Genomic DNA, 72089 nt, shown 5'->3' with positions numbered 1-72089 from the left:
ATGCAAGCTGCAAAACAACATGCAACAACAAAAATTGCAAACAATGCAAGAAGAGAAATACATAAAATACTAATAAACATAATTTAAGCACTAAAATTGTTGGTGTATACAGGGAAAAGCAACAAAACCAGTCAGAATGCCTTTGCCGATAGTGCCCGACTTAGGGATACGCTACACCCAGCTCCAATCTGTCCTAACACGCATTCAAACTACTACATAGAAGTAAGTACTGCGCATTTTATATATTAACTGTAACAATATGGGAAATGTTAACTAGAAAAACTTAAATGTTTATATACATTTTTTGGAGGACCGGGTAGAAATAGTCAGATAAACGAAATCTATATATGTTATACGATAACAAATATACTAAATGTGGACTCAAATTTGTAGAATCCCTGAAATATACTTGAAAATGCTTGTTCTCAAACCGACATAAATAATATATGCATTCCAAGTTTGGACATTAAAGCTCCAAAACTGTGTTAGATATATATTTTCGCGCTTTGTCACTCCCGCAGGGAGAATAACCATATTATTTAGACATTTTATCTGTCGAAAACAAACATGCGAATATATATCACAAGTTTCACGACCCTACGTTTAATAGCGATAAAATAATTGCGTTTATACCATAAAAGATACCGATATACACAAGTATACATATATGTATATAAGTATATATATACAATGTCCTTTCGTCTGTCATATACAATACATAAGTATATATTCAGCCATACTGACAGAGGCAAGGACAAAAGAATACTATACCCTGATCTACGTATGATAAACAAGCAAATGTTTCCTTTATGTGGTCGCCAACTTTTTTCTGTTGCATATATTGGCGCAAAACCAGTATACCATGTTTTTAATGGGAGCAGGGTATAAAAAGTATGCGGCTGGACGGACGATTTAGCCGCGTTTCGAAGCTGACCAAGTTGGTAATGGCGGCAAACAAAAAATTTATTAATTCACAATAATAAATTTTAGTGTCTTTCGTTTTCGATTTGTATCGAATGATAATTACAGGTTCTGCTGTAAGAAGAAAAATGCTTCAGTTGCCTCTCCCAATCCGGGGTTGGTGCTCGCGCTTGCGTTTAGACTTCAACTCCAGCGTCACTCTCTAGTCCTGGTTTGACTTCGCCGACTTTTTGGCGCTGTTGAGCTGTTGAGCATAATAATTAATTGTATGGATGAGGCAAAAGAAACAGCTGTAAGCATGTAGGACAGCAGTTAGCTGTCTCAAATTTATTTATTTCAAGTTATTTCTCCATATAAAATCTATGAATACAAATAAAAGCATTAATGCACCCATGTCCACAATCAGAGTGGGACGCTTAAGAGCAACAAACACGTAATTCGCAGCTACCATTGTAATGAAATAGTTAAGTCTAGCCTATAAATTAAAAAAAAAATCTTTTTTTAAATTAAGCAGTTGATCCTAGTATGAGAAAATATCAATGAGTTGGGTCCCTTAGGTAAAAAAGACAACGACTGTGGCGATAGCTATTAAATGAAAAATATTTGTTTTTTATATACTATTCCAGGAAATACAAGCATAATATGGTGACTCTTGCTCTTAAAAGCTAAGAGATTTGCTCCAAAAACAGGATTGTGATATGGATTCTATTCGAATGATTGGAAACAAATTTTCAAGTCTCTAGCTCTTATTGGTTTTGAGATCGACTCGTTCATACGGACGGATAGATGGATAGGGTAGATCGATTCGGCTATTAATGCTGATCAAGAATATTTCTACTTTATGGGGTCGGAGATGCTGCCTTCTGCCTATTGCAAACATTTGCACAAACCCATTTACCGTTTTTACTAATTTTCAATGGGTTTAGGGTATGAAAACAGCAACATCAACGACCGAAAAATAATAAAGATTGACAGCCGATTAAATAGTCATATATTAACTGCTCTGCTAATTCATCTGAATATACTCATTTCTTGCACGATTTGATTTATATTGATTTGTTATTGTCACACTCAATTGCGTTTATTAAGCTTTGTCAACTGTCACGCTATAATTATGGTTAATTATGCAATTAAAGTCCAACGCAAAAGGCCGATGAGCAAAAAGCAGGTCGTGGCTGTAAGGGGCATTGGGCCCAAAAGCTAGGAGTCACCAATCGATTGCGCTTCAATAAAATTTGCTGCTCGTTTACGCCACAGCACGGGAACGAGAGCCACACACAAAGTCAGAGACAGGAAAAATACAGATGGTGAAAGAGGGGGAGAATGAAAGACTTGATATGAAGTCAGTAGCTAACAGACTGATTGACTGGTTAAGCATTAAGTCTAATTATGATAATTTTGCTAAGCGCCCCGAGCTACCATCGATCAGTTAGTTATAAGGCACAGAGGTGAGAGGTGCATCTTTCGTTGTTATCCTGGTCTGGTTTTCCGGACGACCATCCTTATAGCTGGCGCAGTTGATTTAAACAATTAACACATTCGACATTTCGTCAACATGTTGCTTAACATCTCATCAAAACAATATAAAAATAATAAATAACAATAATTAAGTACAATGAAGCCGCAAAGGTGGTGTCACGTAGCTACAAACTCATGGAGTAACATGTGTTGGGTAAGAAGAACGCTCTGGGAAGTGAGTAGTAACTGGGGTGTGTGCCGAGTAAAGTATTGGCATATTGCAGGCCCTTGCAAGTTGGCACCCTTTTCAGCGTAAACACAGGTTTGTTCCATAGCAGGAACCGCAGCCAGTAACAACCTCAACTTGGCGAAGTATGCGTCAGAGTTAAAGTCAGTGGATGAGAGCGAAGCAGTACTGAGTGTGTAATCAAGGTAGGTAGTCATTATATAGTAAGCTCAGTCTTAGTCTGAGATTAATATAGACCTTTATATGTTATGCTGCTATTAATGCGCTGATTTAAATAGCTCAATTGGCTTATAAAAGTGAAACTAACTCAATCGTACTATGCAAGTAGAAAGTGTTTAGAAAGCGATATGAATTTGAAAAGGATTATTGCTGCAAATATAAATAAAATTAATAAAAAAATGGGGTAAGTTAGGGTTGATAAAATATAAGGTTAAATCCAACTACCATATTCTCAGTTGCGATTTTGTGAAGTGAGCAGGCTACAAGAGGGACTTTTAAGACAAACCCGATTGCTCAATAAGTTTATGAACACCATTGCTTATGATGGCATACCAATTTTTGGGATTAAGGTCGATGCTAAATTTTGACTGATTCGCATTTGCGATAGATTTGTTGTTGCTTAGACATATAATCGCTACTGTATATCAGGACAAGCAGCGCCTAGTGTGATATTTCCTGTCGCTGCGGGGCATCGAGGGATCGTCCAACCTAAGCTTCAACTGGCCCTGGCCCTGGCCCTGGCCATAGACGTGAATGGTAGATGCTGGTCGATGGCCTAGTGTCTGTTACTGTTAGCGTTGTTGCCGTTCATTGTATTAGTGTAAGTTTCGACCGCCGCTTGAACGTCTACGACCCACTTCAAAGTGATTTACGATTTTGTGGCACGCCCTCGCCTAACAATTTAGAGAACGAATCCCCTTTCGACAAAAGAATACCCGTATATCGGTACATACACATTTATGCATATCACCATATAGTATGTATATTTAGACATATTCTATCACTCTACATATATACATATTCTAAGCATATATACGTACCTACATACTCAGCAGACGTCTGCGTTTTGATTGCGGTTTGTTAGTTACTTTTCGTTATTGCTTTGCTATTTTTATTCATTCGACTTGAAGGTAATAGTTCATAGCTTTCGACTAACAACATTTTCTAACTTACATTCGTACGGTCTTCAACCTGGCCCATTGCGCCTTAAATACTAGCACCAACATAAACGCTTCCACTGAACTCAGGGCAATTTTGTTATCATAAACATAAAGTAACCGGAATTTGCAGTTTAGCGTCTTTTGTTTCTTTCTGGGTTTTTGGGAGCACCTTCGATTATCATGCGATGCCTTGTACCATTTCCGATCTCAAGGATTATAAAAGCTTGATAGTTAACATAACGACAATGGGTTCCCTATTATATGCGACTTTGTATTTTTATTATACTCTGAACCTTTGCACAGACAGGAGGCACCTTCGACTCAACAAAGTTTAATTGTATTTATAAAACTGTTTGACTTGACTGACTAACTATTTTACATATAAATGTATCTCTATATATAAAACTGTTTGTCCTGACTGACTGACTGACTGACTGACTGACTGATTGGTGATCAACGCACAGCCCAAACCGTAAGAGCTAGGAAGCTGAAATTTTCACTGCAGTTACCTTATGTGATGTAGGTGCACGTTAAGACGGGGTTTCGGGAAATTCCACCCGCAAGTGTAGCAAAATCGCGAAAAACGTTTGTATGTAACTTTTTTGTTTACCATCCGATCGGCTTCAAATTTATTTTCAAAGGTCTTATATAACAATTTATTTGAGACGTGTTTCACACTTTTTCGCAGAATTCAAACTTCTTCGGGGGGAATGCGATTCAAAGATTTTTGGGAGAAGTTTTAAGTTGTGTCCGATTTGCTTCAAACTTATTTGCAAAGCTCTACATAAGAACCTAATAAATACATATTTCAGCGATTTGGGAAATTCCACCCGCAAGAGTGGTAAATTGGCGGAAAAAGGTTGTATGAAAGTTTTTTGTTAACGATCCGATCGGCCTCAAACTTATTTTCAAAGATCTTTGCTCAAATTTATTTGAGGGGTGTTTCACAGTTTTCGAAAAATCCATCCCTTCTTGGTGCAAATGGGGGTCGAAGATTTGGTGGATGACGTTTTGTGTTCAAATTTATTTCCAAAGATCTATAAGAAAAATCATTTGAGACGTGTTTCACATTTTTCGCAAAATCTAAACTCCTTGCCACAGGCAGAAGAAAGCATCTCCGACCCCATAAAGTATATACATATATTCTTGATCAGCATCAACCGTCCGTCCGTCCGTCCGTCCGTCCGTCCGTCCGTACGTCTGTCCGTATGTATGAACGCAAGGATCTCAGAACCTATAAGAGCTAGAGAAATTTTAGCTGTAGGTCCTCCTAGACCATGCGCAGATCGAGTTTGTTTCCGATATTCGATAACTTGCCCCGTTTCCAAGTAATCGATAAATATCGATATCGAAATCCTATTTTTTAAGTAATTTTGGTAAATAGTAAGAGCTAGAGTCACCAAACTTGACATGTAGCTTCTAGAATAGTATATATATATCAAATATCCTTCATTTTATACCTATCGCCACCTCCCCGCTACCACCACAAAGCTATAAATCATGTTAGTAAACCAACTCGTATTGCCTACCTATTTAAGCCACAATTTACATGCAATTGTCATTTTGAGAATACACCAATATTTTATAGCATTATACAATAAGATCTACTGCTGAATTTCATCAAGATCGGTTAAGAAACACAAAGTTATATGAATTTCTGTATACATGTACACACACATATTCACGCGCGTCTTCTTTGAATTCTATCAACAGCATTGCAATTGCGATCGTATTGTTTCCTGTGCTGCTATATGAATTCGATTTTTTCTCATCAAGACTTAATTGTTGGTGTGGCTATTGAGTAGAGACGGCGGAAAGTAGCGCGATCAGTTACAAGCTCGTACCCTGCCTAGGGAACTTTTTTTTTTTTAATTTATCTTTATTACTACCAAAGCAAACGAGCGCGTAGCGCTAGCTGCATTTGGTGTTGGAATAAGAGGGTTCAGGGTATCCCCTAGTCGGGAGCTCCCGACTAGAACCTCCTATTTTTTTTTTGTGTTTATAAAGTTGGGCCGGAGACCGCTGTAAGCCCGCATGAGATTCGTTGTTGAAGCACGAGCCTGTCGTGCCCCTCTTACACCCTTTGCGCACATCTCTGATTATGACCACTTCCACCCCTGCCTAAACATATTGAAAAAAACCTTTATTCTCTAATGTCACAGTCTAATAGCCAGTGCATTAGAGCTCTAATCAATGACTATTTTTTGTAGCCTGAACCCATTGAAAAATGGTACAATGTTTTAGTGCAAATGTATGTAACAGGCAGAAGGAAGCATCGCCGACCCCATAAAGTATATATATACTTGATCAGCATTAATATCCGAATCGATCTGGCTAAGACCGTATTTCTGTCCGTCTGTTCGTTCGTCCGTCCATCCGTATCTATGAAATAATGGATCTCAGAACCTATAAGCTAGACACTTGATATAAAAATTTAATGAAATGTATGTCCTCCTGGTACCCGCGCAATACGGGTTTGTTTCGATAATCGAAATCAATCGACTAAAGTCGATATCGAAATCCTGATTTTGAGAAAAACTTGTAGGTTTTAGAGCTAGAGCTACCAAATTCGACATGTAGGTTATCCTCTTCCTTAACAATAAATCAAATAAATTAATCAATTGGAACCAATCAATTAAGGTCACAATTTTAATTCTATTGTACCATACGATCTTTTGTTGAAAATTTCATCATGATCGGTTAAGAATCACATTTGTTTCTATTGACACGTGCTCGCTGCATCTAGCGCAAATTGTATACATGTACAGACACACATTCCCGCGCGTCTTTATCGTCTTATATAGTATTCTGTGCTGTGTTTATGAGCTCCTATTTTAATTTTTTTTTTTTTTTTTGGCAACAAGTGCAGTCGGATACGGGTTTGAGTCCAATTGGAGAAACTTATTTTTACTGATAAAGCAAACGAGCTCTTAGAGCAAGCAGCGTTAGTGTATTCTCTAGTCGGGATCTTCCCCCAATATCCTCTGACTTGTTTTCTCTTAGAGAATTAAGCTTTTAGCTTACATATGATAAACACATTAGATTACATCAGATATCGATGCAATTATCATATAAAATAACATAAATTAATTAATTAAGCTCTTTCAAAGCACTATCTTAGACAATAGCACGTAAGAAGGCGAAAATAGGTTCAAAATATTATATGAGATCTCAATACGCTGATCAAAATAATAAAATCAAAATATTATCACAAAAAACTATTATATAAATGTGTGTCATATAATGTGTTTGGCACACATTTTAAAATGTTGATTAGCTTGTATATAAACTAAAGCTGTGTGCAAGCCACTGTTGTGTACATACCACAGCGGCAAGACAGTTTTAAACTAAGCCGCACAATTTTATTTTTAGGAGCTGAAGACTTGATAATTGGGAAATATGTTCTACATCGATAAATATCGATTATTAAAACTAGCAGGAAGCTCTCGACTAAAGCCTTTTATATAAGATCTTTATGAAATTTTTATTATTTCTTATTAATTTAGTTGGAACGGGGGGTGGTATCCAAAAAGTGAAATATTCTCGTTTTGTGTTTACTGTACTGTACTTATATAACGAAAGCTGGCAACCAATAAAGCTATTGTTAGTAATGCTCCTTAAATATAATAATGCTCCTTAAATTAACGGCTCCAAGTTCATAAATCAGCTTGCCGCCTGTATATTAGTTGCCATTTCACTCCTTGGTACCCACACGAGTGGGTGGAAAATTATGTTACTTGAATAACTTAATAGAATAAGAGCAATTAAAAATGGAATTTTTTTTTTTTAAATTCGTTAAAAGTGTGAATTGTCCAATTACTCCCAAAGCGGGTGTTGCCGGCAGGGGTTTGGCCAGGTATTCTTTAATTGGGAAACTTTGCGCACATCAACTTACGCAAATTGCAAATGGTTTAATTAAGCGCAAATGGCTGACAATAAGAGTGTCATTATAATTGTTGACAGGCATAATAAAGGAAAGCGGAAAACATCGAAGGGAGAATTCCCCAGTTACAGGCGGACCACGCCCAGCTTTCAGTTGAAGTTAAGCCTGAAGTCCGATAGCAGAAATTGCTAGTACCACTGACGCAAGCGACGTGAAATATTAAAATTGTAAATAATGTCATGCCAGGCGTATAGAATAGAGGGACATTTCTATTCTTGGCCTTAGCAAGAGAACACAACCATATATTACCATGGTTATTGAGGAACGCACTTTTTTTTTGTTAAGGCATAGTCTTGAATATTCTAAGATAAACTTAATACTCATGTTTCTGCTTGTGTGAAAAATATCTTGACATATTCAAAAATCTTTGATAACACAATTCAACTATTTGATAGCGCGTTTGATCAAACCAATATTGTTGATAGATGTGGGGCCACTAATAACGAAAAGGTTACTTTTACTTAATTTTCAAAATGTTTAAAACAATTGTTTGGCCTATTAACTATATTCGACGAAATAACATTGGTGTAAACCTTTTTGAAATGGATTGAGATTACGAAAGTTATGTGAAATATGTATATAACCCCCTAAAAGGGCCCAAACAAATTTTTTAAAAATAATGGTTTCGCTAACGCGGTTATATGCTGATGCAAACTAATTTTAAGTCTACTTGATAATGAGGCGTGCCATGGAATTTGAGTAGTGGCCTTCGGGCAAGCAATAGCTAGGCTCTTCAAAAATTAAACACCCACTGATGGCGTTGACGACTTCAATTGACTAAGGGAGAGAAAAATGAGATAGACTTTAAAGAGTACATGACGTTGATTCGTTTAAAAAAAGATAACTAACTACAACGCTCGCCAATGGGACTGGGTTGAGGGTGGGCTGCAATTCAGTCCATTGGGCATGGATGCTGAAGAGCTACAACCGGCATCTCTGTTATCAACTCGTTGTCAGTTAGCTAATGACACCGACCGCAGCCCTACAACCCCTCAATTGTTGTGCTGTTGCAGAAAGAGTGTTGGCCTCGTTTGACACTCAAAAACAGCAGCTGCCGACGGCAAAACTGCAGCCATTGCTGCAGGTCTCCCGCAATGTTGAAAGATGTGAGCGGCAGACAATCTCTGGAACGAGCCAAATTAATTTGGAGGGTAAAAAGGCTTTCATTCTGAAGGAATGTGCTATGCGCATTTTAGGCTTGCTTGTGATTTCAGGCCCTTTACTCAATTGATTGTGTGTTTGTCCAGGCAATAATGTTGATTCAAATGCAGCAGCTGCTATTTGGGGTGTGGCCCAATTACAAGTCCGTCTATAAGCATATGCATGCGTTTAGCTCTTTTTGACAAACAACAACTAGTCAAAAAGTATTTCGGGATTATTCACGTCGATAAGTAGAAAAACCTATGCTATCGGGAGCTCCCGACTAGGCGATACCGTGAAGTCTCTTTTTCCAAAACCAAGTGCAGCTCGCGTTACGCGCTCTTTAGCAGTAATAAAAATAAATTAACAAACAAAAAAGAACTCCGCTCAATAGGACTCGAACTCTTATCATGCCGCTCTACTTGCAACCGCCTCTACCCAACAGCCACACCAACAATTTAATCCTAATGAGAAAAACAAATTAAAATAGCAGCACAGAAAACAATACAATCGCTATTGCAATGCTGGTAATAGAATTCAATAGAGACGCGTATGAATGTGTGTATGTGCATACATGTATACAGAAATTCTTGCGCATTGCGCTAGCTGCCGCTGAAACGTGGACTGCCAATATACTTATATATACCCACACGTTTTCTTTAATATATTCTAAAAAAGTTAATTACGTTGAAATTGGGTCTTAAATTGGTGGGCAATACAAATTGGTCTATTTACTTGATTTATAGCTATGTGGTGGTAGCGGGGAGGTGGCGATAGCTATAGAATGTAAGATACTTGATATGTATGTATATACTATTCTAGAAGCTACAAGTCAAGTGTGGTGACTCTAGCTCTTAAACCTTAAGAGATTTGCTCAATATCAGGATTTCGATTTTTATCGATTACTTGGAAACGGGACAAGATATCGATTATCGGAAACAAACTCGCACTGCGCGTACAGTAGGAGGATCTATTTTAAGTCTCTAGCTTTTATAGGTTCTCAGATCCTTGCGTTCATAATACATTATATCCCTTTTAAACATTTTTAATGGGTTCAGGGTTCATAAAAACATGTCACTGACACTAGATTACTTGTGACAGCTTAAATATATGTATATACATATGTGCGTATATAAAATGCGATTAATAAATTCATCTATCATCTGAATAGAATACGCCGATTTCTTTGTAGGGCCTAATCATTTTTCCTACAGATAATTTTGAAGTAAATAATATAATAATAACGCTGCTGCGCACTTTTATCCACATCAAAGCAAATGTATTCTGGAATATCTTTTGCCTAATGGAATTTTGAACGCATAAATATGGCACCAAAATGTAAGTAAAAAATCTCCAAAGTAATCCTTTTTGTGGAAACGGGTAGAGGTACCTAAGAAGTAAAATATATTCTATATCTGAGTCTACTATAGCAGAACTTACATTCCAAATTTCGGTAAATCTAGCTCCCATATTTTTTAAGCTATACTCAAGAAACCATAACTCAAAATCGATATTTTTTTTTATATTATGAAAATTAAACGAGGTATCAATAAAGAATAATTAGCTTAACATGGGTATATTTTTTCAAATTTCGAGCTTTTAGTAGTTTTGTAGTTTTCGCGTTCATACAGACGGTCATAGCTAGGGGTCACTCTGACTGTAACATACATTTTCACAAAACCAGAATACTCTTTTTACAAATTTCCAATGATTCAGGATATAAAAAGGACTGTTCCGAAATGATTAAATTGATAACTCTTCAATACAGTGCTCAATTAGTGTGTTCACTAAGACGGGGCTTTGAAGTAGAATGTAACATCACAGTTTTTTATTTGATTGATCCAAAGCGAAACAAGAACTTCGGTTGCCCCGACTGCGACTTTGTACACAATTTAATTCAGTAAAAAAGAATCTTCGTGATTATTGGGTAGCGATAAATCGGTTACTTTAAAATAGTGACTGTGGGAAACATATATTTGTGAATTTGTAGGGGCGTAGTCGACCAGCAAGATTTGGTGCCCTTGGCGCGCAAACTGGCACTTTCGCGGCTTTATTATTCTACATATTCCAAAACGCAAGGCTCCTAAAACAATTTTTCTATTTCAGGGAGAACGGGGGAAAGAATCAAAGAAGAAAATCATGATTCCTGTATACTATACGAATAAAAGCATATCAAATTTGTGGTTAAGCTATTATAATCTCCAAAATGAATTCAAAAGACCGAGGCTGACAAAAAATACTATCAATTTAAATTAAACAGGATGAGTAATTGATGAGCATAAGCTCCAAATATGAAACCCCTAGATTTGATAGTTTCTAAGTTAGACAGGTAAATACGCAGGAATGGGCGGACAAACAGAAAGACAGGCCGAAGCACATGGCTAGATGGACATGGCTGTTGATGCTAAAAAAGTATGTGAATTCATATGTACATTTGACGGACATTCTTATCCCAAACATTTTCACCATACCATTGCACTATTCACATATGTTAATTAGATACCCTGCAGACATCATTAAATTTTCTTAATTCATTAATTATTTCTGTAAATAGATACATACACATACATATGTACATATGTAAATTCGTGCATTCTAAACTTATACGTTGCTGATGCTCCTGCACTCATAGCAGTTGTTCAGATAAAACTTTTATGGGTTTTATCCGATCATAACAAAATATCAAATATATTGCGTTTTTGATTTTTGGTGGGTTGGGGGTAGCTATAAAAAAGTGATAGAAACTGTTTGCTCTACAAAAAGCTACATACCTTTCACCCATTTTCAGCGGATGAAGGGATAAAATAAATGAATGGAATTCATAGGATAAAAATGCGCAACATTCTGGAGCATGCGCGCGATACGATGTCACCGCAGGCAGCTAATAAGGGATTTAATAGAAGTTGCGCTCTCTTTATTTTCCTATACAGGGGACTAGAGTAAGGTAACGCCAGACAGACAAGGTGCGCTAGCGCGTGCCGATTGTACAACCATCTCTCTTGCACAGCGGCCATTGCTATAATTATAGGTTAGGGCAAATATAGCATAAGCCAATATTCGGATTGGTCGTTACCACCGCGTCGGCGCACAGCACGCACACAACGGGGCGTCGCCAAACGAAACCCGTTTTGAGCGCGTGCTTCCTTACTTTTATGAATGAACTGCATGAAATAAAACAAGCGGCGCCCTCTACTAGCCGGCTAGCTAATACATCATCATCAGGCACAGCACCGGCACCAGCACCAGAAACAGGACCAGCACCAGTAATGCTCATCATAGCCCTGGCTCGCATTCGGTGGTGGCTTGGTTTATTGCTGTCTCTTTTGTGCGCCTAAAACGCAAGAGCTACGCCAATGTTAGGTGTAACTGCGTCATGATGAATGGGAATGGCTGCTGCTGTTCTCGTCGCTGCTTTGACTGCGGGAGAGCGTAGCGTCAGCAAGGCTGCGGTTTGGATTGCTTGTTGGTTGCAGTCGTTGTCGCTGTCTCAGTTTGCCAGCGCACACAGCTAAAGAAGCAACATATACAAATACAACAATTGCAAATTGCTCTCTCTCTCTCTCTCTCTCTTGTTTTGACGCGCCCTCTGCTGTAGCTGAACGACGACAACGCCTTCGCTTGACGTAGACGGAGCAGTCGCCGCCAACGACAAAACGGGAATGGGCCCAAGCTTTTTGTTTGCGCTGGCATCGCGTGAAACAGTTGCAAGCCTTTGAACGATCAGCGACGACGCTAAAAACTTTTGCGCGGATATATTTTGTTTCTTAGTGCAGACGCCTCCTTCTCGCCAACGTCGCCGCCGACGCCTGTGCAAACATCAACAACAACAACCAAAAACAACTACAAACACATACAGTTTTACAGTGCGTCATAGTCAATTTGAATAACACTTCTGTTTTTTCTGTTGTAAGTTGGACCACGCGGTTTATTGTTTTGCTTCAGTTAAAACTATATTCTAATCGCTTCCATTTTCTTTGAGCCGAAAGCTGTGAATCGACAAACAAAAGAATTTGGCGCTTGCGCCTTAATCAATTTGGCAAATCAAACAGCGAGGTGAAATTACAGAACCCGTGACAGTGAAAGTAGCAGAAGTATTTTCAGCATAAAAATCATAAAAATCCTTTTATCAGTCAAATCCGCATCAGTTGCAACAATAATCTGCTTCTCAAGTAACAGTGAAAAGTGCATTTAAGCAGTTTGAATCCTTATAAAAATCTTTTTTGTTGCATATTTTTTATTGTTTGCGACTAGCAAGCGTGTTTCTGTGTTTTTAATGAAAGTGTCTTTAGACAGCAGCAGCAGTTTTAACGACATTTTTAACAGGAAGGCTTAGTAGCTACTAAGAAGCAACTTTGTTTATGTGCTTTGTTTGGAATAATCTAGTTTCCAGCCTTCAAAAACAAAAAAAGCAAATACAATTGCTGTACGCCTCAAAATTACAACGCCAACAAAAAGAACGGAAGCAGCAGCAGCAACTGCAGCAGCAGAAGCTAAAATGCTAACGGACATGACACCGACCGCCGGTCAATTGTATGGCTCGCAGATTCCAGCTATGGCGGGCATGAACATTACTAACATAGCGACACATTTGCAGAAGCCGCAAGTAAATCCGGTAAGTGCCGAACCAAGAAGAAAGAGAGAAGTTCCTATAGGCGTAGTAGTTTTTATCTAAGCGTCCTTAGTATTAACGAGCTCCTTGGCCACCATATTTAATAATGTTGCACTCGTCCGATCACTAAATATTCCTTCACTTCTCAAGGGGCGAACTCAAATGATCATTATCGAAGCAAATTCATTATTGGATATGTATTTTTGATAAAAAGGTTGCTGACTTAAGCATTACGCAGGAGAATAAAAATTATACTTTCTCAAAATTTTAATGTACACACTATACTATTTTGACCGGTGCAAATTCTGTGTTGTATAGATGTATATAAGTATATAAATATCTTGACGGCCTATGTGACTGACCGATTGACAAGGTAATGAAAAATTGCACTCGATAGTGAGAAAATAGCGGTTTTTCTTTTTTTCCGATCGACTTCAAACTTATTTTAAAATGTGCATATAAAATATAAATTGAGGCGTAGAGTTTAAGAAAGTATGGGTAGATTTAAATGTCCCACGTACGAGAAATATTTGGAAATGCGATGTCTTATATTGAATGCATAAAACATGGCCCGGCAGGGTTGACAAAAACCCGCTAGTATATAATTTTTTCAATCTCTGGGACAAAAAGTTTAATAGTTAGGATGACAGAATTAGCGATCCTCATGCTTTAGTTCTATACCTAGATCACTCATACTAAAAACTACGAACCAGCAATTACGAAACTAACGGGAATTGTCGTTATCTAATCAATTGATAGTAGGCTCAAATATCAATGCCATACGCTCAGATCGGAAAAATTGCAGAAATTCTTAATAGAATAGGCTAATGTGATTATTGTGATGTAATGTAATGTGTCTTTTCAATTCTCTCTTCGCCTAACTCGGCACCTTATATTAAGTACTTTACTGAATATATTTGTGTTTATATGACACAACATTTTTGACAAAAATAAATTAATATTTTGTATGCCATTCTCACATTAGCTTTGAAAGCAAATTGTCCTACTCAGAAATATATGTATTCAATTTCGTACGTATATAATTTGCATACACGTATGTATTTAACAAATACCTTTTCCTAATACCTGGAATTGGGAAAGATATATCAAAAACAAAAACCTTTAAAACTACGATTTTTTATAGTATTCCAGACCTATATATGTATTTACTTTAAAGTTTCCATAGTTCCTTTTGTTTATTATGGAACATTTGTCAAATATATAAGTATGCATGAAACAATATGCACACTTTTGTATTGGTGTATTAATATTCACATTGTCAGGCCAGTATGTGACAAATCAACCACTTACACGGCAGTAGGCTTAACAATAACAAACCAAAATTTTTCAACCATCCCGTATCGACATCAGCAAGAAAGCTAATGCATTGAAACAAACAACGTTAAGCGCCATGCCAAATCACGACAGAATTTAGAGTGCCAGGTACAAGAACAATCACAGTGCCATGCACACACCCATGCACAGGAAAATTCAGTCACCCATGATTGGCATGGGTTTCTTTGTTGTCTGTAATCAACGTGACTCCACGATTAAACGGAAAATATCTAATGCTGCTGCTGAATCTGAGTTAAAGTCAAATCCTGAATTGATTAGATCCGGCTTGTTCAAGCGTCGCGGTCTGTGTGCAAACGCATTTCACGCTACGGCTTAGTAGATATTCACTTCACAGATACAAAAACAGGTAGAAGATATATACCAATTATGTGAACTTTTAGGTATCGGATGCTTCCGAGCTCAAATATTCGGACTCAATTGGGATACCTTAGGTGTAAATCTGACAATGATATGATTTGCATCTCTTCCCATTTGATGGCTACGCAGCTTTAATGTTTGTCGAATATTGGAATATTCGATCAGAAATACATCGGAACATGCCTCTAATCGTATCTTAGGTTAAGAATCTTATATATAATAATAATAATTCAGCTCTGATATGATGATTGACTGATCCAAAACGTAATAAAACAATACCTTGATCGTACTGCACTCTACACAGAATTCTAAACTTAGGTAATGTCAAAACCAAAAATATATGCCTACAAGAAAAGATACAGACCCACAAGTAAATTTATAACATGCATATACATATAAAACCTAAATAATCGAATTTGTTATATTAGTTCCTGTGTATTTATTAATGACCACATTTAATACACAGGAACTAATATAATACACATTCAACGTACACAACTCAATTTTAATATTTTTATTTTTTGCGAGTTGTGGTACATACACGCTTTTGATGCAAGCTGTCCCTCAACCTCACTCTGTGAGAAATGTATTCACCAATAGCTTTGTTGTTTATTGTACGATGTTATAAAATTTTGAGGGCATAAATAAGGCATTCAACAATGTGTTGGCAATGTATATATATATATTTGAACTTTTTGTGAAAACAAGAAGAGGTATTCAAAAAGTGAAAAAATTTTGATGTGATTTCTAAGCATAAACCCATATACCAGTTTTGGTATTTCTAGCCCTTTTTAGCTCCTAGATTTGCTCAAAAAACTTAACTGATTATCGTTTCTTATCCATTTCGTGGAAATAGTTCGTGTTATTGATGATTTGAATTAATCTTTACCTGTGCGTGCGACAGGAGGACATAGGATCCAAATTCAAATTATCTAGCTCTTATTTTCTGAGGCAAATATGACCTGGTAGTAATAGGGACAAACAGACAGGCGGACGAATATGAACAGAAAAACACCGCTGCTGATGCTGACCAGGAATGGGGTCGGTGGTGCCTCCTTCTCGTACAAACAATTGTAAGGCATAAATAAGGGGTATAAATACAAAATTCATGTAGTTTTAATTTGTATTTGATTTCTTATATCAAATTTTCATGTTGACCCAATCAGTAGTTTCGGACATACATATGTAGACATTTTATTTTTGTTATATTTTGAGGTTATTTCCCGCTTGCCCGCGGCTGGCTTTGTGCTTTTAATTTTAGGTTTGACTTTTCACGTAATTCCCGGCCTTAAACCATTTAGGGCTATCTTGAGCTACACGCCTTAAGTTATATTTTGCATAAATATATAAAAATATGTTTGAAATCCATCAAATAAAGAACCATGTTAGCCTTGAGGTCGTTCATAAATCTTTTGACCGATATTTTCCTATTACGAGCGGTGGACAGAAAATTAAAATTTTTCCGACAAATTTCCACAGTTCTTGGCGGAAAGTTTCAAAATCACTGAAACACGTATTCATTTTTTGAAATTAAGCTTAAATCCGATCGGAAAATCTTAAGCTGCTCCCAAAAATTTTTTTATCGCATTATCCACCGAGATTCTTATCCAGCTTGGATTCTGCGAAAAGTATAAAATACATCACAATTAAATCTTCATAACGATCCTTTTAAATGAATTTGAAAATGAGATTGAGGTCGATCGGATGGTAAACAACATAATTTCATGCAACCGTTTTTTCGCGAATTTTCCAAAACGATAGTAAAATGTCAGCTTCCTAACTCTTACGCGCATCGCGTTGATCACCAATCTGTCATCAGACAGGACATTCAGTTTTAAGTAAAGACTGCTTGCCGTTGTTATTCGAATTAATAAAATTTTATCTTGCATGGCATGGCCAATTGCATAACACTTTTGATAGACTTAGCAACGTCAATAATGCCCTCAAAGCATCCGGCCAAATAGGCATAAAAATGTTGAGAACTTGGCTTCGTTCCCGTGCCACCACTACTTATGACGCAACAAGCAAATACCTTCTTAAAGGCATGGCTCGATAATGCCACAAGCACAAAGTGTAAACGCCACGAGACTACGTGCGTCATACAATGTAAAATCGCAGAACAAAATGTTCTTTACGGGGCTAGAACTGGAGCCAAAGTCATAGTTCGTTTTTTTTTTATCGAGCTGGGCCCGATAAGTATTTTGATGGAGCGGGTAGGCGCTTATTAAAATTAATACCACATCAATCATTTTACAAACGTGCTGTCGGCCAAGTTCAAAGCCGCCTCTGTATACTGAGCAGCTAGACTCAAGTTTCTACTTCAGCTTCGCTATCCGTAGAGAACGCTTTAATCTTAGGCTCTGTTTAAGAAAGTTACACATGCGCATTGATTTTAATTAAAGGCGTTTAAAGACGCGACGCGAAAACAAAAAACAAAAACAAAAAAAGAAATGTTTTCAAAATGATAAATTACCAAGACAAACTGAAATTAACATTTATGCTTGAAACAAAGCACAACATATGTTTCAAGCTGCCACATAGTCGAACATTCAGACCTTCAGACAGCAAAGGCAGCGGTAAAACGGTACGCGTCCGAGTTTCGGCTGTTAAATTATTGAAAATCATGCAATGCTGTTGCTGTTTTTCCCATGAACATCTCTTCGACTTGACTTGAAACATTCTCTGGCCTGGGCCTGTTTATTCAGCACTGTCTGTCGGCATAATCAGCATAACAAAAGAAATTAAGCAATAATATATTAATGAAAATACAAATTCACATTGAGGTCTGTGCGGTAAGCTGAGAGCCAGCTGGAATAAGATCGCCGCGTCATTGACTAATTTGTTGTGTTTTCAACACGGTTAGGCGCCAGGGCGTCGCTCATTGGAGGGCATCGGTAGCCCTGACTGCCCTTAACAGCAGGCGCCGTCACCAGATACCCAGTAGTTTTCATCGAACGGTCTATCCCTTACACAGCAAGAAATTATAGGAATAAAAGTCCTAAGCCATACAAATTATGTCCAAGATCCGACATACGTCGGAGTCATTTAGATCCGTTACTATAATATATATATAACAGCATATGACATATATCATATTTCATTGGCCAGATCGGCTTAAAACAGAGTTTTTGTATACAAATATGTTAAGCTTAAAGATATCTTAAGTTAGTATTAAGAGCCGGCTACATTTAATGTTTTTTTTTAATTTGTAAAATACATATGAATAAGTTAGTTAAAGAATTCTTTTTACAAGTAAATTCCTGTGATTTGCAATCTTAATTTCTTTCAGTATATGTCTGCAATACTCTTGACTGACCTATGCTGAGTGCAGTTCTTTTAGTTAATTTCCTTCTCACTCTACTCGACATATTTACTTAATATGATTTGGCTTAACGAATGCGCATCGCTTTGTGCGACTGCCTGTCCATTTTCACCTTTGACAATGGACTGCGGCAACGCAATTTACTTGCGTCATCTAGAAATTTAGATGGCATGATGCTGCTAAAAAGTCAAATGCAGGACCAGTGACGGCGAGCAAGACAGGTATTGAAAGAAATAAAATAAAGTGGAAGCAAGTGCGCTTACAAGGTCGCGGTTAGCCTCTTCAAAGAAGCCGCTTACGAGCATTTTCAATTGGTTTTCCATAGCTGCCTTTGCATGCCGCGGCTGACTTGCAGCCTGTCACCACCAATTGCAACTTCGTAACGTCACATAGACTAGCAATTTGACGCAGACAGGCCGTTAGTAATCGCAATGAATACGCAACGCGTAATACGCGCATGGAATTAATCGGATTGGTTGAAATTTTTGGGACAGTTGTGTAAAGTATTTTAGCGGAAAGCATCCTAGACAAACATTTTACAGGACGCCAAATCGTTAAAATATTGCACAAAATAATTATCACATCTAAACAATCTCAAACAATGCTACCCTGCTCCAATAGAAAAAGGGTGTTGTATACATATATACATATATTTTTTTTGCATTAAAAGCAGAAGTGGGACTCTGACCCCAAATATTCTTGCTCAGCATCAAAAGCTTATTATTATATATATCTAATACGCATATATATTCACGTCTATATATAAAACTGTTTATCCTGACTGACTGACTGACTGATTGGTGATCAACGCACAGCCCATACCGTAAGAGCTAGGAAGCTAAACTTTTCATTGTAGTTACCTTATGTGATGAATGTGCACGTTAGGGCGGAGTTTCGGGAAATTCCACCCGCATGTCTGGAAAAATCGCGAAAAACGTTTGTATGCAACTTTTTTCTTTACCATTCGATCGGCCTCAAACTCATTTGCAAAGATGTTTGTTCAAATTCATTGGAGGGGTGTTTCACACTTTTGAAAAATGCATTCCTCCTTGGTGGAAATGGAGGTCAAAGATTTGGTGGGTGACGTTTCGCGCTCAAATTAATTTCCAAGGATATATATGAAAAATCATTTGAGACGTGTTTCACACTTTTTGCCCAGTCCAAGCTAAAAAGCGATTCAAAGTTTTTTTAGGCGAAGTTTTAAGTGATTTCGATTTGCTTCAAACTTATTTTCAAAGCTCTACATAAGAACTTAATAAATACGTGTTTCAGCGATTTGGGAAATTTCATTCGAGACTGTGGTAAATTGCCGGTAAACGATTCCATGAAAGTTTATAGCTTATCACCCGTTCGGCTTTAAAATCAATTTCAAATGCGCCCTTCGTGGATGGATAATTATATCTAACTTTTAAACACAAAACTTTCCATGGGCAAGACCGGGTAATACCCGCTAGTACATACATATATTTAAACGGCGAGTGCTAGAAAGTGAGCATTTGAAAAAAGCTTCTATTAGAACGAAAGAAAATGTATACTCGGAAACTATACGAGCTAGAGACGTGAATGTTAAACTATACATTCTCTTACGTAAAACGAGCATATTATTTTCTTTTTCGATAATTTCCCCATAGTCATAATACAGATAAGTATCGAGCATGGGAACTTGGCTCATAAAAGCTAGGGATATCAAATTTGGAATGTAGTTTCTTGTGTAGTATACAAATTTCCAGAATGTTTCCCTTTCGAATTTATACTTTATATGAAAAAAAATGCAGACACTAGTTATAACACGAATCGCAACAAATTGCTTACTGAAATTTTAATTACGAGTAGCCGAGTAAACAACGACTTCGTTTTGTAATGCGAGACTACCTAATACTTTGTACATTCTAGATGAGTGGAGTTCAGCTGGAACCTGTCAACACAATTGTTAACCTGTGATCGCGCAGCTTGACCAAATGCCCAACGTAACTATATCTCCGTTGCACTTTAGTATAACCTTTGTCTATTACATATTTAATACTTATTAGGTCTGACATCGAAAAGTTAACATGCAGGTGACAATCGCAGACAAGTGATAAAAGGTCACCGCCCACTCGCTAAGCCCCCTCGCATACATAAGTAAACATTTTTACACTTATTTTGTCAGCGTTTGCTTAAAAACTTCACTATGTTAAAACTTAACTATGAATGTGCAATTGAATAACTTATTAGTATAGGATGTGGTCAACGTAATCGATGAGATGATTTCGTAAGCATATTAAATCTTAACACCACATTCTACAATGCAGTTTGATACTTTAACCATTGAACATTTACTATAACTATAAACTGTTCACAAATTGAAAATATTGAGTATTGGCCGTCGTACTGTGTACCTCCGTAAAGCTATCAACTGGACCGCGTCAACTCGAAGGCAGGGCAACCCCAAAAATGTATTTATTCAACAGGCTTAAGGCAAGAACAAGAAAGTTCGATAAGTGGTATAACTTACTGATAATTTCCCAAAGATCAAGTGACGGTATTGTTGCACCTATTCCCACCCGCAAAATCCCAAAAATCTATTTGTCTATAGCAAAAGTCTATAGTCACGATTGCCAAGGCACTGCCATGGCGGCGCAGACTTAGAACTAACAGGCTAATATTTATTGATTATCCGCATTATAGTCAAGACGATTATCGACTGTTCTTACACTGTAAACAAAATATTGCGTTGTCGGTTAAACAGTGCACTAATTTGATTTGAATTTTTTGCTTAATTCCTTGTTCGTGGTTGCTGCTCGTCTTCTTCATTACTAATTTCAGAATTTGTAGTACAATTATTGTATAATGTGTACATTCATGTAATATACATATAAATATTCATATTTGAACTTCGATCGAATGAAACAAATCATGTAAATCCAACACATTGTGAAACAAGTCTTTATTAAATAATGAAAAATCAGTACACAAATTTTTCCCACTTTTTTAATACCCTGAACCCATTAAAAATGGGAAAACAGGGTATAATGTATTTGTGCAAATGTATGTAACAGGCATAAGGAAGCATCTCCGATCCTATAAAGTATATATATTCTTGATCAGCATCAATAGCCTAGTCGATCTAGCTATGTCCGTCTGTCCGTCCATCCGTCTGTCCGTCCGTTCGTATGTATGAACCCAAGGATATCAGAACTTATAAGAGCTAGAGACTTGAATAGCTGTAGGTCCTCCTAGTCCCCGCGCAGATCGAGTTTGTTTCCGATATTCGATAACTTTCCCCGTTTTCAAGTAATCGATATCGAATTCCTATTTTTTGAGCAAACTTGACATGCAGCTTCAAGAATAGGATATATATATCAAGTCTCTTTCCTTTTTTAGCTATTGCCTGTTGAAAGAAGAGGGTTCAGGGTATCCCCTAGTCGGGCGCTCCCGACTAGAACCTCTTACTTGTTTTTTTTATCTTGGGGTAAGCATTCATTAATTTCAATAGCCCGTAAAGTGCTTATATTTTTTATCAGAACGTCCTGCTGTCGCGATATAGCCATGTTTTTCGATATGTTTGTCCGACTGACCGTATGTGTAATATTGGTTAGCATCATTAGTCTAGTTGATCGCATCGATATCAGAGCCTACAGGAACAAGAATATTGAAATCTTCAATGCAAGTCCTCCAATTGCACGTGCAGTACTTGTTTGTTTTAAATAATTCATAGCTTTCCCATTATTTAAGTTATTTAAGGAAACGATAGCAAAACACGTGGCAGCTAGCGTAAAGCAAACGAAATTGTGTATACTTGTGCAAACATGCACCTTTTTTCTTTTAATTAACATTTTAATATGGCTGTAATGTATGACGCGATGGCAAATACTTTGCTCAGTAAAGATTATTAACTATTTGTTTAATAATGCTAAACACTTCTTTACGCATTACCTGATAAATATCTAAGGAAAAGTGTATTTTTGGCAAAAGCTTGAGCAAGAAAGTGTGAAGCGCGAGCTTCTTTTGGATTTTATAGATAAAAGTTTAGGGTAACCCCTAATCAGGCATTCCCGACTAGAACACTTTTGAAATTAGCAATTTGCTCATTAAAATAAAAACACAACACTTTTAAATAAATAAGATAAGTTCTTTATTTACTTAACCATGCACATATTTTTCTTCAAATCAATATTTTGAACGCAAGTCCTCCTTTTGCCCCCGCAGATCCAGTTTGTTTTAATCATCGGCAGCTTTCCCCGTTTCAACGCAATCGATAAAAACAGGTATCGAAATCCAGTCTTTGAGCATATCTCGGAGCTTTCAAGAGCTAGAGACCTTGCGCCCGAAGAGATTTGCTCAAAAGCCGGATTTCGGTATAGATTTTTATCGATTGCTTGACAACGGGGATAGTTATCGATTATCGGCAACAAATTCGTACTTCGATTATAAATAGACAGACGAACGGACAGGCAACGGACAGACAGACAAACAGACAGACAGACATGGCTAGATCGACTCGGCTATTGATGCTGATCAATAATAAGTATATATTGTTTATGGGGTTGGAGATGCTTCCTTTTGCCTGTTACATACATTTGCACAAAACATTATACCCATTTTACTTATTTTCAATGGTTTCAGGGTCAATAAAGGTTAAAATTTCCAAAAGATTCCACAAGGTACCGGTATTTGTGTAAATACAAAATTTGCACACATTTGACACAAACAATTAATTTAACTACTTAAGTACTCGTGACGAAATTATCAAAACTTTCTCAGAGCTCACTCCAGACAGCATATATCGGGAAAGCTCAAAGTAAGTCCTCAATTTAATTGTGCTGGCAATTTTCATGATGGCCCAACGTATGACCCATGCGATAATTGTATAAGCCAAATATATCCGCAACAACAGTAACATAAACAATTTATTATAAATTCGTTTGGTGCGAAGTCAAAACGATTGTCAGCGTCAATTTGAATGCAAGTTTATAAGTTAATCAATATGAATGTTTGGCAGCAAAATCATCCAAAATAAGTACAAGCAAGTAATTGCTCCATTTCTACCAACACCAAATGCAGCTCGCGCTACGAGCTCGTTTGCTTTAACAGAAATAAAAATATATTTAAGCAGGTAAGAGGTTTTAGTCGGGAGCTCCCGACTTGGGGATACCCTGAACCCTCTTCTTCCAAAACCTAATGCAGCTCGCGCTACGCGCTCGTTTGCTTTAGTAGTAATAAAGAAAAATTTAAATATAAATAAAATTGTTCCCTCGGCAGGGTTCGAACTCGCAACTAATCTATAGCTCTTATAGGTTTTAAGATCCTTGCGTTCATACATACGGACAGACGGATAGACGGACAGACAGACGGACATGGCTAGATCGACTCGACTGCTGATGCTGATCAAGAATATATATACTTTATGGGGTCGGAGATGCATCCTTCTGCCTGTTACATACATTTGCACAAAAACATTATACTCTTTTTACCCATTTTCAATGGGTTCAGGGTATAAAAACATATATATATATTTTCCTCAATATGAATCGAACCTGCGACATACCACCGCACAAAATTGCTAACGCCCCTACTCGAGAGCCAAACAGACAAATAGACAATTATCCGACCAATAAAAAAAGTATTAAAAAAGCAGCACATACCCACAGCACAGAAAACAATACAATCGCAATAACAATGCTGTGGATGGAATTCAATAAAGACGCGCATGAATGTGTGTGTGCATATGTATATACAAAAATTCTTGCATTTTGCGCTAGCTGCCGAAAACACGTGGCAATATAAGCACATATTATCTTTAATAACTTCAGTATTTCCTTACCGATCTTAAGGAAATTTTCTACACTATATCTTATTGTGCTGTAGAATATTCGTATATTCTCTAAACGACAATTAATTTAAAATTGTGGCATTGGTGGGTAGTTCAAATTGGTTTATTTATTTAATTTATATCTATGGATCGAAAACGTGGGTGGCAATAGCTATAAAATGAAAGGTACATTATATATATACTATTCAATAAGCTACATGTCAAATTTGGTGGCTCTAGCTCTTAAGACTTACGAGATTTGTTTGAAAATAATTTTTATTGATTACTTGCAAACGGCGAGAGCTATCGATTATCGGCCTCGTACAAATTCGTACTGCGCGGGCACTAGGAGGACCTACAATCGAAATTTCAAGTGTCCAGCTCTTACAGGTTCTGAGATCCTTGCGTTCAATCATGCGGACGGACAGACGGAGAGACGGACAGGGCTAGATCGACTCGGCTATTGAGGCTGATCAAGATTATATATATACTTTATTGGGTCGGAGATGTTTCCTTCTGCTTGTTACATACATTTGCACAAATACATTATACCTTTTTTAACCATTTTTAATGGGTTCAGGGTATAAAAAAAGGCCTCCGAAATCTAGGGTATAAAAAAAAGGCCTCCGAAATCTAGTTCGAGTGTCCGGCAATGAATTGCCAGAGTTAAATGCGAAAATGCTGTTGAATTGTTTGATCGTGCTGTAAATTTGCTTTTCGAGTTGGTGACGACAATGGTGACTACGACTTCGGCGGCGGCGGCGGCGAAGGCTTAATACGCAAAACCAAGGCAGTTTAGTTAGCCAGCCAGCAAATGTATTTATTATATGTATGTAAGTATTTATTCGTAGTACGACTCGATCAAAATGGCAACTACAGCATCAACAGCTAAGAAAGATTTGGTTACCTGAAAAGCTTGCAGAGGAATAAAATGATTTATGGTCTGAATTGCAGATAATTGTGATAATCATACCGCAAGGGTGCAGTCAAAGATTTTTAGTCTGAAATCGATATAAAACCGAGAGCCAGATGGACACCAGCTTGGCAGGTCTGGTCTGTTACGTGTATAAAATGCATATCGGTTTTAGTTTCTTAAGCTCTTATACCCTTTAGCAGAAGATTGAATGGCATTCATAGTATTTATGCTATATGTATACTATATTCACAAAGTAAAATATTGTGGATCTGTGTCTGTCATACGAGTCACTACGTAAATTTTCAGTTTTTAGCTCTTATAGGATTAAATATCGATGTGCTCATACATACGGACGGACGAACGGAGAGACATGACCTATAATATATGAAGTCGGAGATGCCCCCCTCTCCCTGTTACATACATTTTCACAAAACCATTTTTCATATTATAATTTTCAATGGGTACAAGATATACAAATTTAGATGATAATCTTTATTTTTGTATTGCTATCTTTATATATTGATTGATGATATTCATGGTAATTAAAAAATAGTTTTATTTATGCACAGAAAATAAAATAGGAGTATATATTAATTCTTTCATCTCTTAAAGAAACGAATATTAATAAAGTTTCGCACATGGGAGCCTAGTAATTGCTTAGATCGGTTAACATACCTTGAAATAGAAAGGTTTTTTTTATAAAAATTCATCTGCAATGTTTTACAAAATCCAGAATTTCAAATTTCTAATGTTTTTAATGTTAAAATTAGGTTAATAATGGAAAGCGAGATATACACTCGGAGGAGTGTTCAGTTTGTTTTACTTGGCTGCGTTTGGCTCCAATTCCAAGGGATTTATGAGTGATTTGCATTTTAAGCGGCTCAGACGACCTACATGGCAGACAATGTATTTACAATGTACATTGTAGGTGACATTGTATTTATGTGATGCTGTTTGTTTGCCATAACGGATTTGGTTTTGTTGGTATTATTGTGTTTATGTGTGAATTTCTGTCTCCGTGAGTTGTTGGCTATTGTAAGCGCCTGGGCTTATTTGCTTAGGCGGCTTATATGTCTAATGCTGCCTCAAGACCTGATGGATGTACAACGGCCATAGGCTAGAATGCAAGTACAGAGAATCCAACTTAGATTCTTATGGATTTATTTAAGTGGCTTGCTGTACATTTCATGTCATTTTATGTGGCCATATTTCTGGTAAGTACTGAAGTGTGCTGACAGCACTGAGTGTATGTCGTATAATAGAGGAGAGGGCAGCTGACAGAAAACGAGCGCAGCGGATGGTCGTAAAAGTTTTTGCTAGTTTAGTGTTAGTTTTCTTTCCATATGCTTGCAAATAATTTACAAATGTCCATGAAAATAGCGTTCATAGTTTTTATTTGTTAACTGTGAATACTTTTTGTTCCTTTGCTTGTTAAGTAAGTTGCGTTTGTTATTCCTATGGGTGTGGTATGTGGCAGCAAGTGTCAGCTGATTTGTTGATGTTGGCGTGACCGAAAATGCAATGATTTATATGGGGGACGGTCTACAAATATTGTATATAGGCCATTGATTTATGACCAAATACAAAAAAAAGGGGAACTTTATTTGCAGAACAGCAGTGAAATGTGGTTGTTAGGAGATATGGGTTCCGTGAAACGACATTTTGGCCAGAAGTAAAGCGACAAATCTAAGGGTATTACTTTAAACAAATCTTAAGCTACCACATTTTTATATTATTTGAAAGAAATGTTTAAACTTATAAGACACAAATAGAAACTAAATAATAAAGCCCTTAATGCTGCCTTACCATACAAGATACAGGAGAATCATATCTATATATTAATATGTATATATATTACGTGGCCACAGATATGCGCTGGTGAGCTTCTGAGTTCCGTTCAAACAATTGCTCGGCGGTAATTTTATACCCTGTCAATGAGAAAATTTGTGACCCACTTATTGCTACACACTTAGTCAGTTGCCATGATAGCAATATCAGCGTCAGCAGAGTCGTGAGTGGTAGCAACATATTGCGACGGTAATAAAGATTTTATGAAGTCGTTAAGACAATTTAAATAATGCAATTTTTAGTCACTCGCCTTGACAAGTGAAGCGTTCCTTAACGCCGACGCCTTTTATATAGCTGCTGAGGCTTATGATGCAGTTGCAACGCTGCGTTGCATTCTAGCGAGGCATGCAAATGGCTGCCAGGCAGACATGTGGCATGACATTCCACCGAAACGACGGCTGCGGCGGCTGTTGTCAAACAGAATTGAAAGGATGTTTGATGACATGCTAAATTGACAAATGCATGCAAAAACACTTGGAAGTGCCGCTTTTCATTTGACTCATTATTCAAAGCTAGTAAACATGACAAACTGTAGCTTTTATTGTCGCTCCCAATGATACCTTCCATTGCTGCTAATCTCGTTAAGCATTCAATAGTCACAGGCTCTTTTAGAAATCGAATTTGTTGTTAATTGAGCTTGGGATTTTCTAGACGATTTGGAGCACATACCTGTCACAAAAATGCAACACTTACACCGTTTCAGAACCTTAATAAGTGTGTTTTTTGCTTAAAAAAAATTTACTGCTTAAATATCCTGCATATATGGTCCATCATTGCCATTGGCAATTGCTTGGAAGCATCACTTTGATGGCGGCACGTGAAGAACAAATGCTTCGGACAAGTGCATGACTTGCCAAGCTTAAATCTAATTCTTGAGCGTAGTCATAAGGTCAGGCTAGTCACATTATCAACGCCGGCAACTACAGCAACATGGTTTGCTGCAACAATTTTGCTGGATGTAGCCAAACCTGCAAGCAATTCGTGCATCAAGCAAGCGAGGCTCCACAACATGGCAACTACATGAGTCGTCTTGCCTTTGGTGTTGCTGTTGCTCTTGTTGCTGTTACGCCTGCTGGTTGAGATGTATGTGCAGTGATTACCACCAAGCGAGCGTATACTTTGGCATTTTATATGTTTTTTAGGTCACGTTGTCCTTGTACGCGAACGGCGTCCAACTTTCAGTTGGACCCGAAGTTAACTCCACTCAATTCAACTCGAGGCTTACGCCCGAAATTAGGTTTTTTAACTTAGCACAAGACGCGCGTTGAAATGGCGTTGATGATGTTCATGTTTCATGTTTGCAGCCTGATGAAGCGCACCGATTATCCACAGCATCAGCAACAAAAACAACAAAAATATTCCAAGATAGCCCGTAAATTGATTGATTTGCCACGGCACGATGCTGTACTAAAGCTGCAGGGCAGCAACAACACACCAACAGCAATAGCAATAGCCATAGCCGCAAAACTCGTTTCAGTTTCGATTTCGTTTTAAAGACACTTTGGTAACGACAACAATTGCCAGCACGGCTTGTGATGAGTAAGGGGCAAAGTGGGCGTTGTTGCTGGCGTAGCAACCATCGCTCTCGCTGTTGCTGTGATTATTCCTTGCTTGCCAAAATCTATCAATGCATGCATATTTATGTACGCTATTTTCAAATGACGGCGACAATATATGCACCAAATGCAATTGAAACGTAGCGAAATGTTGGGCAACGCCCACAATTGGCTGCAAGCCAAGTAAAGCTTGTTGCTAAGAGTGCAAAGTAGTTGCTTCTTCCTGCTGATGGGAATGTCGCTGCGCCTGACACATAACTATTTCTCGGTTAAAAGGTGTACGCCAAAATTATCGTCAGTTTGCTGCTTATGCAGTTGCTTGCAAACCGCAAAAGCAGCGGCACTAATTGCTACTGGATCAACAAAGCAGCAAATTGTATGCAATGAATTAAATTCCATCGCAGAGTTTACTCAGTGGATTGCCATTCAATAAAATCGCAGCAATACGGCTGACCTGTCACCTGTCACGTCAGCAATCGTTGTTGCTATTATCGACATTAAAAATTTGGATAGAGATCAACAATAAAAGCAAAAACAAATTGCTCTCCTATGAGCGATCGTGACAGGGCACTGACATGTGCAATTTTAAACGGGAAAAATTGTCAAAGAAGTTCAATACATTATACATGTTTATACTATACAAGCCTGTATACTTATTGTGGTGCATTCAGCTCTAATGATCTACAACTTAAATAACAATTAATGTGCTATATTTGAGACCGTCCTTCTACGGACCTAGTCCAACACTAGGGGTTTTTCATTCTTGAATACTCCAATCCTTGTTATATATTTTTTTTTTTGATTTTGATGAGAACGGGGAAATATTAAAAAATCGAAATATTCTTGATCTGTACATGCTATACGATAACATACTATGAGTTATGCTTAAAACACACTCAGGGCATTCAAAAGTTCTCGTAGTGACGCCACATGTCCACCACCATTGTCTTTGTAGCTACGTCGAACGAAATTTATGACAGGGGCTTCACTACACATTTTTGTAATTTTTCTATATAGAATATTGGCTATGTTTCAAAAATACCAAATGATTTCCATGTCGCAATCGACTCGGATGTTGATGCTAATCAAGAAAAATACATATTCACAAAACTTTTATACACTCTTAAAATATTTTCAGACTATAACAAATTTCATATACAAAATTTGTTGTTGATTTTAAATATGATATAATAGAGCTTATAAAAAGAAGAAGAAAATGAAGAATTCAATAAAAATCGAGAATTTAAAGTTGCCATTACACTGTAAAATGCACCCTTTTTGAAGATTAAGCGCAACATAAATGGGCCGGCTTTAATAAGAAACCATATGGAAATATGTGAAAAATATTTTTTTTTTAATAGCTATTCATGTTTTTTAGAAGAGAATCCTTAAAAGAAGTCGTCTGTAGTGTACCGGTGCGAGATTTATGTAGATATTCCCGGTAAGCCCACTATATGGACGAACAATAAGACGGACATTGCAACGATCCCATAATATACCATTTTAACTTTGTGGATGCATTTTAATGATCAAAACCCTTTATTAAACTCATCGCCACCGATCTTCACACATTCGCAAAGACTGTCAAGGAACATGGCCTTCAAAATGCAGAAAGACGATGGGCATTGGGAGAAGCATTTGCAGCCAAAAACAAATCCTAAACGTTGATACCCTAACATTGTGAGTAGTTTTTGGAGCCCGTCTCTTAGTCTTCAGTGTCGTGTGTTTAGTCGTTGGGTCTCAAGCCTCCGGACACCGATTACATAAACATTACCGTGAGTGCAGGTTGTAATTTTCCACTTTGCGCCTAAAAATGCTGAGCATAGAAAGCACTGAAAAGTTGACTTTATGGGCAGTGGCTTGGATAAACGAATGATGTTGGTTTTGATTAGCGCGCGGCCTGGCTTTACGATACTTTTCGGCGAGATAGCTGCTCATAATTATGGCAGAGCTTGTAAGCTGCAATGAAATGATATGCACGATTTTCCTATTCGATTAGTACAACACAGCGAATTAAAAAATATAGATGAACAACTATAAAAAAATATATATAAAAAATATAAATGAATGGACTTTTCATACCCTGCACTAATTGAAAATGGGTAAAAAGCTAAATAGATAACATACAAAGTAAATCAGACATGTCCGTTTGTATAAGGTAACCGATCCGGGAAATTTGAAATTTAGAATGTGTCTTCTCGATTATAATACAAATAACACCTTTTTATTATTTATTTATTTATTGATTAATATTTTAAGCTTAGGTACCTAAATCGGTATGTGGTGTCTCTTATATTATTAACATACATTTGGATACTATATTTACGCCCTAAACATTTCAAGTTCGAACTCTAATATATATACATATATATATAATATATATATAATATATATATAATATATATATATATATATAATATATATATGCATGTAATTGGAATTGTAATTATTTTGTTTCCAATTACATGCAGGAATATAAAAAGGAATTTCGAATGTTTGCTGGGTCAGTTCGGCGCTGGGTAAAGGTTATCAAATAGCAGGCACGCCCGACAAAAGCACTCTTGTTCATACAATGTTTTATAGGAAATTTTAAATTTGTTGGTGCTTTCGGCTGTCGTGTGCGAAATTCAATCAGAAATGATCACGAATGCGCATTTTTGTGGCTCTCCATAAAAGTAAACATCCATCTATTTTAATGTTGATGCCAACCAACTAATTGATGATGCCTATCGCGGTTAGCTGTTTGCTGTGTGGTGCTTTTGCGTTTTGTTAATAAGCCATTTAATGCTTCATAAAACAACAATAGCAACACTAACACCAGCTACAATAGCATTAGCTATTCACGTTCCGAGTAACCATATGGCAAATACATTTTTAATTCATTGAGTCATTAACAACATTGATAATTTTCTTACTTGGTATTGTAGCGGCGTTTGTATTTATTTATTTATAGTTTAATGTTGACATGAGTTTCAAGTCCATTGAGTTAAGAACTTAAAGCTGAAGTTTACGTTTTTGTCTCGTAGTGAGCAGCTTGAAGTCGAATATTACGCTAACACAACCTTTGACCCGAATTTTCAATCCAAGAGGGATTTTGTGAAAGCTGTGAATACATCTCAAATGACTGGGAGTTAGTTAAAAATTAAAAAGCTTATATTTACATTTTTGATACAACTAAGACAACCCTGAAATATTTTGTACAAATCTAGTTCTGAGCATATACACAGAAAAAAATCACATTTTGATACTCTCGCTTTAAAATACGAATTACATGCGGTTGTGCGTCCTTTCGCCTATTACTTACATATGCACATATTTACCCCTTTTGAGGGCATTTTCATTTTAGGGCAATCCCATAGTTGTATTGTATCAATCAAACTTTAAAAATATTAATTCTCCATAAAGCTTCACAAGCTAAAACAGAAAAGTTAAATAAAAACTAATAGACACCCAGCTCAGTTACTCTCGCATGGCTATTAATTAAACTTAGTATATTACAAATAATATGCTCCGGACGAACACTAATTTTTGGTAGTCAGTGTGAACAGTAAATACAAGAGGAAACATATATGCACACACTAGCAGTTTACGATTCGACTTTGTCTACATGGGTTTTGATAAGGCCGGTAACATTTTCACCACGCATCTATGCAATCGAGTGATCCCCTCCCTCACCCCTCTAGCGCAAACAATTTCCAATTTGTATTTATCAAAACAATAATAAAACAAAAAAATTCCCCGTTTTTGGTGTTAAATATGTTAGAACTGTACAAGCACCTACCTATTGTCGTTGAGGTCAAACGAATAATGTTGAAAACATTAAACTTCAAATATATACAAAACTGCTATAATGGCCAGCACACGTCTACGCACCACACTCCCACCGCCCACGCATTATATTAATACATTTGAATATGAAGGAATTAAATGAATATATTGATTTTGTATACCCTTGTAGAGGTATTTTAATTTAAGCATGAAACGTGTACCGCATAGATTGAGATGTCCCACCCCATAAAGTATATATATTCCAGATCAGCAACTTTGTCTGACGGATGTTTGTAACGAGTATGTATTTTGAGTTTCAAGTCTCAGTTTCAATAGCTGCGAACAAATTAAAGTTCATACGGACAGACATCCAGATGCACAGCAAGATGGACAGTGCATAAACCTAATATACTCGTGTTCACATTGTGAGATGAGTGTAAAATTCAATAAGTCAAGTTGGCAAAGTACCCTTCGGTCGATGCTGGGGAACGTTTACGCTTTTTATTCACATATGCATGTGTTTAATTATTTATTATTAAACGAATTGGTGCAACCTTAACTGCCAGGTAATTGGCTACCGGTGTTCTGCCGACTACCACTCTAAATGAATATGCAAAAGAGGCCAACTTCAGAGACAAAGCCAGAGGCAGTGGCAGACGGAAAGACAGGGACAAGCAGAGACACAGAAAACAATCTACAGCATTTTGTGTATTGACCAAAGGAACTGGTCAGCTCGCAGCGGGGTGCGAATCCCAGTTGGAGTCTGCATCCAAGCTCGAGCTCAGGCTCATATCCATAAAGCCAAATCAAATAAGCTGCGAAGCGAACAGTCATTTGCGCAGACACATACATGCAGATAATCGAAGCGGGAAGACGGTCGGCTAGTGGCTTTGTTCTTGTCACTGCCACTATTACTGTTGGGTAGCTGATCAGCACCAGCTACTTAAACATCAGATGCAATCTTAGTTACAGGTTTTATGATGCAGTATTTTGCAATTTATCAGCTGCTTAAGCCTGGATCTTGTTTGATTTGAATATCCAAATTTAAACACATTGGGGTTTTTTTTTGGTTTCGGATGTTAATTATGCTATTTCAGATGCCTTTCTATACCCTGAACCCATTAAAAATGGGTAAACAGGGTATATTGTATTTGTGCAAATGTATGTAACAGGCAGAAGGAAGCATCTCCGACCCCATAAATTATATATATGCTTGATCAGCATCAATAGCCGACTCGATTTAGCCATGTTTGTCTGTCTGTCCGTCCGTCCGTCCGTCAGTCCGTATGTATGAACGCAAGGATCTCAGAACCTATAAGAGCTAGCGACTTAACATTTTAGCTGGAGGTCCTCCTAGTCCCCGCGCAGATCGAGTTTGTTTCCGATATTCGATAACTTGCCCCGTTTCCAAGTAATCGGTAAAAATCGAAATATCGAAATCCTGTTGTTTGGGGAATTTCGGTAAATAATATGGGCTAGAGTCACCAAACTTGACATGTAGCTTCTAGAATAGTATATATATATCAAGTATCTTTCATTTTATACCTATCGCCTGTTGGAAGAAGAGGGTATCCCCTAGTCGGGAGCTCCCAACTAGAACCTCTTACTTCTTTTAACACAAATTGTCGCACATTTAGGACAATAACAACAAAAGGTAACAGCTGATTGAATACCTTTGCTTGTTGTTAGGCGCCAGCGACTAAGAGGGAGTCATTGGGAAAAAAAGATACGCATTTAAATGCTGATGATACGAATTTGACTAATTTAGTTTTATTTCCGTTTATTTGGGGGTCTGAAAGGTTATTTGCAGTTCAAAACTAAGCAGTAAGTGATAATGATATGGATGAAACAGTGTTAGCTGCAGATTTATTTAGTACTAGTTGGTATTTCCCTGCCTTGACCTGTACAAGTTTTTTGCTTCAAATTTTAGGCATACATTTTCTTCCATATCTTTCCGTGGAAAATTAAAATCTACCCATACCACTCTGAACTCACGTGTTCGGGGTATATTTTACAAGAGTAGTAAGCAATAAGTTTGAAGTTGAAAGTTGGAATCAAGGGTTTTCGCCTATTTCAGTTCCTTGGTGGGAAGCTCGAAGCCGATCAACTTTTATGTTTACAACCTTCGACCCGCATTATTCATTCATGAGGGATGCATCTGTTAAACACTTATCAATCAAATTTTCACAAACATGATTGAAAATGAGTTTGAAATCAATCAGGTGGTAAAAAAAAAGTTGCACACAGCTGCAATTTTTCCACACTTGCCGGGGGAAATTCAAAAATCCCCGTCTTAGCGTGCACCTTCATCACATTAAGAAACTTCAGGTAAATTGTTAGCTTCCTAGCTCTTACGGTTTGAGCTGTGCGTTAAACAACCGTCGGTCAGTCAGGACCAACAATTTTGTATTTATAAATCGCCGGCATGTATCAGCTATTATACTAAAAATATTTGATGTTATTGCATTCGATCTTAGGCAATGAATCATGGGTGCGCTCACACATCGCTCCGAATGGGTAGTTTTGGACTTCTAAATGACGAAAATGGATTGAGAATATTGAAAAACATATAGTTTCGAATAGTTGACGCACAGATAAAAAATAAAAAAATTGGAAGCGACGTGATTCTATTACAGGCCTATTATTATCAATTACATTTATGCAAACTATTATGGAGGCCGATAAGTTAAAACATTTATATAACCTGTAACCGTGGAAAATCAATAAATTGGGCACCTTAAGACTTTAACAGAGTATACACTTTAAATTACCATCAACACCAGAGCCGATCCTACCATGTCTGTCGCCCAGAGAGTTTTAAAAGAATGAAAATTTAAATGGAAATTCGAATCAACCTAACGACAGTTTGGCGTCGTCTACAAGGAAGACCAATCCTGACTAGTTCACTATTTCTTGAATTTCTTGTATGAATATACTCATATACTCACATGCAAGATATCATTTTTCGAAATGCATATTGTTGCTAGCGACGTTAGGCCTGGCACTTAGTAAAAACTTGTCACTTTTAATTTAAAGCCACCGTCCACTAAATGCCGAGCTATACCTAAAACCGGATTTGGGATGGTTGGAAATTTTTCCTTTGCCGCCGTTTGAGGGGTTGACGCGGCTTACCATAGCAATTTGCAATTACCGCAAACACGCGGTGTAGACTGCCACACAAACGGCAAAAGTATCAGCAATAACAAGAAAATCGCCGGCTGGTTGTATGGCCGAAGTTTTACAATTAGAACACTTTTGCGTGGCTTCAATGATAACGGGAACCAACTGCACAGCGGACGCCGATTTAAGCTACTCCAGTCACTTCATCAATTCCAATGTATGATATAGAAGGCGTGTCAGGAAACTAGCTTTTAAGTGCGTCTGCGCCTGGCCAGTGAGGATTAAAGTAAAAAACCGTTAACGATTTTCGGCTTGCCTACAATTCCCAATTTGCTGGAACTGCAGACACGAATTTGAAATACGAATGGTAGGTGCAGCTGTTTCTACTGTCATGATGTTGTTTTAGGTTCACCCAACTTTTACCATAGTTTCGAAACCAAGTGCCAATTTGTTTATTTGAGAGTGTGCCAGATTTTGTTGTCGTCTCAAGTGGCAGAGGATAATGTCTGTTGTGTATGCTCTTAAAGGGTTTCTAGAATACGGTACTCGATCGAAATTACTCATTAGGCATCAGATTTAGAGCAACGTTTTGACCAATCTTCTGAAACAATGCTATGTTTATTTAACAGCCGCTCTGTCGCTGGCGTATTAAAGGATTATGCGCTTTGTTCTTAAAGCGGATGATCTTAACACAGGATTATATGGTGGTTAGCTGATCTCACTTTTCCCCTCTTCTTTTAATGTTATCCATCCACTATATATCTTTCTCACTCAGTATAACACTATACTATCTCTCTCTCTCGCTCTCTTCTCTCTCCCTTGTTCACTCTCATTCTCCATCTACCTGATAGATATCCTGCGGTGATAATCACAACGGCACTTTTGATTCAACAAAGGGGCTCTCCATATGTGTATTTGTGTTTGGGTAGTTGCTAATTTGCTACAAAATTGCACATTTGGCTGAGGTGACCCAACATAGGGGAGGCTAGCTAAACTGCATGCCCGCCTGCCTGCTTGCTGGTTCATTTCCCTTCTCACAGCTTCACAGGCACAGTATCCCTGTGCAATCCCATCGTCCGACTCGTCGTCCCATGTCATCCATCAAATGCGCTGCCATTTGGCAGTTACCTCCTGCTTCGTTTTATTCTTTGTTTGATGGTCGGCGTTAACATCGGTGTACTTTGACCTTATTCTCCTACTACGTCAATTGAATGGTTTACGTCGAGTGTGAGCCGAGTGTGCAGCCTGCTAAATATCAATTTTTAACCATGTACAGTTTACACAACAAGCTGAAAACCTGGAAGGAATTGGAAATAATAGATTTTTTAGAAATTGAATTATGTATGTACATGTAAGCTACGAATATTATACACTAATACTGATCCCAAATTTATAATTTGGCATTTCTATACGTAAATTGGTTTTGATATAAAGGGAAGCTAAAGTAAGAATTTCAGCTTCTTAGCACATATTGGTTAGGCTGAGTGTTGGTCACCGTTCACTCGTTTTAAACACAGATAGCGAGCATTCCCCGGCATTGCCCGTGGCAAGTTTTGTGTATTTAATATATAACAATATGTTTAAAGTCCATCCAATAAATAAATACAAGTTGGAAACAACGGCTTCCGCTTATATAGGTATTGTGGTGAGAATATTATAGCCGTAAAAAAACGTTCGTTCATTAAACCTTAGACCATCGAGGTGCGGTGGATATCGCGAAAAAATGTTTCATACAAATGTGCAATAAAATTTCGGAAAATGAGTTTAGAGCTAACCCGATATTTGGCAAAAAAAATTGCAGATTTTCACACAAGTTGCGGCTGGAATTTCCTAAATAACTGAACGCGTAATCATTTAGTATTTATGGAGAGCCTTCAAAATAAGCTTGACGATGGGACAATGGGATTGTCATACAAACGTTTTCCGCCAATTAACTACGGTTGCCTAATGTAGGGCTTTGAAAATTCGTTTGAAGCTAATCGGACAAAGTTGAAAACTTCGCACAATAAATTTGAATAGCATTTTCCACGGAGGAAGCTTGAACTCTGCGAAAAGTTTGAATCACATTTCAAATGATTATTCATTAAAAACTTTGGAAATTAATTAAGGAGCGAAACGTCACCCACCAAAGGGGAATGCATTTTCCGAGAAATTTTGTAACAATCCCAAATAAATTTGAATAAAGAGCTTTGAAAATTAGTTTGAGGCCTATCGGATGGTAAACAAAAAGTTTTATACGAGCGTATTTCGGGATTTTTCCAAACTTGTGGTTGGAATTTCCCAAAATTCCGTTGGAAAATTAACACCCTAGCCCATACCATACCCATACGCACAGCCCATACCGTAGGGCTGTGCGTTGACCAGCTCAGAGTGCTCTAGGTGGGATTGTGCGAAAGGAGATTACATATACGGGATGGGTTAAAAAAAAACGGAAATATTTTTAATCTGGGAATTCTATACACGATCCTATGTACCTAATTAGGTGTCTTAAACTCTACGCATTGCGCCGTTTTTCGTTTTTCTAACATCGATAATGAACCAATATTTTATAAATGGGGGCAAAATAATTTTGTGTTGCGTACGATCAATACAACTCGTCATCACAAAATTATAACACAATTTTTTACCCATTTTCAATGGGCTAAGAATACAACATATTAACATATCTGAGTTGTAATTTGGAAAAAAGAAAATGTTAAAAAATAAGTTTCTTAGCATTTAAACTACTTATTTGTACTGTGCGTAGTCACATATGCATATGATATGCAAAAATATGGATAGATGCACGTTAAAATAAACTCATATATAAACTGCATTAACCTATCGGTTGGTGGCATAAAGTTCGCCCCACATTCACACAAGTAAAAACAATATATTGGTGCGCCATAAATATCAATATCAACTTGCCTTTAATCAACATTCAATCAGTATGGTAATAGAGACATACTTAAGTATATACGCATATACGCGGACTCGCTAAAGCTGCCTTGACTGACTATTGAGCGACTCGAGTTAACTTGACTTGACTAACTTGTCGAGTTGTCTAAGAAAGTAACTCTGGCAGCTCGGTGCTTGTACACAAGACGCTACAATACAAGTGGCAGCCACTGTCCCCCTCTCAATTTTAGATAAAGAACCAGTCGTAATAATGATCATGATTGCCTGACCATCGACATGAGCATCGATAGCTTGCGGCGACGTATAAATTTGTTCATACTATAAATGAGAAAAAGATTTTATCTGTTTGTGTAAATATTTGATAAAATTAAGCTTTCATTTCAAAAGTTTCAAAAAGGATAAGTTGTTCAGCATTCGCCGATAAATACGGCAATTTGTGCATGGATAAACATGGTTAAATGTGGAGAACTCGTAGCTTGCCATGCTAAGAGCTTTACTTATATCGATCACTTGAAAGGTGTGGTATAGCTTGACCATTTTCTGGACCTCGTTGCTTAGAGTGATCGCTAGATAATCAGTAAATGCTGACTGATAAGATCTGAACTATATCTTAATTTAAAGGTGTTAAAGCGCGGTAGGTAATCATTAGAAGTAGGGAAGTGTATATTACTGGCTAGCTTTCATTCTTATAAACAAGGGTATTATTATTTTGTCATGAAACGTGTAATGAATAGAAGGAGACATCTCCGAACCCATAAAGTATGTATATTCAAGATCAGCATTACCAGCCGAGTAGTCTGCATCTTTGCGAACTAGTGTCTCAGGCTTAAAGCTACCGCATATTTTTTTTTCTTGCATGGAACACTTTTTGTTTATCAAAATGTATTTACTAAACTCGGCATTTATTATTTTCACTATGCTCCTTGTATATATATTTTTGCAATATTTATTATTATGGTGTAAATATTCACCCAATCCAGAAAACAAATGTTAAAAAAATAATTAGAATCCATTTCGTTTTAGGCAATTGATTTTTTAAACTCAAGTGAAGAATATTTTATTGTTTCATTACGTCCATACAGCCGTCCATTCGCCGATATTGAAAGAAGACCTAACTTTATATATAAACCATCTCTATATATAAAACTGTTTGCCCTGACTGACTGACTGACTGACTGACTGACTGGTGATCAACGCACAGCCCAAACCGTAAGAGCTAGGAAGCTGAAATTTTCACTGTAGCTACCTTATGTGATGTAGGTGCTCGTTAAGACGGGGTTTCGGGAAATTCCACCCGCAAGTGTGGAAAAATCGCGAAAAACGTTTGTATGTAACTTTTTTGTTTACCATCCGATCGGGCTCAAACTTATTTTCAAAGATCTTTGTTCAAATTCATTTGAGGGGTGTTTCACACTTTTAGGAAAATCTGTTTCTCCTTGGTGGAAATGGAGGTCAAAGATTTGGTGGGTGACGTTTCGCGCTCAAATTCATTTCCAGAGATCTATAAGAAAAATCATTTGAGACGTGTTTCACACTTTTTCGCAAAATTCAAACTTCTTCGGAGGGAATGCGATTTAAAGATTTATTGGGCGAAGTTTTAAGTTGTGTCCGATTTGCTTCAAACTTATTTTCAAAGCTCTACATAAGAACTTAATAAATACGTATTTCAGCGATTTGGGAAATTCCACTCACAACAGTGGTAAATTGGCGGAAAACGTTTGTATGAAAGTTATTTGTTTACCGTCCGATCAGTTTCAAAATCATTTCAAATTTGTTTGAGAACATTGATTTTATAACATACTTGCCACGGGCAAGGCCGGGTTATACCCGCTAGTTATACATATATGCGTCTCAAACAGCGTTATCATTTTTGGAATATATGTATCTACTAGGAACTGGCCCCCAATCCTGAAAAATGTTTATCTCTTACGGCCTTAGTGATAGTCTCACCAAATTTGGCAGGTAGGCTGATGACTTTTTAAAGATCGGGCCGAAAGTATTGTGGCCTCCCTCTCACGCGCCTCGCACACGGTATAATCATAACTATTCTAGACAAGCTTTGAAAATAGCTTCGGTTAAGGTTTAAGAGACACCAACGAAGTAACTAAGACGACGTTTTTATTTGTTTTAAGCTATTACACTGTGACCAGAGTTATACGCAGCTGGTTACACCCGGCTACATCTTACCTGTTTGTTTTACCTAGTACCCATTGAAAATTGGTAGAAAAAGTGCATACTGAAGTTGTGCGAATATATGTAATACGTTGTAGATGAAATATTTTACCCTAAAAAGTATATATATTGTCGATAAGCATGAATAAACGAGTCGATATAGTTTTGTCCGATCGCCCGTTTATGCGTCCATCTATTTGGACATATCCATGTCAGAGACTATAAGACCTAGAACACAGAATGAAGGTTTTTTTTAAACCATATTTTGATTCATTTTTTTTTAAATTATAGAGAATATTAACCCAGAATTCATGTATGAATGAGTGTAAGGTATAAAGAGCGGAAACACATCCGATTCGTAAGGCGCACAGCAATTGCGTGTTTATTGAGTGTGATTATGGATGTAAAAATACATAAGTACGACTGTACGTTACGATAGTTTGTCGCTGAGTTCGTAGTTTCTCATTCACATCCCATCATTTCTCTTACTTGTAGTTATGGAAAGAGTAAGCACAATTTGATAAGGAAATCAAAGCGAGCAGCAAAATTCTTCAGTAATATAGTCTTTTTACTGTGCTGCAATCCACTCACGCCTTTGTGACTGCAGAGTATTATACTTGATACATAATTGAAAAGTAAAATCAACCCCAATTACTTGCAGACAGCACTCAATCACCAGCCATGTCCTAGCCCGCAATCAGCCACCCACTTCACACTAGTGACAGCCAGAGTTACAGTTCAAATTAATTGCAATATGAGACACATTAAATTTGACCTCATTGGGGGTTGGTATAAGCTTTGTGTGGGGGAAAAGAAAGCAAAGGGGTGGTATAACCCACAAAAAAATGCTTGTGGTCCTAATGAGCGGTCAGTTAATCATGACATTTTAGACAATGATATGTGAGCCTAGGGGACATATGTACGTGGTCCAATAACGCCGCACAGTGAGCTTTACAACTAAAATCGGCTTATAACAAACTGACGATATGCTGCTTGCTGCTAAAGCTTCTCCAAATAGACTGAGTGACTGCGACTGAAGAAGGCAAGCGGTCTGCCTAATGAACAGTAAAGTGGGCAACTTGGGTGGAGGATAAACATAAAATTAAAGCATCTTGTAAATAAAAAACATATATTGCACGGGTTGGCTTTGGGTTTGATAAGGATAAGCAAAGTTAAGACACTTTAATGCACTTCAACAATTTGGGTTATGGCTTTAACACGGTGGGCAGGCCTATATATATATATATATATTTATATATATATATATGTATCTATATATATACATATATACATATATATATACAAAGATGTATGGCGAGTATTGTGCCCAAGCCATAGCCGTAATTATCTTTTCCCCAGACTAACTCAAGACGGCTTCATATTTTAAGATTTCGCAAAAATAAAAAATAATAAAAAAAGCAACATCAACAACAAAATGGGTCGTTTTTGGCTGGGAGATAAAACAAAAAAAATGAAAAAAATTATGATGAAACTCCATTAATTTTTGTTGGCTTTGTTGCTGTTATCCTTATTTTTGAGGCCCGTTTGCGGTGGCTGCATCATTGTTAATGAGTTTTTGCGTATGGCTTACTTATAAGAGCGTCCATGCCTGGACCAGTTCCAAGGAACTTAGGACCACGCTGAGGCTCTCAGACAAAGTTGGTAACGAAAACTAAAAGCCCTGCCACTCAGGCTACTTAATATTTGCCAGATTCAAGCTCATCTTATGGGTACACTGTGGGTTTGCGAACTTCTGTGCGATTCTTTTTAATAAACTTCTTAGATCGAAGTTAAGCGGTGAACCACTTCGATGTTCTGGATCTCCATCTGCATTGCTGCGCCAATCTCAACAGTTACCAAGCTTTTCCCACGCTGCTGTCCAGTCAAACAAAATTAAAGCCATTAGTTTACACTTTACATGCTAATGGCAAAGGTTCGAAAAGAGCCTGTCGCGACCTTCACAAAATACCCCGCGGGTAGAGGATAGCAATGTTTGTGTTACCGAGGCAAGGTAAGCCATCCAACCTATAGTGATGAATAAAACCAATGAACTTTTTAATTGCCTATGAACCTCGGCAGCCAACCCCTGTCTGCAGACCATAGTTCCCGTTCCCCAGAGCACACCAGTTAAGGCTCATCCGTTTGGTGAGTCGCGTATTTGAGTAGCCAAACGCTTGTCGGTTCTCAGACTATATTTTTAAGCCTGCGTTTCGCAACAAATTAAAGTTTTATTGTTTGTTATTTTATTTAGACAATTTACGGCCTCCGTCGATTAGATATGAGTGGTGTTTGCCACACTATACTATACGGAATTAAGGGACTCTTTACGGGCTTAGTGAATCTTTTAATTGCAACTAGAACTAAAAACATACCTTCTCGATATTATGTAGATGCACTGAAAGGAGATTGAATAATTGGCACAAATTATTGGGTGGTTGTAAGTGTCTAAGTACCGATATGTTAGCGCTATATAAACACTTAAAAATGCATCCACGAATTTGAATTTCGAATTGAGTGTGAGAAGCACTGTTAAGAGATGATGCAGTAAAAATATTCTCTGATTATAACTACATAAAATGAATTTCAATCTTTGTGATCCTCAAATGTTATATTAATATATCCTTATAACCTCTCTAATAATGCAAGGCAGAGCGAAGAAGCAACTCAGTATGTAATTATATACATAAATGGGCACTGGAATAGTCACGAATTACCATTTGGGCAATTCCTAATTTTCGACTAGAGCTTTCTTAACTCTTTTATGTTATGTCTTTAGTTAAGGTTAAACAGGAATGATTATTGCAGTTTAGTGCAAGGGATTCAACAATACTCATATTACAGTATTAATACATCTAAAATCATGTGTTGTTCACTTTGTGAATAATATATAAATTGGATTTCAAACCACAAATATAATGGTGCGTGGCTTTTGTAACTTTCCCCACACAATATTGATTCATATCTTATGACGTTAGTCTGCTATTGTTGTTGCTTATGATTGGAATCAGGCAACTGAACACAATTACTGACTTTCTTTAATTCCAAGATGCAGCTTATTGTAGAGGGCGAGTGCGGTCAACGCGGTTAACTCATATCGGCGTATCAAATAAAATATTGGCATTTAGGTAATTAGTATAGTTAAATGTCATTTTCCCGCTAGGGCTCCCGAACGGAACGTCAAAGGCAAACAACAAAAGACGCGAGCTAAACAAATTTGGGTAGCCCAGCATGTGGCGGATCTGAAAATCTGGCAACTGGAACCTGATCACAGCGGGCGCTATCAACGACGGCGCTGCAGGTTCAGCACCTTTTGTGCGGTGTCATAATTTTCTCAGCAGGTGTCGCTGCTAATGATTTACATTAGTGCGAGTGGCAGAAAAAGAGCAAGGGAGAAAGAGCAGTTGGTTGGTCCAAGAGCAACCAGCGCATCAAAATGCAACGGTAGTAAAAATAAAAAGATGAAAAAAATCGAAATTCGTTGTGGGCAGAAGCGCTACTCTTTGATGTCGCAGCAGGCAAAGCAGTCAGAGAGGTGGCGGAGGAACTAAGTAGCGATCCGTAAGCAATTGAGTGGGAGCAAACAATATATAGTCTGAAAACAGTTTATTATACTTTTTGTGTTAAGCCCGTCCTCTTTCAATTTAGCCCAGTTAAGTACGGCTCCGATCGGCTTAGACCTTTTTCTCTACAACCACACTCACATTAGCATCCCTATCCCTGTCCATAACCAAGCCATTGGGCATTGAAGTGGCTCGGTGCGCTAATTTGGTCATATTGAATGGCTTTAAAACGAAACCTTGGCGCCAATGACGCCCCTATGGCGAACAAATACTAAAAAAAAATTGTTTAATATCGTAAGCTTTGGCAAGTGAAAATTAAAGGAGCGAGGCTTAAAATGGGTATTATATATTCATTTATGCGATACATGTTATGAATTTAATTATGTTCAGGTGTGTATTATTGTATTATTATTATACTTATGTATTTATATTATTATATTATATTATTAAAGAATTCTAGTATGTTACACGCAGAAGGTAATATTATCGACCCCATAAAATATATACATATGTATATGCCTGATTACGTTGAACACCCAATTGTATTTTACTATATCCGTTTGCATGTATGTTTGATTATCAATCTGAATGATCTCGACAGAGTATTGCTCAATCGGCTTAACTCGACTGCACCGTTCTATGTTTTAAATGCATGTTTTCTGTGTATAGGGTATCTCCCAGTCAGGTACTCTTGGCTTAAACATTGTTTTTTTTGTCGTGCTAATCGATTAATCAAATAATCTAGCATTTAAATGGGCTGAGACTTGATTGACTGCCTAACTGATTAACTAAGTAACTGACTTACTGGCTTACTGCCTGCACCGATATTATTTTGTATAATTTTCTTGCCACATACTCAAACACACTAGCATGGAGTCATGTGCGCAGTTGCACGACGTTGAAATTGCTCCAATTATGTTGCTCTGGTGCTGGTTTGGCTTTGGCTCTGTCTTGGCATCGAATCTGGGGCCAAAGTATTTCGGTGGCCACAGTTGGTCTGCCTGCTGTATAGCTCATCCTTTTTACATTCCATGTGTATATACTATGACTCGTTGCTGACTGGACTGGCCCCAATATCATTATACTGCCAGCGGGGCAGTGGCACCTCTCTGACACATTGCACTACGATAGCGTAGCAGCGACAAACGTACCACAACAAGTTTCGACCCGGCTACCAGTAACTGCCTATTCGCCCAATCAGCGCAAATCTAAATCTCAGCAAACAGTAATGCGGAAACAACTTGGCTATTGATTTGGACTTGGCTATGAACCCGAAAGCTGTCTTTGTGGGTAGTAAGCCGACCCCAGCAATTATTAGACTAATAGCAGCTTCCGCAGCCTCAATCTGCGCCCGATTGCTGGCTTCCAAAGTTAGCTGTTTCTTTTCCTATAGCTAATTTTAGCTGTAAAATTGGCCGCAAAGCAACGGTATAACTCAACTGTAAGCCTTTGTATAAAGACAAAAAGGTAGCTACTTGAATACTGGGTGGATAAAAGTGATCTTTACCAGCCCAAATTGGGTAGTAGTACAGTCGTTGACAATTTTGGGTCCATCAAACAGATGCTGAGCTGCCGGCAAAATGTGTTTGATGAGGATCATCGAAAGGATAAGCCGCAGCGGCCGTCAGATGGGGCAGGTAAAGTCAAAGCCGAAGTTTATCCTTGACCGTCGTCAATCACTCCGCAATTTCAGCTACATATACAGATAGAGCGAGTTGCAGACAGTAATTGAGAGTGTATGACAGATAGTGCACAAGTGTCAGACAATGTTGCTAAGCCGCTAGACAAAAGCAAAAAAAAAGAATTAGTTCTGGCCAAAAGAACAAAGCACTGACCGTGAAAGGTCATAAATGTTATGCTATTGTTGCGTTGTCCTCGAATTGTTGTCGGTATATAAAAATTGGAATAACGCGAAAGTACCGTAGTCGAAGTTGCGATCCTCACAAAAACATTTTTTTAAGAGGTATATGCGAAAAGGTTGCGTAAGGTACTTTAGCCTTAAAAGATTTTAATTTATTTTATAAAAAGTCTTAAAAAACTCCCGGAAAAAGTAAGATTTTAACAGTTTCTGACGTTCTACAAATTAAAAAGAAAAAGTTATTCAAATCATGCATTTAAAAACGTTCTGATATTTTTAGGGAATCTCATTTCAGAAATGTTTTTAAAGCGCGACGATCATAAATATTTGGAGCATTTAACGTTAAATGAATTATCTTTTGATTTATGTTGCGAATTAATTTTGTGGGTTGGCTTTGTATCGTTGGTTTTTTGCTAACGGGATATTGAGCATAATTAATTAAAATATGAATAATTTTCAGATTCGGTCGAATGACGCGCTTATTAATTGAGAAAAGTTCCCTTTATCATGCTCCTTTTAGGATCATCCCAGCTTAAGAGGTACTCCGCTAGCCATGCTGGCCGCCCAGTGCAATAAGCTGTCGAACAAATCACCACCGCCGCTAGCTGATGCGGCCGTTGGCAAGGGGTTCCATCCCTGGAAGAAGAGCCCACACTCCCCTGCAGCAGGTAGCACTGGCGCACCCGGTGGCGGCGCATCGAGCCTTAGCGGTAGCAGCAGCGTCGGACAGCACTCCCCATGCGCAATCTCAGCAGCAAGCTCGTCTAGCTCCACTGGCAGTGGAAGTGGAGGAGGAGGTGGCGGAGGCCAAACATCACGCAGCCTCCCGTCCAGTGCTAACAGCGGCACCATGGTGAACATCACTGCTAGGTAAGCAGCGCGACGGCGCACAGTGGTCCTATATCTAAGAATCTGGCTGAACAAATTATACGAAAGAATTGAAAGTAAAAGATAATTGTGGGTGTTATATATTTTATTAAAGTCACGACTTAAAAATTATTTTCTTAATCCAAAAATTGATCATTTAAAAATTCAAATAATATATTTATTTAAATTTTATTTTCCAAACGCATTTTGACTAAACATTTATTTAAAATAGATTATTTGAAACTTAAATGTCATTAGCCTTCTGTTCAAAGTCTAAATGTCACTATGAAAATAAAAAAGTGTTAAAATTGTATTTATTTATAGGTAGAAATTGAATAATGAAAAACAATTCAAAGAGTGTTAGTGCGAATACTTCATACCCTGAGTAAATAAGGAAAAATCAAATGCAACGCATCGTGAAGTTTAATATTATTTTCAGTTGAAATAATGTGTACACATATTCACATGTGAACTCGTGTACTTGTTCAGCTAGTTTTCTCTCAATTGGTGGATCACTGTGCGTTGCCCAGACAACAGCACGCTTTATACAACTTGTGAGTAATTTCAGCATATATCCTTACAGTCGTCCGCTCGCCTCGTCTTGCGCGGCCGTGGGCACCTCGGCCTCCGCATACGGCAGTGATTTGTACTTTCCCAACACATCCACATCGACAGGCAGCATGGTGGCGGACAATCATCACATGCATCAGGGGCTTTTGGGCAAAGTTGAAGGAGCCGCCTTTGGTTCAGTCTACTCGCGCCACCCGTATGATTGGCCGTTCAATGCAGTGACCGCATCTGCGCACAAGGCCGCTGAGGCAGCTAGTGTCAACTCGGGCTGGTGGGATATGCACAGCGCTGCCGCCGCCGGTAGCTGGCTGGACATGGGAAGCGCTGCGGCCGCTGGAATGCACTCGACAATGGCCAACTATGCAAGCGCTGCGGCTGCGGGTACAGATTACAGTTCTGCATTGTCGCACTCTCTTTCGAATACGGCACATTTATTGGGATCCGGACAGCACTTACTGCAGGATACATATAAAAGTATGCTGCCAGGCCAGGGCGTAGGTGGCTTTTCGCTACCACACAGCTCACCTTCAGCGGCAGCCACTGCGGCTTCGCCACAAGCTTCAACCCCATCAACACCTTCGCCGCGTTCTCAGCGACGATATGCGGGCCGTGCAACTTGCGATTGCCCAAACTGTCAAGAGGCGGAGCGCTTAGGACCAGCTGGCGTGCACCTACGTAAGAAGAACATCCACTCCTGCCATATACCTGGTTGCGGAAAAGTTTACGGCAAAACGTCTCATCTGAAGGCACATTTGCGGTGGCACACCGGCGAGCGTCCCTTTGTGTGCAACTGGCTGTTCTGCGGCAAGCGTTTCACACGCTCCGACGAGCTGCAGCGGCATTTGAGGACGCATACTGGCGAGAAGCGCTTTGCTTGCCCAGTGTGCAACAAGCGTTTTATGCGCAGCGACCATCTGGCAAAGCACGTAAAGACGCATAACGGCACAGTGCCCAATGGCATTAAAAAGGGCTCCTCGGAGTCGTGCAGCGACTCTGAGGAGGCAGCCAATCAGTCGGGTGAGTCGAACGGGTTGGGCGGCGCGTCCAGTGGCCAACAGACGGGCGCAGGTGGTGGCGGCGGGGGTGGCTCCGCCAGCTCCAGCTCCGGCTCCGGCAGCGCTGGCTCCGGTGCAGGCAACAGAGCTGGCAGCCATCCCGGCACCCCAACCTCGCTGCATGCGCATAGCGCCTCCAGCACGTCCAGCAGTCTGCTGGGCGGCGGTCTGCACCTGGCCACGCCGCACCAGATGGTCGCCGCGGGCGGCTCGCCGGTGATGCTGCATCAACATCAGCAGCAACAGCACCAGCAGCACTCGCATCAATCAGCACATCAGCAACAGCAGCAGCAACAACAATTCTCGCAGCAGCAATCACATCCACATGCGCACCTACATCATCATCATCATCTGGTAGGTGCATCAGCACCTAGTCCTGGTCTGGATCATCGACTGGATCATAGCGCGTTAGTCGACATTAAGCCACCGATGGTTTGAGGGTCGCTGGGACCCTTTTTGTTTACCAATTGAGCAGAAATGGGTTCCCAGACGCAGTTTAAAATGAAGCTGCCATGCGGGCAGCATTGGGCAGAATCATAGTTAATAAGAGTGGTTGCACACAAACGATACATTAATAACATATAACAAATTGTTCCGTGAAATTCGGATTTTTTTTTTTTTTATGAATAACGTCGTATGCGTCATGTTTTTAGAAGTTCGCTAATAGCTAAGCAATTTTTTTTACATATTTTAATAAAAATGTGTACATAAAAGTACTAAGAAATGCTAAATACAATTTTTCGCTTTCTTAATAAACAACAATTACTTAATAGTAATCAATTGCCAGCTTATTAAATTATGAAAATTAAATAAATAAAATATTAAAATCATGCTTGAATCCTATTGTATATATGTATTTAATATATTTCTAGATGTCTATACGAATATAGTTTCATAAATATCAAGATCCTCAAATATTCAACCATAAAATCATTGATACTACTAAAAAGTATGCTACATTTTTTTTATTTAGTTAAAAGTAAACAGGCAATTTTGTCATTTTTTTTTTAGCTCGTAGATAAAAAAACAATAATAAGAAAAGTGGATCTATTAACACGTGCAGCGTTTATTTAAGTTATACACGCATATATGGCTAAATAATTCAATGACACTTCAAAAAGAAAAGATAATTAAATATTTGAAGAGCTAAACTTTATGATGGAAAAAATTGTATTATTGTTTGTTGAACATAATGTTCAATTATTGAACACAATGAGCAATTCAAAAAATAGTGTAAGCCTATATTATTAAAATAATATTTCTAGTCCAATTATAAAAATTTGAAAGATTATTTATAAAACTAAGGATGATAAATCAAATTGTAAATCAAAAGAAATGATTTGCTTATAAACAGAAATTAACGATTGAGCTCTAAATACAAATTGCCTGAGAAAAATCGAAGTACCGACACAAGCGAAGCAGGCTGGGAGACAACAACACTGTAGAGGCGACCACTGCATACCATCTGACTCTATTGTTAACAGAGCTTAAGGGAGCTACATAGAGCGTTGTACTTCAGCGGCCGTTTTTCTTGAGAAAGGCGCACACTTAGCGCCATATTGTTAACTAAATCAACTTGCATGTTTTATTTTTGCTACTTAATACATATGCATAATATTTTTAAGATGCAAGCGCATTAAACTTTGCGACTAGATGTTTTTGTTGTTTCTTAATTTAATATAAGATCTACATTTAATATGTATGTATATGCAATGCTTACAGGAAGCAGATTGAGAAAACATATAGGGCTTGAGTAGGTTAAGGCACTTTTATGTATATATGTATATGTATATGTATATGTATATGTATATGTATATGTATATGTATATGTATATGTATATGTATATGTATATGTATATGTATATGTATATGTATATGTATATGTATATGTATATGTATATGTATATGTATATGTATATGTATATGTATATGTATATGTATATGTATATGTATATGTATATGTATATGTATATGTATATGTATATGTATATGTATATGTATATGTATATGTATATGTATATGTATATGTATATGTATATGTATATGTATATGTATATGTATATGTATATGTATATGTATATGTATATGTATATGTATATGTATATGTATATGTATATGTATATGTATATGTATATGTATATGTATATGTATATGTATATGTATATGTATATGTATATGTATATGTATATGTATATGTATATGTATATGTATATGTATATGTATATGTATATGTATATGTATATGTATATGTATATGTATATGTATATGTATATGTATATGTATATGTATATGTATATGTATATGTATATGTATATGTATATGTATATGTATATGTATATGTATATGTATATGTATATGTATATGTATATGTATATGTATATGTATATGTATATGTATATGTATATGTATATGTATATGTATATGTATATGTATATGTATATGTATATGTATATGTATATGTATATGTATATGTATATGTATATGTATATGTATATGTATATGTATATGTATATGTATATGTATATGTATATGTATATGTATATGTATATGTATATGTATATGTATATGTATATGTATATGTATATGTATATGTATATGTATATGTATATGTATATGTACATACATAAACATATACAAATTATATGTATAAATTCATATATATATGAGATATATATTAGCGTACTTTTTTTTGTCGACAAACACCAATGTAAATTAATCACTTAAAATAAATTAAACAAAATCTAAATTTTATTAAAAATAAATGTATCAAAACTTTCAGTTATGAACATTTTTTCGTTGTTGTTTAGTCATATTTTGGTAAATTGAAGAGCCAGTCCAATGTCGTTTTGAGCTCAATGAATATCAATTTGACAACGACAGCCGGATAACGTAAATTGTATATGTATCTTTGTATCTATGCGACTGTGGACTGTAAGGGTGTTTGTTGGTCGAGACCACAATACGGGGGATGCTGAGAAGCACACTTCTGACCCTACCTCTATTAGTTTGTGTGGCGGTGGGGCTGTTGGTGTTTGGTGCTTTATGCAGGGTGGGCTGACAGTTTATTTAACATTTGACGGTCGGAATGCTGCGTTGTGGGCGTCATCGGGGCGGCCCGGCCAACCTTGCCGTTAACGACTTAAACGTGGAAAAAGGCGATGGTTAGAAAAACGCTTTACGGTTTATGCTATTTGCTTTGGTTACGCCGGTTACTTACTTACTGGGCCCTGCTGCTATTTGGGTGATTTAAATTTTATTACCGTGGATTTGTTGCATGGGGTCGACGTCTGCCCAAGCGGAATGGGGATGAGTGGGAGCGACACAAAATAAAGGGAATGAGTAGATTGAAATTGAAGTATGTGCAGATTGTTTTTGATTTTTCCTCCTTTTCTCATGAGTAGATTAAGCTGCGCATTTATTTTTTCGGTTGGCATTTGTGTTGACATTGTCGATAGGGGGTCCAATTGCTTTGGGAATGGAGGGCTGGTGATAAATGAATTGAAAATGTCTGACCGTAAATACAATAATAATAAGTAACAAGAATGAACTGGTTTTTTTTGAGAACGCGGAAGATTTGATATGCTTGAAGACATACATATGCCTCAGGAGTGTGTTTATATGTCACCAGTATGCTTTAGTATTCCGATTCAGCCGACTCAGACATAGGACCTGCCTGCTGCAAAATGCAAACGTTCATGCCTGAAAGCGTGAGAGAAGTTGGAATTGGCACAGGCATATGACTATGGTATATCGACTCTGCTGTTGATACTGAAAAAGAATATTTGAAATCTATTTGATCGTAAGCGACTGTTTTTAAGCGTTTTACATTTCGTTACAATATAACGGCTTAACAACATCCTATTCAATAGTGCTATTTCAATTAAGTTAAAAAGTTTAAGGAAAAGTGTATGTACCAAAATTATATGTACTTGCATATATTTGTTAATATTTGGATATATGTATATTTTCGTTCACATATTCACACAAATACGCAGCATCAACAGCCGAGTTGACATATCCATGTCCGTCCGTCTCTTTCATAGCAAACTAGTCTCTGAGTTTTAAAGCTACCATCTTCAACTGTGCATAGATCTCATATGTCTGCAAAACGGAAATGTCTACAAGGGTATTACATTTTCGTGCCAAAGATATGCCTACTTTCTCGTTTTCTTGCAGATGGGTTGATGGGTTGTGGTTTTAAAGTCTATATCCACTTGACGCGAAAAGGGCATAAAATTAAACATTACTCATAAAAAAATAGCTGCGAATTTTTTAGCTGGGCCAAGTCATATTTGATGTTGGTAGAAGAGGGTGCAGGGTATTCCCTAGTCGGGAGCTCCCGAATAGAGCCTCTTTCTTGTTGTATATCCTTTTATGTACGTACCGTACATCTACTTTATAAAAAGTCTTCACTTTGTTTTGATTACGAACAGCTATTTTTAAGGGGTTTGGGTAGGGTTTTTCCGCAACGTTTATAAGAAGGAAAAAAAGACTATTTTCTAATTAACAGCACCTCAGCAAAAGCTGTTATGAACCTGCGAAATAAGAAGTTTTTCGATAATCAAATTTCGCGTCAAGTGGGTATAGGCCTATTACGTAGACAAAGCAATAACACTCTGCAATTTGTTGTTGTTTATTTTTGAGAATTGCTGAATATATTGGCCATAACTATCGTAAGCTTTATCCGATATTAAAAAGCTTTACGCCAATGAAAATCCAGATATACAATTTTTATTATGAAAAATGATGTGGTTAGGGATTCGCCAATATATAAGGAGCATAGTAAAACTTGTATATGCCAAATTAGGTGAAGATATATTCAAAGAAATAAATGTGTTTACTACATATTATGTAGTGGTCCGATGTTGAGAAGATTGTGTTTATATGAAGCGCGTTTACTGAATTATTTAATGCAAAATTTGATCAAGATATGTTGACAAAAATGTGTTTTTATTACAAGCAAGATCTAATTTTTCGACTGATCGTGTATATATCAGCTATATGATATATGTTAGGAGAATAGTCAAAGTAATAGGCGCCGAGTTTGGGCAAGATGTCCTGATAATCAAATAAGTTGATTATGCAAAAACTTAATTTTTGAGCGATCATTACTATGGCAGCTTTATTTTTTTATTCGTTTATTAGTGGTCGACAAAACGAGTGTCTTCCTAATTATTCAATACATTATATATACAATTATGAAAATTAAATGCTAAAAGCCTAGTTAGAGAACACAAATTTCTAATAGCATCACCGACCGATTGAGGTGTTTTATTTGCCAGTGCGGCCAGCTGTGCCCCTTTTCACAGCTAATTATGTCAGTGACGCTATTAGAGCCTACATCTAAGAAGAAGGGTGTAAGTAGGAAAAAAGGTTTCTTAAGTAAAATTAAAAATAATCTTAATATGCTATATTATTTAAGAAAATACCATAAATAGTAGAAAAGAAAGTAAGAAGATTGTTAATAGAGTAAAGAACTGTATGCTAGATATATAGAGTGTTAAGTAGATAGAATAAAGAGATAGTATTGGGAAAGTAATTTGAAATCACCAACCCGGTGGGGGAAAATTTACAGCCTGTCCGGCAAGCTATGCCCCTACTCATAGCAGTGACTTCCCGAAGGTATCCTGAAAGCAACGATTTTATTAGGGGTAGAGAAAGTTCGGTAGCGAAAACGTGATGCAAACTATTGTAATTTTTACATAGCACTGAAAAGGATTGTGCATAGCGTAGTCTGTTGTGCATGTCGATATTAATAAGGAGCGATAATTTCTGGTTGGTCTAGCCGGAACAGAGAATTGAAGAAAAGCAAGCAAAAAAAGAAGAATAGCAGAAAAGGAGAATCTATATCGCCAACAACCAACTTATGTAGAAAGACAACACCGAGAATTGTCCTACGGTTGGCTAACGACAAAAGATTAAGAAGAAGCAGCCTGCTGGAATAGGATGGCAACCGAAGATTAGGGTCCCAATTTAGACCTCGTAAGGCAAAAAGCAGAAATTCCTTCTGAACAGATTCAATACGATCCTGGCTATTGTTATACTGCGAAGACCAGATGCAAGAGCAGTATTCAAGGATAGGGCGAACAAGAGAGATGTACAGAAGTTTCGTTATAAAAGGATCGTTAAACTCTTTAGACCATCGTTTAATGAATCCAAGTACACCTTTTGCCTCATTAACGATGGTATCTATGTAAAGATTGAAACAGAGTTTAGAATCAAAAAGAACGCAAGGATCCTTAACTGTTAGTATACGTTGCAATGGGGTATTGTCGATTGTATAACTGACAAGATAAGGTGTAGTACGATTAAATGTCATAAACATACACTTTAAACAATTCATATGCAATTGATTGGCCGAGCACCAAAGTTGCATAGCGTTCAAATTGTCTTGAAGTCGAGAATGATGTAGGGGATTGGTATATGATAGAATAAGTTTCACGTCGTCCGCATACATGAGTACACGGGCATGGGATATAACAGAGGGAAGATCATTTATAAAAAGAGTAAAGAGTAAAGGTCTAAGATGACTATCTTGAGGAACACCAGAAGTAACGTGAAGCTGTTTAGAGGTAGTCAGCCTCAGCCTTACTCTTTGGGTCCTACCTTTTAAATAAGAACTAATCCAAAGCAAAAGAGACGGAGGGAAACCTATTCGGTCAAGTTTAAAAAGTAAAATGTCATGGTGCACAGAGTCAAACGCCTTACTGAAGTCAGTGTAAATGACATCAGTTTGCATTTTCGAAAGGAAAGCATCATTTACCAAGGAAGTAAGCTCAAGCAGATTGGTCGTAGTTGACCGATTCTTTACGAATCCATGTTGTTCAGGGGAAACAACTGATTTGCAGAAATGCTGCAAATTCGAAGTGATTATTTTTTCAAATAATTTAGGAATAGCGGACAGTTTTGCAATGCCCCTGTAGTTTTGCCTATTAGACTTTCCACCTTTCTTGTGGAGAGGAATGATATAAGATTCTTTCCAAAGAGATGGAAAGACAGAAGATTCAAGGGATAGATTAAAAAGCTTTAGCAATGGATAAACAAGGGAAGAACTACACTCCTTGAGTAGACAACTAGGAATATTGTCAGGCCCAGGAGAGAAAGAAGATTTTAAAGAATTTAAAGCTAAAAGGAGAGAGGAAAGGGAAATAATAGGAGGAGGTATAGAACTAGAGGAAGTAATAATATAAGGGTAAGAATTATTATTAGGACAGACTGAAGAGTAAGTTGATTGAAAAAAATTAGCAAAGAGGTTAGCAGAATCAGAGTCATTGCTAGCTTTATCCATCCCGAGAGAAAAAGAAGATAGCAAACTTGAAGATTTACGCTTCAAGTTTACAAAATTGTAAAACTGTCTCGGATTTAGGGCAAATTGCCTTTTGCAACGAGTTAGATAATTCTCATAGCATTGAGAATTCAAAAGAAAGAAGTTCGACTTGGCTATGGAATATTTAGCCAAGTCTGTACACGATCCAGACATATTAAACTTTTTAAAATATTTAGATTTTATATTTTTTAGATTCGATAATCTGGGAGTAAACCAAGGTGGCTTTGAAGAAGTAGTCGAAGGAATTGACTTGGGAATACACATATCTAAGAGGGAGTTTAGGGTGTTATAAAAAAAGTTAATAGCAGTATTCATGTCAACCGAGTCATATAAGAAAGACCAATCGGTTGCATAAATAAGTTGATTCAGCAATGAATAATTTCCTTTGCGAAAGCAACGGCGGGGCTTATTAGCTGATGAGCACGAAATGAGAGAATTACAATTGAACATTGCAACCTCTAAAGTTGGATGATATACATCCTCAGGAAGGTCAGGAAGGAAACAGGTCATTATCACGTACGTGTGAAGAAACTTCTTTAATACAAGAAAAATATGTTTCATATAAACTTGAATATCAGAAGAAGGAGGAACATAAGAGCATGTAATATAAATATTCCATGTAGGAAAAGACACCTTGACGGAGACAATCTCAGCGTCAGTATTCGTACTAAAACAGAAAAGTTCTGACTGGAGAGCGGCTTTAACGGCAATTAATACCCCACCACCTCGAGTCGGCCGATTATTTCTATGCAAAATAAAATTATTCGAAAAATCCTCAAAATCAGATATAGTTGAATTTAACCATGTTTCTGAAAATGCGATTATATCCGAATCGAAGGAAGTGCTGGCCATGAAAAGATTTTTAAGTTTTGAAATGAGACCTCTGACATTCTGATAATGAATAGAGACTTGGTCAGAAGAAGAAGTTAGTTTATGATATAGAGGGCCGATGTTGACAAGATATTGCTCATTTATAAAGAGCATAGTGAAGCTAATAAATGCCTTGTTTGTCCAAAATATCTTGATGTATAAAAATGTTTATAAAGAAATGACAAATATGTTTATCCTACACAGAGAGAAAAACTTAAGAATTTCGTACTTGAATGAAGTAAACCTGGTCATAAAAGTACGGTAAGATTGGTAATACTTGATTTAAGTATGAAATTCTCATAACTAAAAAAATACTTGAATCAAGCTTTGTTTGTTACTTGTTCAGCCTTATTACGCTGAATTGAAGAACGGAATAGTTTTGAATCAAGGTTTAATGATTCTTAATATAAGACCAATATGTTTTTAATACAATCCCAGTTTGAGCTTAAAATAAGCTTATATAAATCATGATTCGAGAGCTGACGATCTTAAATCATACTATATTTATGACCTAAAATACTTGAATTAATCACATTTTTGTCTTTAATTAAGACCAATTTAGTCTTTAAACAAGATTTTCTGATCATATTTCAAGTAGAAGATTAATTTATTATTGAAACAAGCCCCAATTAGACTTGAACCAATAACTCTCATACTGAAATTAAAACCGAAGTGTACTTTTTTTTATACCCTGAACCCATTAAAAATGGGTAATACGGGTATAATGTATTTGTGCAAATGCATGTAACAGGCAGAAGGAAGCATCTCCGACCCCATAAAGTGTATATATTCTTGATCAGCATCAACAGCCGAGTCGATCTAGCCATGTCCCTCTGTCTGTCCGTCCGTCCGTCTGTCCGTCTGTCCGTATGTATGAACGCAAGGATCTCAGAACCTATAAGAGCTAGAGACTTGATATTTTAGCTGACAAATTCAGAATAAATTGTTTGTAAAAACATTTCTAGAAGCATAGCAAAGGCATAAACAATAAAGTACCGTTAGGTAGTGCAACAGTAGAGTACCTCTGCACATAGAAGTGTCTGCATAAGACAAGATGTGACCTAAACTTCTTAGTATTATTTGTTTCTTAATTTTAAAGGTATATAGTAACTATATATTATGAAATAACGAAGTTCCTTATTAAACTTGAAATATTTCACTTTCAAATGGTACCAAAATGTTTTATCAATTCCTAATAGTTTTGTTGCGACATACCTCTTAAGTCGTGCATAAAATAAGCCACTGTACATATACACATATCAATTACATTTCCTTTTTTTAGCTATCACCACCTCCCCGCTACTACCACATAGCTATAGATCGAGTAAAAACACCAATTTATGCCGCCCACCAATATACGCCACAGTTTAAATGCAATTGACTTTTTAATAATACACCAATATTCTCTAGTACAATAAGATGTACTGTAGAAAATTTCATCAAGATTGGTTATTAAAGAAAGAAAGTTTTGGGTGGCCTCGAGCTTGGGTCAGCAAGCGCATATTGCATGAATTTCTTTATACATTTCATTAAGATCGGTTAAGAAACACAAAAATTATGGGCGCACGTGTTAGCAGCAGCTAGCGCAAATTCCAAGAATTTCTTTATACATGTACACACACACATTCATGCGCGTCGGCTTTGAATTCTATGAACAGCATTGCGATTGCGATTGTATTGTTTTCTGTGCTCCTATTTTAATTCGCGTTTTTCTCATTGAGACTTAATTATTATTGTGACTATTGAGTAGAGGCGGCGGAAGTAGGCGCGGTCAGTTACGAGTTCGAACCCTACCGTGGAAACTAATTTTTTTTTTGTTTGGCTGGTGTGGCTATTGAGTAGAGGCGGCGGAAAGTAATGCGGTCTGCTGATAGTTCGAAGCCTACTAAAGAAACAATTTTTTTTTGTATTTTAAATGTATTTTTATTACTACTAAAGCAAACAAGCGCGTAGCGCGAGCTTCATTTGGTTTCGGAAGAAGAGGGTTCAGGCTATCCCATAGTCGGGAGCTCCCGACTAGAGCCTCTTACTTGTTCTCTCTGTGTATATATAATACTAGCGGGTATAGCCCGGCCTTGCCCGTGGCACGTATGTTATAAAATCAATGTTTTCAAAAAGCTTTGAAAATGATTTTGAAACTGATCGGACGGGAATCAAACTACTTTTATGCAAATCGGACAAAACTTAAAATTCACCAAAATGTGAAACACGTCTCAAATGATTTTTCATATAGATCTTTGGAAATAAATTGGAACACAAAACGTCATCCACCAAATCTTCGACCCCCATTTGCACCAAGGAGGGATGGATTTTTCAAAAAGTGTGAAACACCCCTCAAATGAATTTGAACATAGATCTTTGAAAATGAGTTTGGGGCCGATCGGATGGTAAACAAAAAACTTTCATACAAACGTTTTCCGCCAATTTACCACTGTTGCGGGTGGAATTTCCCAAATCGCTACAATACGTATTTATTAAGTTCTTTTGTAGAGCTTTGAAAATAAGTTTGAAGCAAATCGGATATAACTTAAAACTTCGCCCAAAAAATCTTTGAGTCGCATTCCACCTTTAAAAGTTTGGATTCTGCGAAAAGTGTGAAACACGTCTCAAATGATTTTTCTTATAGATCTTTGGAAACGAATTTGAGCGCGAAAAGTCACCCACCAGATCTTTGACCTCCATTTCCACCAAGGAGGAACGGATTTTTCGAAAAGTGTGAAACACCCCTCAAATGAATTTGAACAAAGATCTTTGAAAATAAGTTTGGGGCCGATCGGATGGTAAACAAAAAACTTTCATACAACCGTTTTCCGCCAATTTGCCACTGTTGCGGGTCGAATTTCCCAAATCGCTGAAATACGTATTCATTACATTCTTATGTAGAGCTTTGAAAATAAGTATGAAGCAAATCGGATATAACTTAAAACTTCGCACAAAAAATCTTTAAATCGCATTCCCCCGAAGAAGTTTGAATTCTGCGAAAAGTGTGAAACACGTCTCAAATGAGTTTTCTTATATATCTCTGGAAATGAATTTGAGGGCGAAACGTCCCCCACCAAATCGTTGACCTCCATTTCCACCAAGGAGGAATGGATTTTCCTAAAAGTGTGAAACACCCCTCAAATGAATTTGAACAAAGATCATTGAAAATAAGATTGAGGCCGATCGAATGGTAAACAAAAAAGTAACATACAAACATTTTTCGCGATTTTTCCACTTTTGCGGGAGGAATCTCCCGAAACCCCGTCTTAACGTGCACCTACATCACATAAGGTAACTACAGTGAAAATTTCAGCTTCCTAGCTCTTACGGTTTGGGCTGTGCGTTGATCACCAATCAGTCAGTCAGTCAGTCAGGACAAACAGTTTTATATATAGAAAAGGAGATAGTTCTGACGTATGTACTGTCTGTAACAGAAAAACTGACCTTTTAGGGTTCCAAAACGATAGCTTTAAAACTGAGGAACTACATAGGTTGTATAAAGCATACAAATAGGCAGCTGTTGGTACTAATCAAGAATATATATACTTAATGGGGTCGGAAATTTCCGTTACACATTAAATGACAACATTTAAATACCACTCTAGAATGCTATAGTAATACATTATAATATTAAGGTACTTTGAACTGTAGTCAATCTCTTGTTTCACAACTTTGCTCAGACCTTACGCATTGAGTACATTTTTGTTTAGCCGTAAGAAGTATAAAGGGAACTCCTTAACGCAGACATGACCTGCTCCTGCTGTGTTGCGCCCCATTTGTATAGTCCAATTTCAAAAGAACGTCATGAAAGTTGTAAATAAAAATAATAGAAGTACACAAAAACACCAAACACAGAAACCTAGCAGGCATGCGTTTGGCATCGGCTTACCGGACTCATACTCATACATACACCCACATGCACATCCACCCTCTGACGCACAGTCATCGTTTATGGCACTGGACTTTGCAGATGATAAATGGGCGCATCAGTGGGCCTAAAAATTAAAACCATATGCTTGAAAGGTAAATACTATAATGCCTTTCAATAATGTCTTTCTATAGAAACTACTCATTACGCCAAGGGGCCCCAACTAGCTAACTTCGTTGTCATAAAAATGTATTATATTTTTAATGCTATACAATAAATGTGAAAAAAAAATATTACTCATCTATACCTGACCTTCTAAGCCTTAAGCCAATGGCAGCTCTGATACAAATACTTAGTACATAGCAAATACATGTACACATAATATATGCATAAAAATGATTTTCATATTTAATTTGAGTAGCGTTAGGCGCCGCTAATAAGGGGAGTGGGAGTTTTGGCTTGAAGCCAATTGCAATTGGAAGCTGAGAACTACGCTGCATACCAGCTGCTGTTAAGTGTCAACACGATATTCGGTTGGAAAAGTGACAGGGGTGCTGCTGGCACTTCAAAAATTCCTTAATGGCTGTTCGTCTCTGACTCTGCGGGTACGGCCTCCTTGTCCACACATTGTTTTCATTAAGCAGTACCAAAAATTTCATCCTCAGCTTCGAATCTGCTGTTGAATGAGTGCGCGTGATCCGTTGTTTTTGTTGGCAATGGTGTCGTTTGTCGCTGACTTGTCTTGCTTGTTTCTTGTTGGGATTTTCACATCTGTTTGCATTTGACACGATTATTTATGTTTATCGCGCGTTAAATGCGGTCTATTATCAGCATAATAATCGTAATTAAAAGCCAACTAATTTATGGCAGTGATTTATTTCGTCGCATTCGATGCATTTTTAAGTTATTCCTTTATTCTTAAATTCCACTTCGTTTTCATACCCAGTAACTACATAATTTATGTGTATGTAGTAATAATGTATATGTATGTAACGATAGAAGGATATGATGTAGACATAAAGCGACCGTATTATTAGATGAGTTCGGCTGCCAGTCTTCAGCACTGCTTAATAAGTAGAAGAGCAGGAGATACAATAATTTGAGAAAAGCTTCTCGCATGGAACCCAAATCAAGATTAATTTTTGTACAGCGTAGCCATTGGTAATGGTAAAAAATGGTGTAACTGCTTAATGCAAATGTAAAAAACAAACAGAAGCAGACATAAGCAACTCCATCAAGCTAACCTATCGCACGTTTAACAGCCGTTCGTTTACCTACCGTTTCGATTTAATCGTCAAAAGTTACGTAGCTCATGGTTCGTATAGCATCCTATACAGATTCACTACACATCCTCATTCATTCGTTTATCAAAATATAAGAAATATTTTAAAATATACCAGAAATGCCTTTTTTCCCTAAATTACAACGGAAGGATCGATGTTATTATTTTATGAGGAACCTGTTTCTAACCTTTATCAATTTATGATGGAAAGATATTAAATTGTATCTTTAACAAATCACAATATCAATGAATGATATTTAAAAGTTAAAAAGAAAGTTTCTGGAGTTTTTTTTTAAATTGAATTTGAAATACATTTTAGTTAGATAGGCTCAAGGTCTTGTATATTTTGTTATTTTGTTAAAACACACGTTATCCCGTCGATTTTGAAACTAGCACTTAAAGATGCCAAATGCGGTATCTCGTGCAGTACATATGGGTTACGAAGATTAACGGTTGTGTAAACGAAATTAGCTTTTTTCAGCTTCAAGCTCATTTTTAAAGCTCTATAATAGAAAAGAATGAATAAGTGTTTCAGTTCGGCTTTAAATATAAATATATATTTATGTTTATATGTCAAATATAACTTGAGAAGTGGGGTTCAAGGTATTATAGGCAAATTTTAGTAGAAAACAAGTAAGAGGCGCTGCCCCAAACTTGTGGCTAGCCAAAACACGTTTTCTTCAATAACTTCAGTGTTTCTCACATTTAAAATTTCAATTCTCTAGCTCTTACATGATATGTTCTGAGATCCTTGCGTTCATACATACTGACGGACGGACAGACGGCCAGACAGACGCACATAGCTAGATCGACTGAGCTATTGATGCTGATCAAGAATATGGGGTCGGAGATGCTTCTTTCTGCCTATTACATACATTTGCACAAATATATACCCCTTTTACCCATTTTAAATAGGTTCAGGGTATAAACAAGTGGCGCAGACAGTAACGGTTAATATCCGCTAGTTGTGTATAAAGAAGAACAATGTTTAAATGTTTATAACGAAAGATAGGCGGCGCGTAAAGGGTATATCCAAGTAAGGCACCATTTTGGTTGGTATTGAAGCCAGAAACAAGAAAATTGGCAAATATATGTATCCGCCTAATCCGTATCTATGTTAAAGTTTTTGGCCACGTCCGCCAAAGACGTGGAACCACATTCACTAAACAGACAAAGAAGCTGTAAAAGTCTATATCACTTAAGTTTTTGAGATGGAGTTACCAAATTAGATTTACAAATTTAAGTATATTTGTATATTCAAGAATCTACGACCTTACGATAATGGATAAAGTTGCGGTTGGAAATCAATGTTTTTGCTTGGGCTTGAGGATAGAGCAATATCCAAAAACGAAAATATCTCCGAATTTGAGAACTTGGTAGGTCTCTGGATCTTATGATCGTCCGAACAGACTATGCGTCTATAGAGGAACATACAAAAATATATTATAGGATCGACTAGACTGGTGATGCTCATCAAGAATATGATACATGCATTTTTAAAACTAAAACCCTTTTCTCATATTTTATGCGTACAAAGTTAAAAAAAAAACGGCTAAATCTTCAACCTTTATATCGATAGCAGCCGGAGGTCGTGGGGACCGTTTAAGACAGCTGCATACGCAGCGTTCAATTGAAACATAAATAAACAATAAAATTGAAATATGCAATGCTCACAGCCAATCGCCAATTATTTTCTAATTAAAGCATTAAAACTAATTACAAGGTATAGTCAATGACAAAAACAGCCCGCAAAGTCGAACGTATGGACAATTTAGTATGTCATTGAAATTAAGTGGATTCGAATCTTGGGCACCACAAGGACCTTTCTGGGTATGGCAAATATGAAATATAAGTAGTCATTAAGGTGACTAAGTGTGGGGGTCAGTTTTTCAAAACTGTAATAGCTGCTCAACTAACTCTCATTTTGTTGTGCTGTACTCTGCTTATCCCAGTCTTCCTAATTTGTTTTCGTACTCTATAAATAAAAATGGGTAAGAAGGGTTTATTACTATTGTTTAAATGCATACATAACACATGCAGAGGAAGGCATATTCGGCAACCTCTAATTTATATGTTCTCAGATCGAGTCGATCTAGTATTATCCGTCCGCATGTTTAAACGCTTCGAGCCAAAGAATAGCTTAAGCAAAAGTCCTTTAATTTTGAATATATGTTCTTGTATATCATAAGCAATTCAAGCTTATTTGAAATGTTTGGAACTATCCCGGCTTCACGCAAGGTTACAATTCGAAACGAACTGTCGGTGGTTCGTGAACCTGACTTTACCATTAATTTTGTCAAGCATCATTTTTTCGTTAGTGAGAGTAAGACAGAAGCTTGTTAACATGCAAATAGCATTCCTAATTTACAAATGAATACGGCGCAAATCCTTGTATGAAAATGTATTTAAATAACATGAAACTTACTTTCAAACATTCTTGAGACTATTTTCTTTAACCGAAACCTTGTTTGCAATTAAAAAATATTGTTCGGTTTGGGCTTAGGCTCGATTATAATTTGTGATAGGTTCAACGTTTCGTTCATAGAAATATAAATAAAGAATTCAATGTTTTTTATATATTTTTTTTTATATTTTCGCAATGATTTAGGCATGCTTTTATTTAAATTTGACACTTGACACTCTCTAAAGTGATTCGGTGGCGTGTTTGAATTTAGATCAGATATCAGCTTTTTCCTTCTGTAATCATAGCATGCAGATGATTAGGTCCTAATTCAACGCCAGAAAGTCGCAAATTCAATTTTATGTATTAGCCGAATTTTTTTAATGTAAAGCACATCAGTACAATTTATGATAAGTTATAGTATTTTCTAGCGAACCCTCTCCAAAACACCGTTACTTGAATATATATGTTTTGTATTATTAAGGCAAGAAAAATTTAGTTAAAGAAGGCTACTTGCCCTTATCTAGCGACACGAGGTCCTGTTACGCTCAAATGACGCTCGACACGTGTTAAAAATTTGAAACTAGATGACAACGGTGTCAATTAGTATGCACAAAGAAACGCCGCGGGCTGAAGGATAACATCGAGAGTATGAGTCGATTTCACAATCAGGCGTATTTTAACGTGGAATTATTCCAATTCAATGACTTCAGACAAATGACTTTCATTACAGATAAAATTCTATTCTCAACGGTAAAAAGGGTATATTGGTTTTATGTCAAGTCCGTCCTTCTAACTATCACATTTTCTTTCAACATTTTTAATTTTATATATTTTAGTCAGTATATCAGCATCGGATTCGTTAAATTGTGTTGGTGATTTAATAGATTAATAGCGTATGTTAGCCGACTGGGAATATTAAAATTGTGCCCAAAGTAACTTGAAACTCCATTTACCCCCAGCAGAGTTGATTTGACGCAATAGGAACACCACTCTTCAAATCACATTTTACATAGATATTTGAAAACAACTAGGATCGGGCGATCAGGAAATTTTCTGAGCCCAATGAAAATAAGTGAAGCGGGCACAGTGAAACGGTTTTTTTTTTGCCAGACGGAAAACGAGTTAATCATTCATAGATTTTATCGAAATCTCTTCCCACTCTTAATTATCGATAAAAATTTATTTTTAGATGTGGTTTGTAAGCATAGCTCAAAAATTATATGAGCTAATTAAATTACACTTGGTTGTAGGTTCAAGTCTCTATAAATACAACAGTTTATCCTCACTGACTTATTGATTAGTGATCAGTGCAATGCCCAAATCAAACCTTATGTGATGTCGGTAGACGATAAGACGGGGCTTTGGGGAATTTTGGAACCCACTTACGGAAAATTGTAAAAGTTTTCAAATTCATTTGAGCAGTGTTTCGCACTTTTTCCACCTTCCTTGGAAATGGGGGTCAAACGTTTCGTGGCTGAGATAAAAATTCGTCGTGTGATACTTCAGATACTTCAGAAACTCTACCCTTCCGAACCTAAAATGCTGGTCAGACGTAGTATGGGCGACATTTTACTTTCAAAGCCCTTCATAGAAACTTAAATAATACATTTCCAGGGGTTTTGCCGCCAATAGTGGAAAGTTGCCAGAAAATGGTTATACGTAACTTTTTTGATTACTATCCAATTGGCTTCCAATTAATTTTCAAGGATCATTGCGAAAATTCGCTAGGTACGCATTTCACATACTTTTTGCAAAATCCACCCTTCTTGGATGTAAAATGCGAGTCATAGGTACGAAAGCTTAGTTTTCAGCTTCACGCTTTACACCACGGTACTGAAATAGGCGGGAAACGTTGATTTCAATTGCTGGTTCTTAATTCGACATTTGGGTGCCAAATTTAATTAAAAATCCGACCGACCGTTAAACACTAGAACATTTTCGATAGTGTTTGGCTAAGGGAAGCGTGCTTAGGGTACTTCCGAGCACTTCCGACTAGAACAGTCTAACCTGTTAATCTCTATATATAAAACTGTTTGTCCTGACTGACTGACTGACTGATTGGTGATCAACGCACAGCCCAAAACGTAAGAGCTAGGAAGCTGAAATTTTCACTGTAGCTACATTATGTGATGTAGGTGCACATTAAGACGGGGTTTCGGGAAATTCCACTCGCAAGTGTGGAAAAATCGCGAAAAACGTTTGTATGTAACTTTTTTGTTTACCATCCGATCGGCCTCAAACTTATTTTCAAAGATCTTTGTTCAAATTCATTTGAGGGGTGTTTCACACTTTTAGGAAAATCTGTTCCTCCTTGGTGGAAATGGAGGTCAAAGATTTGGTGGGTGACGTTTCGCGCTCAAATTCATTTCCAGAGATCAATAAGAAAAATCATTTGATACGTGTTTCGCACTTCTCGCAGAATTCAAACTTCTTCGGGGGAATGCGATTTAAAGATTTTTTGGTCGAAGTTTTAAGTTGTGTCCGATTTGCTTCAAACTTATTTTCAAAGCTCTACATAAGAACTTAATAAATACGTATTTCAGCGATTTGGAAAATTCCACCCGCAACAGTGGTAAATTTTCGGAAAACGGTTGTATGAACGTTTTTTGTTTACCATCCGATCGGCCCCCAAACTTATTTTCAAAGATCTTTGTTCAAATTCATTTGAGGGGTGTTTCACACTTTTTTGAAAAATCCGTTCCTCCTTGGTGGAAATGGAGGTCAAAGATTTGGTGGGTGACGTTTCGCCCTCAAATTCGTTTCCAAAGATCTATAAGAAAAATCATTTGAGAAGTGTTTTACACTTTTCGCAGAATTTAAACTTCTTCGGGGGGAATGCGATTTAAAGATTTTTTGGGCGAAGTTTAAAGTTGTGTCCGATTTGCTTCTAACTTATTTTCAAATAAATACGTATTTCAGCGATTTGGAAAATTCCACTCGCAACAGTGGTAAATTGGCGGAAAACGTTTGTATGAAAGTTATTTGTTTACCGTCCGATCAGTTTCAAAATCATTTCAAATTTGTTTGAGAACATTGATTTTATAACATACGTGCCACGGGCAAGGCCGGGTTATACCCGCTAGTCTATATATATATAATCTATCTCTATATATAAAACTGTTTGTCCTGACTGACTGACTGACTGACTGACTGACTGACTGATTGGTGATCAGCGCACAGCCCAAACCGTAACAGCTAGGAAGCTGAAATTTTCACTGTAGTTACCTTATGTGATGTAGGTGCACGTTAAGACGGGGTTTCGGGAGATTCCTCCCGCAAGTGTGGAAAAATCGCGAAAATCGTTTGTATGTAACTTTTTTGTTTACCATCCGATCGGCCTCAAATTTATTTTCAAAGGTCTTTGTTCAAATTCATTTGAGGGGTGTTGCGCACTTTTTGGAAAATGCAACCCACCTTGGTGGAAATGGGGGTCAACAATTTGGTGGGTGACGTTTCGCCCTCAAATTTATTTCCAAGTATCTATATGAAAATTCATTTGAGACGTGTTTTTCACTTTTCGCAGTATTCAAACTTCTTCGGGGGGAATGCGATTCAAAGATTTTTTGGGCGAAGCTTTAAGTTGTGTCCGATTTGCTTCAAACTTATTTTCAAAGCTCTACATAAGAACTTAATAAATACGTATTTCAGCGATTTGGGAAATTCCACCCGCAACAGTGCTAAATTGTCGGAAAACGGTTGTATGAAAGTTTTTTGTTTACCATCCGATCGGCCTCAAACTTATTTTCAAAGATCTTTGTTCAAATTCATTTGAGGGGTGTTTCACACTTTTCGAAAAGTCCGTTCCTCCTTGGTGGAAATGGAGGTCAAAGATTTGGTGGATGACGTTTTGTGCTCAAATTTATTTCAAAAGATCTATAAGAAAAATCATTTGAGACGTGTTTCACATTTTTCGCAAAATCTAAGCTCCTTCGGTAGAAAATGCATTTCAAAGTTTTTTTTGGTGCATTTTAAGATTGTTTGATTCCCGTCCGATCAGTTTCAAAATCATTTTCAAAGCTTTTTGAAAACATTGATTTTATAACATACGTGCCACGGGCAAGGCCGTGTTATACCCGCTAGAATATATATAAGGGGTTGTCCTAACTGAATGACTGAACGGTGACTAACGCATAGCCACAATCGTAAGATCAATTCAGCTGAAATTCGTACTGCAGCTTCCTTTTGGCTTGAAAGTGAGCACTAAAACGGGCTTTCGATCCACAAATGGGCCAAAATGGCGGACGACCTGAGTATGAGGGACATCAAAAATAAAGCATATATACAATTGTGCGTTGCAAACGTTGCGTCATAAGAAAGTGGCTAATGCAAATGTCAATCTTATAATTTTTTATTAGATTTATTATATTCATAAAGAAATTAGTACTTTAAAAAAAAACAACAAAAGAAATGAATATAGGGTAACAATAATAATTCAAATGTTTCTTATGATTCGATTAACTTACAATACTGTCATATACATACATATATAGTAAATGTGTTGCGTAGTTAACAAGGCGTTGATATATTGAGCACGTGGCGTACGATTCGAAGCCGTGGAGAGAACTAATACTTTTGATTATTTGAAGATAGAAGATACGAACGACGAAGCAGATTGACATCGGTAGATTGATTCGCTTGGTAGTGCTGAGCAGCAATAAATATACTTTATTGGGTCGGAGATGGCACAGGGAAAATAGTTAATGCAAAGTATGGTTAAGATGTCTTGAAAACAAAAAGTTTTTCATACAACTAAATTTTAGACTGATCGTTCCTATGGAAGCTATATAATATAGTAGTCCGATGTTAATAAGATTTTGCATAAATGTAGGGAGCATAAAAGTTTTTCATACAAGAACCTACTTTTCGACCGATCGTTCCTATGGCAGCTATATGATATAGTGGTCCGATCCAGCTGGTTACGACACATGTGCTGCGTGCAGCAGAGGGACTTTTTAGCTTTAAAACTGAGAGACTAGTTCGCATAGAAACAGACTGACGGACATGGCTACATCGACTCGGCTGTCGATACTGATCAAGAATATATATACTTTATGGGGTCGGAGATGTTACCTTCTATGCGTTACACATTTCATGACAAAATTATAAAACCCTCTGCTGGTAGAAAAATAGCATATATATAATATAATTAGCGGGTATAACCCGGCCTTGCCCGTAGCGCGTATGTTAAAAATCAACGTTCTCAAAAAGCTTTGAAAATGATTTTGAAACTTATCGGACGGTAAACAAACCAATGTTGCGAGTGGAATTTTCCAAATCGCTGAAACACGTATTCATTATATTCTTATGTAGAGCTTTGAAAATAAGTTTGAAGGAAATCGGACACAACTTAAAACTTCGCACAAAAAATCTTTGAGTCGCATTCCACACGAAAAAGTTTGGATTCTGCGAAAAGTGTGAAACATGTCTCAAATGATTTTTCTTATAGATCTCTGGAAACGAATTTGAGCGCGAAACGTCATCCACCAAATCGTTGACCTCCATTTCCACCAAGGAGGAACGGATTTTTAGAAAAGAGTGAAACAACCCTCAAATGAATTTGAACAAAGATCTTTGAAAATAAGTTTGGGGCCGATCGGATGGTAAACAAAAAACTTTCATACAACCGTTTTCCGCCAATTTACCACTGTTGCGGGTGGAATTTCCCAAATCGCTGAAATACGTATTTATTAAGTTCTTATGTAGAGCTTTGAAAATAAGTTTGAAGCAAATCGGACACAACTTAAAAATTCGCACAAAAAATCTTTAAATCGCATTCCCCCCGAAGAAGTTTGAATTCTGCGAAAAATGTGAGACACGTCTCAAATGATTTTTCTTATAGATCTTTGGAAACGAATTTGAGCGCGAAAAGTCACCCACCAGATCTTTGACCTCCATTTCCACCAAGGAAGAATGGATTTTCCTAAAAATGTGAAACACCCCACAAATGAATTTGAACAAGATCTTTGAAAATAAGTTTGAGGCCGATCGGATGATAAACAAAAAAGTTACATACAAACGTTTTTCGCGATTTTTCCACACTAGCGGGTGGAATTTCCCGAAACCCCGTCTTAACGTGCACCTACATCACATAAGGTAACTACAGTGAAACACCAATCAGTCAGTCAGTCATTCAGTCAGTCAATCAGTCGGTCAGGCCAAAAAGTTTTATATATAGAGATTATGTCAATGCGAATATACATAATTGTAATTGTATATGTGTATAACAAATATACAAATGCAAAGATGTTTATCTCTCTCAAGGTTCTCTTTCGTAGCACCTTGAAAGCATTTGGTCAACATCCCTTAGTGTACAAATAATTGATATGATTTTGTGTATTGCAAAAAACTGGATACTCCCATGTGCTCGCATCCGATGGCTCTTGCTTTCCTACCCTTTGGGGTATTGTGGTTTGCGTTGTCAGCTGGTTGACACTGAAATTGATAACCAGGAATATTCGCTTGCACACATGTGAATGGTTAACTCAAATGTTGTGCATAGCCTCTACTCTGCTCTACTGGTGTACCTATCTGTCTGTTCTTTACAAACTAGCCCTTCAATTGTAAAACTATTGTCTTGAAACTTTGAAAATGTCCTATTTTTTATGACAGGAATCGGGCGGATCGTAACACTATATCAAATAGCTGCCATAGGAGCAATTGGACAAAAATGTTAAAACACCTTAAAAAAATTGTTTTTCAAGATATCCACACAAATTCGCTCACATATCTGCAAGCCTGTTAGCCATATGTCTTAAAGGATATTTAATCTTCGACGTGCTGTTGTTTTCATTATCTGAAATTTTTCATGAATCTGAATTTGTATCTTCTCAAAACTGAATGAACCACAACGAAATTAAATTCTTTTTAAGAAAAATTTTGAGTGTCGGAGTACATATATTTTGCATGATTATTGTCGTTTGTTACCCATGCTACGTTTTTATATGCAAAACAAACTACTGGTTTTTGGTGTCCTGTCGGCAACACTGTTTTAACAATCTACATGACAGCAGCGGTAAACCGCAAAATATGGTTAAAAGGGAGGGTTTCAGTGAGGATAACTAGCTAAATTACATGAAAAAAAGTACAATATGAATACCAATTGTAATGCGTTTTCATTTAAAAAATATTAATTATAAACTTCTAGACAGGCTTGCGTTCATGTAGTGGGCTATCATTTAAATTGAATTTTTAATATATGTATGTGCTCAACTTGGGCTCAAATTTTTATTTTTATTTTTACCCTGTACCCATTGAAAATGTTCAAAAGGAGTATAACAATTTGGTACATATGTATGATACAAGTAGAAGAAGGCATGTCCTTACGATTTTTGTTTTACTTTTTAAGATTTTTAAGCATGACACAAAATAACTTTTTGAATATTAAGGAAGAAGAATTTTAGAAGTCATGTTGGCCAATAGTCTATGTTTTTGTATTGAATTTGTAGCGTGGTACTGAAATCCGAAATATTATATTGATTGCGGGTACAGGGGCTTTTGTAGTCAAGCAATCTCGACTTCAGCGTTATTACTTGTTTTGTTTTTAATTCGTTGTACTTTCTTAATACTTACCTTTGCTGTGGACAAGTCAAATGGCATGTTGACAGGTGGGCGTAGCTAAAATGGAGGGCGTCGTTTGATAATTGGAACTGGCTGAAGAGCTAATTGTGAGAACTGGCGGGTGTGCACGAAATCTGATAAGTAGTCAGCTACCAGAGACATTATCAAAAGTAAAACACAAAGCGAAACCCATACCAAAATAATCCAGATATAGTCACATGTTGCATTTGCATCGTTTGAAACTGAATGCGGATATAAGATGACAAAACCTACACAAAACATTCGATTGGCATTGGCATTGGCATTT

The 72089-nt window shown here is 37.2% G+C and overlaps 1 protein-coding gene across 3 annotated transcripts; it reads left to right on the top strand.

Annotated features, from left to right (window-relative positions):
* The first annotated feature begins 12521 nt into the window (after window positions 1-12521).
* Window positions 12522-49102, top strand: Sp1. 3 transcript variants are annotated; one of them, XM_064698304.1, is made up of 3 exons: window positions 12522-13481; window positions 46521-46870; window positions 47451-49102. In XM_064698304.1, exons 1-3 carry the CDS (start codon window positions 13365-13367, stop codon window positions 48928-48930), a joined length of 1947 nt encoding a protein of 648 aa, XP_064554374.1. In that variant the 5' UTR covers window positions 12522-13364; the 3' UTR covers window positions 48931-49102. The 3 variants fall into 3 exon arrangements, with proteins under 3 accessions (XP_064554374.1, XP_064554373.1, XP_064554376.1); XM_064698303.1 differs by having other exon boundaries at window positions 47436-49102; XM_064698306.1 differs by lacking the exons at window positions 12522-13481; window positions 46521-46870 and adding an exon at window positions 47182-47421 and having other exon boundaries at window positions 47543-49101.
* The last annotated feature ends 22987 nt before the right edge of the window (window positions 49103-72089 follow it).

Source organism: Drosophila montana, unplaced genomic scaffold, assembly GCF_035044405.1.
Source record: "Drosophila montana isolate Dmon_TW-CO22-7 unplaced genomic scaffold, ASM3504440v1 contig_413_1, whole genome shotgun sequence".
In the NCBI taxonomy this organism is placed as follows: domain Eukaryota; kingdom Metazoa; phylum Arthropoda; class Insecta; order Diptera; family Drosophilidae; genus Drosophila; species Drosophila montana.
Note: the sequence above shows the minus strand (reverse complement) of the source record. Positions and strands in the feature narration are given on the sequence as shown.

Excerpts from the sequence above, each read along its gene's own strand:
- Sp1 (XM_064698303.1), top strand. The coding sequence starts at position 13,365 with ATGCTAACGGACATGACACCGACCGCCGGTCAATTGTATGGCTCGCAG. Across the intron at positions 13,482-46,520 it reads AGAAGCCGCAAGTAAATCCG|GATCATCCCAGCTTAAGAGG; the intron begins GTAAGTGCCGAA and ends TGCTCCTTTTAG. Across the intron at positions 46,871-47,435 it reads ATGGTGAACATCACTGCTAG|CATATATCCTTACAGTCGTC; the intron begins GTAAGCAGCGCG and ends GAGTAATTTCAG.